Genomic DNA, 71,659 nt, shown 5'->3' with positions numbered 1-71,659 from the left:
TGTATTTTAAATGCTTTTTGTTTAATAGTATCAACAATTAACAATAATCCAGAAAAAGATTCCGTCGTTACCACGGCAACGTTACGTCGCGCTTGACGGCAACGTGACGTAGCCACGTTACGTTACCCACAATCACCTCACTTTCATTAATTTCATCTGACAACAGGCTACAGTAAGTATCTAAAATCAAGGGGAGTTTATTTCTTTAAAACACAAAATAATATTGCTTTTATTTATCTATAGAGAACTGCAGTGACGCGTCGTAAAACCCGGAAGTAAGTTAGCAATTTTAGCACTTCCGGTTCCTTCCTCAAAAAGCAGTGCATTTTTTCCATAGGGTTTTGGAAAATAGCTCGAAATAAGGTCTGTGGTTGACACAAATTTAAGAGATAAATCACGTTTTGTTCTACGACATTAAATACATCAGCAGTGACCCCACTGGGGATTTTTGAAGAGTTTACGTGTCTGAAAAACGATGGTTGTTACCGAGTGGCTGAATAGGACTACAGAAATGGTCGAGGCCGTTGTACGTCATTACGCCGAACACGTAAACACTCCCGCTAAGTTTGTTTCCCCCTGTGTTCTGCTTGAAAACAAGTACCTGCCTATCTTTAGTATCATCTGACCATTAGAATCTGTATTTTTGAAATTGTCGTTTTTAACACCGTAGTTTTACAAATTATAGAATAATTAATTACCAGTGTTTTCCAATTTTACTCGGCAGTTCGTTTCGTTAGCTAACGTTAGCTAAAGCTAGCGCTACTAGTTAGCTATGCACAGTGGTGTAGTGGTCCCTGGAGAAGTGGGTATACTCTTAGTTTTGCAATTTTTTTGAAGCAGCCCATAGTGCAAAGGATTATCGCCCTGTTTTATAGTGACATACTCTATTTAGTTCACCCCAAAAATATTAACCCAGTATAGTTACTCAGTATTACTTACACACAGTGGTGGACAGTAACGAAGTAAATGTAATTCGTTACTGTACTTAAGTACTTTTTTGAAGTATCTGTACTTTACTTAAGTATTTCCATTTTGGGGGACTTTTTACTTTTACTCCACTACATTTCAAAGTAAAATATCTTACTTTTACTCCACTACATTACGGGACATCTGTCGTTCCTTCTCATGAGTGAATTATTTGTTATATAAATAAGCAGAGCGTTCCACAAGGTTTAGGAGTGTGTTTATGGGAATTTTTGACCATTCTTCCAGAAGCGCATTTGTGAGGTAATTTAACCAAGAGATTTTGGACAATTCCATACTCCCAACTTTGAAAACAGTTTGGGAATGGCCCCTTCATGTTCCAACATGACCGTGCACCAGTGCACAAAGCAAGGTCCATAAAGACATGGATGACAGAGTTTGGTGTGGATGAACTTGACTGGCCTGCACAGAGTCCTGACCTCAAACCAATAGAACACCCTTGGGATGAATTAGGAGCACAGCCTGAGAGCCAGTCTCTTCATCCAAATTCAGTTGCCGCTTCTGGAAGAATGGTCAAATATTTCCATAAACACACTCCTAAACCTGGTGGAAAGCCTTCCCATAAGAGTTGAAGCTGTTATAGATGCAAAGGGTGGACCGACGTCATATGAAACCCTATGGATTAAGAATGGGATGTCACTTAAGTTCATATGCACATCAAGGCAGGTGACCCACTACTTTTGGCAATATAGTGTATATATATATATATATAAATAAATATCACCACAAATATTGAATATCATCATTCAAATAATTCAACAATAAATTCAAAACGATATGTTACAAAACAACAATATATAGTTAACAATGAACAAAAATATATACATTTTACAACATATCCATGAAAACCAAAGTGACTCTCTCAACCCAGTGCTGGGTTTCTAAGTAAGTGCTCATATTACAGTATTTTCCAGACAGACTTGCTTTCTGCAGGAGTTTTCACACCGCATTGCCTTGAACGCATAGAAGTGGCAGCACGGTGTCTCTTCAACCAGGTCCTCATATACTTTTGAGGATCAAACATAGAAGTAGGGGGGCCGTTGATATTAATCATCATCAAGTTTGATATGTTTGAGATCAGTAGTACAGCCCTTTTGTCTGAGCTTATATTGTTCATAAGGCTAAAGTTCCTCTCACACTCTGCTGTGCTGACAGGGAATGTCTTCATACAGTTCATGAGTGGTTTTAGGTCCTTGGGCTCACTATTGGGCTCTTCCAGTAGGTCTCGCATCCCATTCAGTGCTTGGTCTGTGCACAAGTGAAATCGCTTGCACAGTCGCTTAACCTGGTCTTCACCATGGCGAATGCTGGGGTTTGATGGCCATTTACTCTGATCAAGGATGCTGAAGTCCTTGATGACCGCATCTTCGAAAGACAAGCGTTGCTCAAGATTGTTCACAAGGCTTTGTAAGAACTGGCCTGGATTGATTGACTTCAGCTTTGCATTTCCTACTAGAGCTATAGAGCGATACTCCCCAGCCTCTTTTGCCTCTAAAGCCTCACAGTATTTTTCACCTGGACTCTCTTTGAAAGACTGTATCACTCTGATTGAGCGTTTCAGCAGATGCTCTGCTCTGAGGAGAGTTATAGAATGAGCTTGAAGCTCCAGTGACAGGACACTTAGTTCATGGAGAGTGTCATACATGAGCCCAAGGTCACAGATAAATTCAGGACTTTGAAGACGGTATAATAAACCTCTGTACATTTGTTTCTCTTTGGTGGACCTCATCTCATCGGAAGACGCATTCTTAAAGTGCTGCACAAGACCTCCCAGGGATGTCCACACAGCACGAACAGTACGAAAGCTACTGTCCACCCAGCGTACATCTAAAACTCTGCCAATGCGAAGAAGTTGTGAGCCTACTTCAGCTGCTGCATCTTTGAGTTCACGCTCATTTTTGTTCGACATACTATAAAGTGAATATAGCTTCTGCATAAATATTTTAAAGTGGTTGACACCCGTCACCTCATCAACAGCATTTGACACAGCTAGTTCCAGCCTATGGTTCATACAGTGCAACACAAAGAGCCTTGGGAATCTCGAGGTCAACCTGGTTGCTACTCCTGACTTTTTTCCTAGCATGACACTGGCTCCATCAGACACAAATGTTACCCAGTTTTCAAGAAGCCACTCTTCTGTAAAGCCAGCCTTCATTAAACAGGTGAGTAAAGCCTGTTCTATGCCATCTGCTCTCTGATTGTCTAATTCAACTAGATCAAGGAATATGAACTCAGGGCTTGCTCCTTCAATTGACGCTTTTACAGAAACTGTCATGACAGGTTTGTGACTTAAAGAAGAGGCCTCGTCAATAAGGACAGCTAACTTCGTGGATGATGCTATTATGTTACTCACAATTTTGCTCTGCATCTCACTGGCAACATGTTGTATGATTTGTGTTGCACTGTAACGTGAATGAAGTATTGAGCCCATCTTAACACCATTCAGTTCCTGCAGCTCAATGAGGCTCTCATGGTCAGAAAAGGGTCTGTTCTTTTTGGCCAAATGGTAGGCTGTTCGGAACACAGCATCAGTTTCCTTCTTGTAGGACTCAGTCATAACCTCCACTGCATTCTCAATGGCCGATTCTTTTTGTTGTTCTGCCACCTTCACAGCCTGAGAGTGTGCCTTGGACAAAGCATGTTTCCTGATCTTATTTCTCAAGACTGACAGACTTGTTTCTCTACTTCCCTGAGAAGACACTTGAATTTCAAAGTTCATCCATTCTCTTGAGAGTGATACACCTTGCTCCTTGTTGATCCCAATGGAGTTCACACTGCTACAAACCAGACATCCTGTGAAGCATAAACATACAATGTAACTACTGTATCCACAGCTGTATGTGTGCATGGTCTATTTTTCCCATATACATAAAAGGACACACACACACACACACGCACACAATATTAATGTGTGTCCACTGTTTCAGAAGCTACCTAAACTAACAAGATACCTAAACTTACCAAGTTTTTTGTTTTTGGATCCCAACCAGGGGTTCTTGGATTTAAAATCCTCTTTTTGATTGACAGTCCACAGGTCAGGCCAGTCATTATTGATGTCTAAGGGAAGAACAACAAAAGTGATTGAATTATAGGCTATAAAAGGGGAACAATGACCATAACCTATTCAAAAGTGTAAAGTGGTCACCTTCATAATCTGCATTATTAGATTTGTTCATTTTAGCCCCCAAATAGTCAAATAGTCAATTACACAGGGCCTAGCTGTAGCTTTATCCATGGCTGTGTCAATACAAAGTGTGAAAACTCTTCTAAGAAAAGGCGTTATGACGTGACTCAATGTTGCACACAAATTAGACCTAAACACAGACAAACCTTGTGCCCTTTTCAACCAGGTCCTTGGTAAACAACAGCACGTTTCCTTTCGTGAGGAAGACGCACTTTTAAACTTTTACCGTCATATACGTCTTTTACTTCCTACCGCATCCTGCTTTCAAAATAAAAGTACCCGTTTTCATAATGTATCCAAATTCGTGGATTCCACGTAGCGTCGCTATGCCCGAATCTGGCTGTGCGTCGCACAAGGTCAAAATGCCCTTGCTATTTTTAAGCTGTTGGCTGAAACAACAGTCGCCAAAGTAACACAGATATAAAACTTTATTCAATCCTAAAAGAGGTAGATCGGCGGGATAAATGGCTGTCTTTAATTAGAAGAGACCACTGGCAGCCAACATCTACCCTCAGATTGTGCAGTCTCCTATAAATTAGCGCTAGCTACATTTGACCTCAAATTATGTAGCTGCTAGTGCTAGCTAGCTAATTTTTTATCTCCATTTGACAGGAAAACGCTGACAATCCAAAACACTAATCTTCAGTTGCCACAGCTAATGTTACAATTAACCAGATAGCTGTGTCACGTCACCAAACACACGATGATCTTAGCATTATGTTAGCTAACGTTAGCTAAGCGCTAACGTTCTTCAGATTGCGTGGTACCTAGCTATGCTCTTGAAAAGCCTTCAGGCTATCTCTGGTGTATGGGGATGGATTTTGTGTACAAGATAAATGTAAATGTCGGGAAAATAAAGTTGGGGCAGACACTTAGCATAAGGGACACAATAAAGTTCAGAGTAATAAATATGGATTGCAGCAAATAATGGATGTATTTTCCAAATGTCTTTCTGTCTCACTAAGGTGTGCTGTGCTCATTGCCATGAAGCTATAATAGCTAACTAGCGCCACTAGAATCAGAAATACTCAATTTAAAAGTTGAAACCAACTATTAACGAAAATAATGCTATTACTACTTTTATGTTAGTATATGACTACCTAGCTACGATTTGTTACAAAAATCTTAAAATATAGAAGTGAGACCCACCGTTATTGTCGTCTTCATCTCCTTCCCTGTCAGCATCCTCTTCAACGGATGAGGGGGACGGAGGGAGCGCAGGTGTTGGGCTGATGTCAGGGCTGATGATAACAGGGCTATCAGCTAACAGCTCCGGTGTTCTAGCCTCACTATCTGTAGCTGAGCTGCTGGCCGATGTAGTTCCACAAGGACGTTTATTGTAAAAGGAAATTTTAGTCTGAATGGCTCGCTTCATTTTAACAGTTCATACAATTTTTGTAATGGCAAATAGTTGAAAGTAAATTAACATTTGTCTATATGCAGTTTTTTTCCCTTATTAAGACCCGCCCTACTCTGCCTCTGATTGGTTTTTCATCAGTTCTCGCGCTGAAAACCTGACCAATCTAACCAGCGAAGGCATAGAGTTAGCCAATATGAGGCAGAGTAGGTTTGTGTCATGAGTCTTCAGAGTACTATGAAATGACATTGAGCCACTACTAAATAATGCGCACCAGCGGTGATTGAGAAGTGGGTATACGCCATGCTGTCTGAAAAATAAGTGGGTATACGCCGTATACCTGCGTATACCCTGGACTACATCACTGGCTACGCAATGGTTTGTTGCTTTGCTCCGGGTTGCAGCCATAGGTCTTCGCATGAAATGTGCTTGTTCTATCGTTTCCCGGCCAATGTTTTCCAAAGGAGAGTCTGGATTCGTGCCATGAGGTAAGCTGACGTTACATTTTTGTCCATGTCACGGTGAAATGTAAATGATGGGTAGTGACTGTATCGCCGTTTTAGAGATGGCGCTGCTGAAAAGACCGCAGCATAAGTAAAGATAATGAATACATCCTATTAAAACCTGTGTGGCTTATATGATAAGTCTAATTAGTACAAGCAGCATAACGTTTCACCATGTAACTAAAAATTGTAGTCAGGGAAATCAGTGTGGCATATTGAACTAATAACAAATCACCTCTGGCTGGCAGGGAACTCTCTGCTCCATAGCTTCTCTTGGACGTAAAATCACATGTACATTTTACATTTATATTCAATTTATTATTCCATCCCTCACATACTTTTGTATATATAATAACTTATATTTTGTTTTTCTTGTTATGCTGCTGCAACACAAACATTTCCCAAATTGGGATCAATACAGTAATATCTTATCTTAATTAATTAAGAAATATAACTATTATAATTAGTGTAGCAGTTGACACCTATTTTCAATATGGATTAATCTACCATTTATTTCGTTAGTTCAATTTTCATCTATAAAAATGTCAAAATAGTGAAAATGTTCACAAGACTTATCAAAGTGCAAGGTTATATCTTTAGATGTTTTGTTTTAGCCTATGTACTGTATGTCTTAATGCTCTTACAGTATATGTGACGGTGTGACTTCCACGAAACTAATATTTTATATCTTCCCAACAGACGAGCTGACAGGAAACCTAACACTCTAACAACCACAACATTGCAAAGGCTAGTAAATGTAAATTAAAAACGATTCACAATTTTTTTATTTCTTCTTCCTTGCAGTGAGGTGAAGCTGACCTTGCACTTGGTGCCAGTAAGGATGTTCCTCACGCAAGCTGAATGTTTCTCCTTCCTTACTGACACAGAAGCCTTTGATTTGCAATGCTTCACTAATTGTCATTTCCTTGGCTCCGTAGGGACACTTTACCTCCAGCACAGCGGAAGACCCTACCAGACAATCTGGAGAAGCCCCCAACAATCCTGATAGGGAGAGCCACAAATCTGACTCATGGACCTGCTTCTGGGTTGCAGTGGTGAATGCCCTGACGCCCTCACATTCATTCATATCCCCCACTGTACAGACAAAACACCATCAAGGGCCTGTTGTTGCCCTAGCACCCTGGCAATAAAGGAAGCAGTCACACGCTTTGAGCTCAGGACAGCTCCAAAGTTGCTGGCAGTCAACCTTACTTTCCTGAACAAATGCCAGTTTGGGTTGGTTCGCTGACCAGTGGTAGCCACCTGAATTGCCCTCTGTTGCTCTTCAGACAATGCCATGCTTGCCACAATTGCCTCAGGTCCCTGATGCCCAACAGATTTGATAATTTCAGGAACAGTAAGTGTTTCCAAGCTGTAGTGTTCCTCTTCTGGCTCGGGGGAGAGAAGCCAAATAATTCCTGAAAACCTGCCCCCGAGTCTGTCCCTCAGCCAGTCACGATCTTCGGAGGTGGGCTCTCTTGTCAGCGGGTTAAATTAGTTATTGGTTTCAACAGTCACATTAAAAAAGTTACTAAATCAGCTTGCTATCACCTAAAGAACATATCTAGGATTAAAAGACTAATGTCACAGCAGGATTTGGAAAAACATGTCCATGCTTTTATCTTCAGTAGACTGGACTACTGCAATGGTGTCTTCACAGGTCTCACTAAAAAATCTATTAGAAAGCTGCAGCTGATTCAGAACACCGCTGCTCGAGTCCTCACTAACACTAAGAAAGTGTATCACATCACTCCTGCTCTGAAGTCTTTACACTGGCTTCCTGTGTGTCAAAGAATAGATTTCAAAATACTGCTGCTGGTTTATAAAGCACTGAATGGTTTAGGACCAAAATGCATTTCTGACTTCCTTCTAAATGATGAACCATCCAGATTTCTCAGGTCTTCAGGGACTGGTCAGCTTTCTGTCCCCAGAGTCAGAACTAAACATGGTAAAGCAGCGTTCAGTTATTATGCTCCAAATATCTGGAACAAACTCCCAGAAACCTGCAGGTCCGCTGCAACTCTTACTACTTTTAAATCCAGGCTGAAGACTTTTTGCTTTTAATTGAACTATTCATATCTTATTCTGCACTGTAACTTTTATCCATGTATTTTGTAATGTTTATTTCATTAGCTTTTCTTTTTAATGACTGATTTTAAATGCCATTTTCTTAATGTCTTTCATTTTTTGTAAAGCACTTTGAATTGCCTTGTGTTGAAAATGTCACGAATCTCATGTTATGTCACGTTTATAGTTTTTGTAGTTTTTTACTGTTTTCCATGTCATGTTTTCCTTTGGGTTATTGTCTTGTCATTAGTTTCCCTGGTGTGTCTAATTGTCTGATTATGTTCACCTGGGCCCTTGTGTTTTCTCCTCCCTCCTCACCTGTGTCTTGTTGTGTGATTGAGTCTTGTATGTATTTAAGTTCTGGGTTGTCTGTCTGTCTTGGTCGGTTCGTCTTGTTCCCTGACTAGTTCTGCGGTGAGTGTTCTGTTTGTCATTGTACATATATATCACAGCCTTGAAATAAAGGAAGTTTCAGTTTAAATCTGCATTTGGGTCCTGCTTGTTTCACAGACCGTGACAGTACGAACCGACCTGAAATATGGGCCCAGCAGATCCTTTCGAGCAGGAGATATTGGAGTTAACCGTTGCTTTGGCTGTCTGCTCTAGTCGATGGTTGGGAGCGTCCAGGGGTCAGCCGCGAGAGGCTGTTCGGGCTGAGGCACACCAGAGGGCAATGGAGAAACCAGGTTTAGTTAAATTCTTACCTGGCTGGATTTTGGACTTCCTCTCAGTGTGTGATTCCCGGCCTGCTAGCCCCAGGCATGCTAGCTCCATGTCTCCCAATTCCCAACCTGGCAGCATACGCCTTGGTGGGTTCCATCTGAAGTCAACCCGTGGTTCTGCCCCAGTTCCTGCTCCTGTCCAGGAGTCATATTCTGGAACTCGTCTGGCTTATGGAGGTCCACGGAGTATTCAGGCGGCTGCTAAGAGGAGGAGTCGCAAGGCCAAGCTAGCAGCTCAAGCCCCAAGAGCCATGGTTCCGGCCCCAGAACCGGACCTTACAGCCATGTTTCCGGCTCCAGAACTGGACCTTACAGCCATGTTTCCGGCTCCAGAACCGGACCTTACAGCCATGTTTCCGGCCCCAGAACCGGACCTTACAGCCATGGTCTCGGCTTCAGTGCCGGCTCCAGTAACCATGGTCCCGACTCCGGCTCCTCGTCACCTGCTGACTCATCGGCCGACGCCAGCTCCTCGAGTCCTGTCGGCGTACCGGCCGACTCCAGCACCTCGTCTCCTGTTGGCTGTCCGTCCGACGCCAGCTCCCCATGTCCTGTCAGCATACCGGCCGACTCCAGCACCTCGTCTCCGGTTGGCTGTCCGTCCGACGCCAGCTCCCCGTGTCCTGATGGCTGTCCGTCCGACGCCAGCTCCCCGTGTCCTGTCAGCATACCGGCCGACTCCAGCACCTCGTCTCCGGTTGGCTGTCCGTCCGACGCCAGCTCCCCGTGTCCTGATGGCTGTCCGTCCGACACCAACTCCATGTCTTGTCACTTTGGAGGTCCCGCAGACTACGCTTCTGCCGGGGGTCCTGCCAACCCCAGGTCCTGAGCCGTTGGAGGTCCCGCAGACTGCTCTTCTGCCGGGGGTCCTGCCAACCCCATGTCCTGTGCCGTTAGAGGTCCCGCAGACTACTCTTCTGCCGGGGGTCCTGCCAACTCCATGTCTTGCCACGTTGGAGGTCCCGCCGACTACTTTTCCGCTGGGGGTCCTGCCAACTCCATGTCCTGTCGCGTTGGGGATCCCGCAGACTGCTTTTCTGCCGGGGGTCCTGCCAACTCCATGTCTTGCCACGTTGGAGGTCCCGCCGACTGCTCTTCTGCCAGGGGTCCTGCCAACTCCATGTCTTGCCACGTTGGAGGTCCCGCCGACTACTCTTCCGCTGGGGGTCCTGCCAACTCCATTTCCTGTCGCGTTGGGGATTCAGCCGACTGCTCTCCTGCCGGGGGTCCTGCCGGTCCTGTGTCCTCTTCCATGGGGGATCTTGCCGACACCGGCTCCTGACCGGCCTCCGGAGCTGTCTGGTCTTCACCCCTCCTCGGACTCTGCCTTGCCCCCGGGCCGTCCGCCCGAGATTCCCTCCATGGACTCTGCCTTGCCCACGGGCCGTCCGCCCGAATTCCCCTTTTTTGAACTCTGCCTTGCCCCCGGGCCGTCCGCCCGAATTCCCCTTTTTTGAACTCTGCCTTGCCCCCGGGCCGTCCGCCCGAATTCCCCTTTTTGAACTCTGCCTTGCCCCCGGGCCGTCCGCCCGAGACCCGTCCTCCAGACCCCCTCCACCCACCCTGCTGGATTTTTGTTTTTTTGGGACGTCTGTAAAACGATATCAGACTGGTAATTGACACAGCCATGACTTCTAGTTAAATTCAGTATGGCTAAAATGAAAAGCTTTGTTAAAATATGCAAGCACGCGAAAGTCAAATTCAGCTTTATTGTCAAAAATTCTACATGTGTTTATACATCCAGAAATATCGAAATATCGTTTCCCACAGTGTGACAGGTATACATAAAACAAAACAAAAAGGGCTTAGATAAACGTGGTACACATTAAACAAAACAAAAAGGGCCTAGATAACCGGGGTATACAGTTTAAAATGTTAATATATTTAAAGGGTTCAAAGTGCAGTTTCAGTGCAAGTCAGCTGAAACGATCTTAAGTTGGCGTGACGTTGAAGTCGTGCGACCCTGCTGCTGTACTGTCTTTTAGTTAGTTTATAGCATAACGTGAGCATTTAGCTTTTGGCGACTAGATTTATGACTCAAAAATTATAAAAGTAGGGTTGACATGTGGAGATTATCCAGCTGAACAAAACGTGATCCCTCTCTTAAATGTGTGTCAACCACAGACCTTATTTCGAGCTATTTTCCAAAATCCTATGGAGAATTTGTATTGGTTTTTCAAGAAGGAACCGGAAGAAGTTTACTTCCGGGTTTTACGACGTGTCACTGCGGTTCTCTATAACGTTTCATTCCTGGATATAGAGAACCGCAGTGACGCGTCATAAAACCCGGAAGTAAACTTCTTCCGGTTCCTTTGTCAAAAACCAATCCAATTTCTCCATAGGATTTTGGAAAATATCTCGAAATAAGGTCTGTGGTTGACACAAAATGTGCTATAGACGAGATACAAGCCAGTACAGCAGCAGGGTCGCACGACTTCAACGTCACACCAACTTAAGATCGTTTCATGTATACCACGTTTATCTAGGCCCTTTTTGTTTTGTTTTATGTATACATGTCACACTGTGGGAAATGAGATTTCGAGATTTCTGGATGTATAACACATGTAGAATTTTTGACAATAAAGCTGACTTTGACTTTCGCGCGCTTGCATATTTTAACAAAGCTTTTCATTTTAGCCACACTGAATTTAACTAGAAGTCATGGCTGTGTCAATTACCAGTCTGATATCGTTTTACAAAGATGACAAGAGTGTAGATAGGAGAGAACCACTACAAGTCAGGACACTTAAAACAGTCAGTCAAGTCGCTTCAGCTGATTCAAAATGCTGCAGCTCGTGTACTAACCAGAGTTAGGAAAAGGGACCACATTACTCCTGTTCTGGCTGCCTTACACTGGCTCCCTATAGAACACAGGATAGAATTTAAAATTCTTCTTCTCGCCTACAAAGCCCTTAATGGGCAGGCGCCATCTTACCTTAAAGAACTCATTATACCCTATTGTCCTACTAGGGCATTGCGTTCCAAGAATGCAGGGTTGTTGGTTGTTCCTAGAGTCTCTAAAAGTACAATGGGAGCCAGAGCCTTTTCTTATCAAGCTCCACTTTTGTGGAATCAGCTTCCAGTTTGTGTTCGGACGGCAGACACCCTATCCGTTTTTAAGATTGCGCTTAAGACCTTCCTTTTTGATAAAGCTTATACTTAGGGCTGATTAGATTCAGCCCCTAGTTTTGCTGATATAGGCTTAGTTTGTCGGGGGACATCTTACTTCTTCCTTCTCTCTGTCTATACCTGTGTACTCTCATGTTCCGATTAACCCAGCTTCCCCAAATTTCTTTCTTTTTGGTGTCTATATACGCCGGGATCCGGAGTCATGGATGATCCTGCGGTCCTGTGTCATGGATTGCGAGTCCTGGATCTTGAGTCGTGGCTGCGGTCCTGGATCATAAGTCCTGGATGGATATCCTCGTGGATTCATCTTCTTATTATACACACATGCATTTCAAAACATTTGGACTACCTATGTTGCAAATGTATTATCTTTTCAATTTACACACGGCATCTATTGCACGTCTGTCCGTCCTGGGAGAGGGATCCCTCCTCTGTTGCTCTCCCTGAGGTTTCTCCCATTTTTCCCTTTAAACTGTGGGGTTTTCTCTGGAAGTTTTTCCTTGTACGATGTGAGGGTCTAAGGACAGAGGGTGTCGTATTGTCATACTGATATTCTGTACAAACTGTGAAGTCCACTGAGACAAATGTAACATTTGTGATATTGGGCTATATAAATAAACATTGATTGATTGATTGAGTGCTGCCTAGATGAAGCTGTGCTTACCGGTGTTGTCAGGGCTAGCATGAGGGACAAGGTTTATAGTGTCGGTGAGTAGTGATAGCAAGAGGACCGTTAACCTAGAGTTAATTTATTCACATACATTCCCATCAACAAATCCATTTCATGTGTCTCATGAAATCTTTATTAGGCAAGGCTAGGCAAGTTTATTTATATAGTACTTTTCAACACAAGGCAATTCAAAGTGCTTTACAAAAAATGAAAGACATTAAGAAAATGGCAGTTAAAATCAGTCTTAAAAAGAAAAGCTAATAAAATAAACATTAAAAGAAAAAATACATGGATAAAAGTTACAGTGCAGTTTAAGATATGAATAGTTCAATTAAAAGCAGCAACAAAAAGAAAAGTCTTCAGCGTGGATTTTGTTCCAGATATTTGGAGCATAATAACTGAACGCTGCTTCTCCATGTTTAGTTCTGACTCTGGGGACAGAAAGCTGACCAGTCCCTGAAGACCTGAGAGATCTGGATGGTTCATCATTTAGCAGGAGGTCAGAAATGTATTTTGGGCCTAAACCATTCAGTGCTTTATAAACCAGCAGCAGTATTTTTGAAATCTATTCTTTGACACACAGGAAGCCAGTGTAAAGACTTCAGAACAGGAGTGATGTGATCCACTTTCTTAGTGTCAGTGAGGACTCGAGCAGCAGCGTTCTGAATCAGCTGCAGCTTTCTAATAGATTTTTTAGTGAGACCTGTGAAGACACCATTGGAGTAGTCCAGTCTACTGAAGATAAAAGCATGGACAAGTTTTTCCAAATCCTGCTGTAACATCAGTCTTTTAATCCTAGATATGTTCTTTAGGTGATAGTAAGCTGATTTAGTAACTGTTTTAATGTGACTGTTGAAACTCAGGTCAGAGTCCATGACTACACCTAGATTTCTGGCTTTATCTGTTGTTTTGAACATTGCAGACTGAAGCTCAGCGCTAACTTTTAAACGTCCTGCCTTGGCTCCAAAAACCATTACCTCAGTTTTATTTTTGTTTAATTGGAGAAAGTTCTGACACATCCAGTCATTGATTTGTTCAATGCACTTACTCAGTGTTTGAATTGGAGCATAGTCTCCTGGTGAAATGGTTACGTAAATGTGTGTGTCATCCGCATAGCTATGGTAACTTATTTTGTTGTTCTTCATTATCTGAGCCAGTGGTAGCATGTAGACGTTAAAGAGAAGAGGCCCCAAGATTACAAATATTACACACCAGAAAACACAGAAATATCCATGAAATAAACATACAGTAGGCTATAAACAATTAAAGGGATAATTGGGAAGGCATTACAAATGTAAGTATATTTTAAATAATAAAACAATCCCACCACCACAGGTATCTATAGGAGAAGAGGGAATTCTATCCACAAAATGTGAATGCCCACGAGGAGAATGGGAATGCAGTTATATGGCTGCATGAGCCATCTTTGCCATCCACAATTTCAGCTGCACTGACACCCCCTGTCAGTGGAAGAAGCCAAAGGCAGCTAAACGTATGCATTCAGTGGAGGATGTTGCAATGTTGTTGTTGTTAGAGTGTTAGGTTTCCTGTCAGCTCGTCTGTTGGGAAGATATAAAATATTAGTTTCATGGAAGTCACCCCGTCACATATAAGAGCATTAAGACATATAGTACATAGGCTAAAACAAAACATCTAAAGATATAACCTTGCACTTTGATAAGTCTCGTGAACATTTTCACTATTTTGACATTTTTATAGATCAAAATTGAACTAAAGAAATAAATGGTAGATTCATCCATATTGAAAATAGGTGTCAGCTGCTACACTAATTATAATAGTTATATTTCTTAATTAATTAAGATAAGATATTACTGTATTGATCCCAATTTGGGAAATGTTTGTGTTGCAGCAGCATAACAAGAAAAACAAAATATAAGTTATTATATATACAAAAGTATGTGAGGGATGGGATATTAAATTGAATATAAATGTAAAATGTACATGTGATTTTACGTCCAAGAGAAGCTATGGAGCAGAGAGTTCTCTGCCAGCTAGAGGTTTTTTGTTATTAGTTCAATATGTGAAACTGATTTCCCTGACTACAATCTTTAGTTACATGGTGAAGCGTTATGCTGCTTGTACTAATTAGACTTATCATATAAGCCACACAGGTTTTAATAGGATGTATTCATTATCTTTACTTATGTTGCGGTCTTTTCAGCAGCGCCATCTCTAAAACGGCGATACAGTCACGACCCATCATTTACATTTCACCGTGAAATGGACAAAAATGTAACGTCAGCTTACCTCATGGCACGAATCCAGACTCTCCTTTGGAAAACATTGGCCGGGAAATGATAGAACAAGCACGTTTCATGCGAAGAGCTGTGACTGCAACCCGGAGCAAAGCAACAAACCATTGCGTAGCTAACTAGTAGCGCTAGCTTTAGCTTACTAGTAGCGCTAGCTTTAGCTAACGTTAGCTAACGAAACGAACTGCCGAGTAAAATTGGAAAACACTGGTAATTAATTATTCTATCATTTGTAAAACTACGGTGTTAACACAATTTCAAAAATACAGATTCTAATGGTCAGATATAGATATACAGATACTAAAGATAGGCATGTATGTACTTGATTTCAAGCAGAACACAGGGGAAAACAAACTTAGCGGGAGTGTTTACGTGTTCGGCATAATGACGTACAACGGCCTCGACAATTTCTGTAGTCCTATTCAGCCACTCGGTAACAACCATCGTTTTTCAGACACGTAAACTCTTCAAAAATCACCAGTGGGGTCACTGCTGATGTATTTAATGTCGTAGAACAAAACGTGACTTATCTCTTAAATTTGTGTCAACCACAGACCTTATTTCGAGCTATTTTCCAATACCCTATGGAAAAAATGCATTGCTTTTTGAGGAAGGAACCGGAAGTGCTAAAAATGCTAACTTACTTCCTGGTTTTACGACGCGTCACTGCGGTTCACTATTACAGTAGGTTGAGTTTTGTAGTGTGTTTAGCTTTTACAATAGGCTACGCGCAACCTACTGTAGCGGCCACGTCCAGCTACCAGCTACTATAAGGTGACCAGATTTTCCAAATTAAAACCGGGGACATTTTGAGTTTTGCGGTCAAAATCTCATTAACATATCCAATTTTCTTCACTGTTAAAGAAAAAAGGGGGACAATTCTGGTTCAATGTAATTTAAACATTTTAACTGTTGGATACAAACAGGACGATAGCTCATATATGAGACTTCAAAGGTCTTTTATTTTGAAACTGTACATCCGATTGTCCAGATTCTCTCTGAGTGACTAGATGGGGTGTCCTGCTATCAACCTGAAGTGAAATAAGTCTTTGATACTGGATAGTTTTTGTTTTATTCTTATCTAAAAATAGAGGGATGATAGCTCGTATATGAGACTACAAAGGTCTTTTATATTGATTCTCTACATCAGATTGTCCTGATTCTCTCTGAGTGACTAGATGGGGTGTTCTGCTATCACCCTGGAGTGAAATAAGTCTTTGATAATTTGACAGTTTTGTATTTATCCTTGTATAAAAAAAGAAGGACGATCGCCCATACATGAGACTTCAAAAGTATTTTATTTTGAAACTCTAAATCAGAATTAGATGGGGTGTCCTGCTATCACCCTGAAGTGAAATAAGTCTTTGATTGACTTCGAATGACTCTTTGATTATGGACAGTTTCCATTAAATAATAATCAAAATATAGATGGACAATAGATCTACATTTGAGATTTTAAACAGCATACATTTTAAATTGTGCTTCAGAAAGTAATGTTATTTTAGGAGTGTTGTGAGATGGTGTCAACATCAATTGAAATTAGTCACCCAGTGGAAATGTTAGATATGTCTTCATAACTGTATCCTACATTTTACATTCACTCAGTTATAATGTGGTAGTTATACGTCGTTTGTTTTAAATTATTATTGATCACATTATATTGGACATATTTCTTAATTTAAGCTCCAGTATATATGAATATGTTTGGTGTGTTTTTTAGGTATATTTGTTATTGACCGAGTAAACGCTTTTATTTTGAAGGCAGTTTTTACAGGCCTCTACCGTAAAGCATAGGATATTCGCGCACCGCAATACAACGTGGGGGCTGGCTTGACTGTGTTTTCCGAAGTGGGGGCTGGCTTGATCACAGTCTGTAGTGTTTACCCAGTGTTTCCTGACATGAAACGTTTTATTTCACCTTGCTATGTGTTTTTAACGTATATTAAAAAACGGGGACATTTCCGGGGACAGTTTCAACCGGGGACAGGCCAATACAAACGGGGACTGTCCCCGGGAAACGGGGACGTCTGGTCACCCTAAGCTACTAGCGGCCTCCGGCCTTCCGGTCAAAGTTTTTAGCTGGATAGCATTTATAGTTTATACAGCTACATGACATTAGCTGTCCCGGCACAGTTGGATAGTGGAGGTGCGTGCTAGAAAAATATGTTTAAATGCATGTATTAGCACATGTGTTGTAAAGACAGTGTTCAACACAGAGTTTTAATAGTGGCTAAAGGGCATCGGCGATGGAGTGGAACAAAAATGTGGAACTGGAGTTTTTCCAGAGGATTTCACTGGCCAGTGGGGACCACCCAATGTCCCACTCTGAATCAGAAATACTTAATTGATCTCCGGGGGAAATTGGGATTGTTACATTGTAGAATTGAAATATATAGTAGAAGATATAAGAAAAACAAGTATGTAAAAATATGTGCATAATATAACAATATGCACAGTATACAGTAAATGCATAATGTATGCCAGAGTATTGCTCAGATTAATTATTATTGCATATAGAGTATTGAACAGATGTTACTGTTATTCTAAATAATCCTAATCATGTTTTTATTTTTCCTGTTTTACAGCTTCATTACAACACTTAATATCTCCAACACACACATATCCACACACACGCACGCACGCACGCAAACACGCACGCACACACACACACACACACACACACACACACACACACACACACACACACACACACACACACACACACACATAAAACCAACAGCACTTTTAAGAGCCACTCTCTCTCTCACTGTCTCTCTTTCTATCACTCTCTTTTAATCGCTCTCCTGTCTTTCTCTCACTCTTCATTTTGTGTATTGTTTGCATTATTTGTATAAGTGAGGGTCTTTGAGGATCCCAAGGAGGCCACAGTGCACATGGCATCATTGATTAGCGAGGCTCATCTCCATGAGGCCAGGGTGAGGCTTTTCATGATAAGCAAATACCCAAGTCTGTAATATAATCATTGCTATTGCTTTTTATTGATGTAATGTAAAGGGTCAGTTAGAACTTTTTATGCCACCGTTAAATAATTGCTCAAATATAAGTGCTGCTGTCTTATGTTGTATTACAACTTTGTTGTTGATCTCAACCTCTGAAAACATATAGGCTGCCATGGCCACTGAAACCCCTGCCATCCCTCCGAAAAAGAAAAGAAAAAGCAGGAAGAGACCTCTTTCTAATCCAGTGGTCACACGCAGACGTGAGAGACAACGGGAAACACAGCGCTCCGCATCAGGTTTGTTTTTTACTATATCATGATTTCTAAGACTAAGAATAAAGATAATTCATAACAAATTTATTTTGGAGTACACAGTATGAAATTATGTAATTTGAAGATACCTCTGGACAAATCTGTTGCAATGTTTAAAACATTTTCAAATTAAATCAAGATATTGTAAGAGCCTGTGACTGATAATCCTTGCTTGTGTTGTATTTTTGAACATGTGTACCTCGATTTGGATAAAAGTATGCCAAATGTAAATTTTCATTGTGATGCTGTGGTAATATGTTCTTAGTTTCATTACCTGCAGTCCTTACAGAGCATTTTCATATTACAATTAATTGGTGTAATTTTAGATTGATGGAAGGGTTAAGCACAAATGACTGTCTCTGCAGCTTCACAAGCCAGAAGAGACGATCCTGTGCATGAGGAAGGCCTTCAGCTAGAACATCAAGAGTTTGGTAGTCTTGGTGAGTATATTGATTATAACAGCAGTTGACTGGCACTACAGTTTTTCCCAATGTTTCCATTTTTATACTCATCTAGTTAATCATAATAAAGTATTGAGTATTGACTGTTTCATGACAAGTGAATGCATATTTGGTATAAGTATCACTTGCTAATATTGCTTTGGATGCATATAATGATTCATAGCATGTTGCTATTATTAGTCGGCATATATTTTTCCAACTCAAAAGTGGTTCAGTATACTACCTTAATATCCATCATACCAGTTTTAGGGTGGCGGCATAACAGCTGTTTTATTTTTTAGAAAAATATCTCCAAGAGTTAAGGGACACCCTAACTGCAGTCCAGGTTCCGGAGGCAACAGACGGAACGGTTTCTGCCTGGGCACAAAGGCAGCTTCTCACAGATATGAGAATGAAAACGGCTAGGCCAATGCTTTTTAATGCAAATCTCTCAGCTGAGAGAATAGCCATTCAGAAGTGCCACAGATGCTGTGCAGAAGAAGCGGCTATTAGGTGCCTGGACTGTGTTCCACTGGACATGGAGTTCCTCTGTGCAACCTGTGACATTGAGGCCCACAAGAGGAATATCTTCCATGACAGAGAGGCTGTGTTCAATGGATTTCTGGAGCCCATTCCCCCTACAACTGCTGTGGTGGATGAAAATGGCCAGCCTCAGTTTTGTGAACAAAGTATGAAAAGATTAACATTACATTACAATGTCCCATTATAGTGTAGTTCCCAAAATTAAGTGTGAATGGGAAGTGTACATAGCTGATTGAAAAAAGTATGATTGGTTTTGACTAGGGCTGCAAGATATGTGGAAATTATGCAACATTTTATTGAATATCTTGATAATCTGGAGAATTAAGGTAAAACTGTAAATACACCCTTCCTAAATTATTTTCTATATTGCAGTATGTCAACTGCCTGTTCCTACTCCAAGGTCAATCTGTGAATGCTCTGATGAAGTCACAGATACTCCTTGGAAGCATATTTCTGTGGTCACCATCAACGGTAAGTTGTTCTGAAAGCCCTTCTTTTTGTACAAGTAGTATTGTACGGCAGAGTTTTACCACTTTGTGCAATGCAAAGATTTTTATCACCTGGTCATTTTCAGACAACACCCAAATGCCATGTCAAATAGCTAATACATCATATATGCACATTCTATGTATAAAATCCAATATTTTAAGGCAAAACTCACAGTTTAATTACCGAAATACATTTACTTTGTCCATTTGTTCACAGGACGATAAAATGTCTGCTTGCCTCGGAAATCCTGTCCATCCTGCTCTGCAGAATGGACTCCTGAGGTTAAAGACCTGCTTTTGTATCGGTACTGGCCAGCTAGCACCAGCTGCCAGACGCTTTACAAATATGATGTGTTCACCTCATTCGAGCACATGAAGGTGACAGCACCAGCCATGTCCAGGCAGGCCTTTCTGAAAATGTTGGAGCACAGATCTATTCAAGCTGGATGGGTAAATCTGCCTGAATCACACGGAAACATACAAAAACAATATCATATTATTGTATACCACATCATAAATTGTTGGCATTGCTTTCAAAACAATTACTAATCCACTTTTTTTAAATCAATATACAGACAGGTAGTATCTGTGCTGATACATTTCAGCGAAGCTTCTTCGAGTTTTGCTTCTGTCAGTACAAACAAGAGGATATGTGCCAGGTCCATCACTTTGTTTGTCCAGCATGTTCTCCAGACATGTTGGCTGTCTGCTGTGATGGAAACCGCAAGCATTACCGGTTTTCCAAGTCAAAAGGGTAGGTATAGGTATTAATGAAAATGATAAAGAACACACCGCTAATACAAATAGTAGCCCTTGGGGTTGTGTTTGAGTAGCAATAACAGACATTAAAACAAATCATAATAATGTAGTGCTTTGTGATTTTTATTATTGAATTGTATGTTAACTTATCATGGACAGGACTGAGGAGTCGCCAATCTATGAGGGCTTGTTCCTGGCCAAGGACGAGGAAGTCGCAACTTTTGTTGACCTTGTCAGAGCTAACATGAAAAGTGTACGTTTTTTTTCTCATTATGATAGTTGCAGTTACAGCTGTGGTGTTCTTTTTTATATATGTCAAAAATTGTGTGTAATAAACTGACTTTATAGGGAAATGACAGTGCCGTCTGTGGTACTGCCAAATTCACAGCTGGCAGAGAGGTGTCAAAAAAGTCTGGTGCCCAGTTAGACGAGGAGGGCATTCAAGTGGCAGTTTACAGGTATGTATTTGTAAGTGTGTCTGTGTGTGTATATGTGTTTGGTTCTTGAGTCTGGTCTCATTATTTCAGTTTTAATAGCAATCCAAGTCTAAGTCTTTGTAAGAATTGGAAGCATTAAACACTTTTGATTGTGGAGCGGAATTGATCCATCATTTGTAGCATCCAAGTGATATTTGTTGTTATAGCCACCTAGATGACAGAGATGAGTGCTTAAGCCAGGCCTTGCTGTGTCAGTTTATTATTAACAACTAGATTTTCTTCTGATTAATCAGACATGGGTTTCTCTTACGAGGACTGAACCACTTCCGTGGAGAAATATATTGCGTACCCAATTTTTCTCCAAAAAGAGATGTCCAAGAAGGCAAATGTTGACTTCTTCTGTATGGATGTAACATGCAGGTAATCCTCACTGTCATATTGCACATCCACAACCATGTTTAAAATGGCCTATGCCTCAGCAGTCATTTTAGATGATATTGATGTTGTTGTCATGTCAATTAAAAGTTTATCTTTGTAACACTCAATCACAAAATGCTGCTCCTGCTTCTTAGGTACTGGCTATACCTTAACAAAATAGCCGAGGGAATACCAGAGCTTCTGCCGTTGACAGAAATGAGGCCATTTCTTAGCGTGATGCATGCTAAAGTCCATACAGCAAAATGCGAGGTACATAACATCTTTAATGCAAAGGATTTTTAAATGTTGTGCATGGCATGCCTTATTGGGTATCAAAAACTTCTAAAGAAATGCTACATAACACTACTTGCACTGTGTTGCAGGTGAGATGGGGTGGCAGAAGTCAGGACGGAGCAGGAAACACAGTGGGAGAGGAAGTAGAGCAGGTATGTTATTAATGGCATCATTGTAACTGTATGGATACAAGAAGTCTTAACAGAAAGCAGTACAAATATGTATGTGTCATCTCAGTGACAAGCCTGTTGATTAGTTTAAAGCATATCCTTTATGTCTGAGTTCAAATGAAAGATAGGCAGCTCATATGTTCAGCAACACTAAATGCATGCATATTGTAGGAAGTCAGTACACAAGTTTTCTCTTAAACCATCCAGTTCAAGATCTATGATGTGTAGGTAATATTGTTATGTGATGGTGACTGAACATTAATTGTAACATTCATTATAGGTAAACAGCTTTCTCTCCAGGGCAGCTCTGGTCACAAAATACATGACAAAAGCAGGTTGGCATTAACACTACACACTGTGATAAGGCAGCCCTGATAAGTATTTTACAGAGAGTTTCCTCCTTAAAAACATTATTGGTGTATTACTTTACTGTAATGACCAGTTCAACGATTCGGTTTAGTCATGTCTATCAGATTTCTCACTCAGTATTGCCTTTTTGATGTGAATAATTACTTTTTTGTTTGTGGATATATTTTTGTCTTTTTTAGGAAGAGTGAACATGCTCACTCAACAGGCCATGGGTTGGAACAGAAGGAAGAGGGACAACCTTCATCAAGTTTTAGCCCACAGATATGTCAAAGTAAGGGCAAATTACAATTGTCTTCTCATCTGACATTACATATTTATGAAGGATGTCTGCAATGTAACCTCATGGCTATATACATTATGTTCTCCCTTATCCACACTTCCTCTTGCAAGTCAGATGGTGTAATGGAATGTTTCAACTGTTCTTCTGAAGGTCTTGTACTGAAAACTGGTGTTCTTTGCATTATGGTGTTGCAGGGCGCTTTTGCTCTGACATTTTCTTTTTTTGGTAAAGATCACAGAGAGGGCAAAGGTGGAAGCTGCCAGCTTCAGCGACTTCAAAAAGGAGCACAACCTTGATCAGGAGACCATACAGCCGTGGGTGTATGATGTCAAGCAATGGGTGGTCACAGGTAAGACATACCACAGGTTTTCCATATATACATCTGTTAATTACTGTAAGTTTAGACACACAATATAAGTTGGCTATATGTTGAAACTGAGACTGTCACTGATTGTATCTCTTCTCCAATTGTTTTTTTGCAACTATTTAGAGAGAGTCTACGCCCCAGGGTGTACTGAAGGACTGAGGGTGGATATTGAGAACATCACCGTCACTCTTTTGCGCAGGAAGCAAGATCTGTATCGTCAGCATGGCTTGTTGTCAAACGTAGTTATTGAAATTACACTACGAAAACATTCTGGCACCATGACACAGTTTTGTTTCCGTTTCATTTGCAGACAGCAACCAGGCAAGGCAAAGAAAGAGGAAGAGAATGAGAGAGCTGAAGAAGAAGCTTCGCGAAAAAGTTGTGCGATACAACTCAGGAGTGCAGGAAGAACATATTGACGAGGAGTTGGCTTGCAGACTGACAGAGGGCTACATCCTACCATGGGAGAGGCATGCAAATGGTAGGATAATTGCTAGTTTGGCTTGTAGTTTTGTTAGTCTATACCAAAATATGACAGTTTATCGTGGGGCAGAAAAAGCAATGGTGATACCTGCAAATATATAATATTTGTTATTAGTTTTACATTATAGAGAACCAATGCTATCGCTACAAAGATTCGTGTCTCAGAAATGAAAATCATTCTGTAATAATATCATTTATGAATAAATATTCCTTGTCCACTACTCCATTCCTTTCCTCAACCTAAAGGCAACACCTTCAGGTTGAAGAGGTCTGTCTTTGACCAGGTAATGCTGGTCAGACGTTTGGAGGAGGAGCAGAGCATCCTGGTGAAAGAGATGTCGCAGCACATCATGTTCCTTCTGAAGGAAGTGCAAGAAGTGGAAGCACTCAGAGGACAGACTTTGGAGGGCATCAAAACCAGCAGTATGTCTGAGATCTTAACATTTTAATATTTTCATCCACTCTTCAACACATTACATGTCTTACATAAGTAGAACACATCTGTCACTGTGTCAGGCCGAAGTGAAATAGTACATTACTGAAACTTCATTATCAAGATCATAATCGATTATTTTCTGTCTATTGACTAATTGTTAATTGTTGACCGGATGCTGCACATGGGCTCAAGAGTGTCCTCAGTCGGAGGTGGCACTTCCTCAAAAGCCAACACAAACAGGCTGTACATACGTACAGCGGTGTCGCCGCTTTGGAATGCCATGATCTTCAATTACAGCAGGACATTGAGGAGTCGGATGACAATGACTACACTAGCCCTGAGTCTGAGGAAGAAGACCTGTAAAGGTTTCTGCCAAGCAACGCAGAGGCACTGGAGAGCTCTTTCAAAAGCGACGTGTCACGTCCACACGCTGGCGCACGCCATAATAATGAGAAAACACATTTAAAACACACTAAAAGCCATACAAAATAAAGACATTATAAAACACTATATATGAGAACAATATGAAACTATGCACTTGTTTCGCCCGACTGAGTTCATAGTAATGTGAAAATGTGTTTATATTTTGTACTTCCGTTTATTTAAAGCGCTTTGACTTGCTGATGTGTATGAAAATAAATTGCCTTGCCTTTATATTAAACTGCCTCTTATTACTCAAACAAGTGCTATACAATGGTTGTTTTCTTGTCACTGCATTTTGTCATTCGTTGATTATGAACTATTAATGTGAATGCATTGTAAATAGAGTTCATACATTAACATAATTCTTTATTAGTAACGTGCATAATGCAGGGTAAATACCAATACATTCTCACTCCCAACTCGTACCTCTAATTTTGTATTATTTTCTAAACCACACAGTGTTATTTACTCAACAATAACACACAATTATCCTTGTGTTTATTTATTTGTTTGATTGTATAATGTCGGACTTTTGGAGTCCGTCAGGACCGAGGGTCGGAGCAGCTCATAGTAGTTGCTTTCGAGAATTTTACACCCGGAAGTAAGTATTCTCTCTTCTTTGCTTCACAAACCCATCCATGGACAAACCCCGTGATAGTCCTCAAGCTCTGTGATTGGATGATGGAGTGGCAGTGCGCCGAGCGTCCAACATCACCTTGAAATGGAATGGAACCACGGCACATGGTCCAAAACTGGAGTCGGACAGGTCCTCCCCCACCCCGTCACCAGAACTACACATGCTGGCTATTGGGTGTTTTGCACATAGGTTTCCAAGTTCTATGGCACTTCTCTACTGGGAATTGTAGTTTTAAAAGACGTTTTCGTATTTCCCATAATAAGAAGTTGCCAGTATTAAACTTTGTACACCCCTAGAGGTTTAAGGGATACGAAACACAGCGGTGTTATCACATTTAAAACATATAATTAATAAATGGGTGAAAATTGCTTGTGCCCATAATGGGGAGCATTAGTATACCCACATGACAGCTAAGGTCAGAAGAGCTTTATTTAACAGCTGGTCTTATGTCTGTGACCCCTCCTGTTGTCCATTGATAAGCCTTGAAACATGCACTTGTCAAGGTTCGGAGGCAAATTTTGCAAATATGGCAGTAGCCATCGATCATCTTAAGATAAGATATACTTTATTGATCCCAAGCGGGGTAATTTTTTCGTTACAGCAGCATGTGTAACAGTTGGAAATATGCAGTGGTGTTTATTTGGAAATCATTTAGTATAATCAGACAAATTATATGTTTTATATTTGATAATTCTCTGTTCCTCATTTATTGGATGTTCAATACCTGACACGGTCAGAGATGAAAAAGGTCAGAGATTAAAAACTTGGGTCGCAGGTTCCTCAACAGTGCATTACAAGACATCTATCAATATGTACCTCCACCATTAAACCGTGATATTCTGCAAATTTCTTATACTATCTAGATACATCTTATAAGAGTAAAATACATATGTATAATATCAGTTAAAAAAAGTGCTTCAACTTAGTTAACATTGCAGGAAAGTTGATTGTCAAGTTCCAAAACAAACTATACAATATATTAGACGTCAAGTACTTTGTCAGACTTAATATTTGTCTGTAGATAGATACCCCCAAAGCTTTTTTCTTATTTAAAAGAAGACCTTAACTTAAAGTATTCTTTAATGTTTAAATGAAGCCTATTTAGTTTGTCTGTTTTGCACATCCTCCTATTAATATCTTTGGACGTCCTGCACTAAACTGTTTTATTATAGAGATCACAACAGTATCTTTTTAATATTTTCATCTATATTTCTATGATTGACCTTCTACTTTCCCCCTATGTATGTACTTAATATGTTTATGTTTCATCAAATATAACATAATTCAACAAAAAAATTCAATAACGGGCTTTAACCACTAGGCAGTACGGGTTAAAAAAAACTCAACTTTAAAGTGTTAACAAGACAAATGATACTGCTGTTTCCAGTTTAGTTTATGATGGATGTATTTTGTTTTCGACACATATATTGTTTTGATATTTGTGACACCAATCTTCGGAAAAAGTGTGTTTGGTACCTGAAGTAAATTAGGGTTATGCAGGTAGCTGAGAGTGGACCGGCTCCGTTGGCACGGCAACGGTGGCTGAGGATCATAGGTAATCTAGCCTTCCGCTGTCCAAAAAGACCACAAAAAAACGAGTAAAAAACCTTTGAAGCCCCTGTGATGGTATTTAGAAGTTATCTACTGGCACTTCAGCATAGCTTAGTTAACTGGGGAAAGAATAATAACACTAAATTCCTCCCATCAAGAGCTCCCCATCAAACACCGCATTGACTTTAAAATATTACTTTTCACTTTCAAAGCCCTCAACAACCTTGTCCCCACCCGTCGCCTCAGATGTTAGCTGAAGCTAACCTACTGCAGCCCATCAGGACAAAGCTCCGGACCTGGGGTGACAGGGCCTTCGCAGCAGCCCCCACTCCCTCTCCAGCCACGTCAGACCCGCCAACACTCTCACATCATTCAAACAATCTCTCAAAACTCACCTTTTCACTCTTGCCTTCAACTCCTAATCAACTAACCCCTTCCCCTTATTCCACCTAGCTTAGCACTTTCTACTTTTGTAATTTTTGTTTTACTTGCTTGTAAGCGCTTTGAGGACCAGGAGAAGCGCTTTATAAATGTAATGTATTATTAAATTAAAATAGCCTACGAACAGTGTATTCTCAAAGGATTGAAGCATTGGCTACTTATTTCTTGATGTTTTGAGCATTAAGCATTCTGTTATTAATGTTTTCAATAATGTACTATCATCTCAAGGACCCCTTGTGTGCTGCTTCTATGTATTTCAATCAGGAGAGACTTCATTTTGTTTAAAGAACATTTATTGACACATGCCATACGATAAATGTTAAGTCTTTGGCGATTAGAACCCGATCCTGAAATGGTATATCTAAAGGGGGAAAGGGAGCCGTGAGCATATAGGGAACCCCCCCCCCAATATGTGAAAGACAACGCCTGTGATGAGCTGATTATATGCAGCTGCGGAGTGAATGTATATATGAACTTGCGTTGAGCTTCATTTTACATCAATATGCAATTCACCTGTGAAATTAATTGCCAGTGGCAATAAAACAATGCAACAATCCTTCAAGTAAAAAAAAATGTAAGTCTGTTGCAGTTGTTAAACTGTTGCACTTTATTAATTCCATACAAACACCAAAACATTTATTGTTTTGTTTGGCAATGGGATTTGCATGGGGTGGGAATCAGGCTGCTTGCCAGGATGGAGGCCAAGACATACCACTGAGAAAAAAATAAAATAAAGGGAGGGTGAAGAAGAATTAGTGAGCATTAATACACATTCAATTGATTTTCATTAGGCTACTTTAAAATGTTTATAGTGTTTTATAAACGTTTGAAGACAAGTGCAGTGTTGTATGAAGTATTTGGTATTCCACTGTATGGATGCAGCGATTAACCAATGTCACTTTTAACAGTTCAGCTACACTGAGTGTTTTTGTTCTCACTCTCTAAACAACTACATTATGGTACGTTAAGGTTCCTTACAGCAACTGTTGCTCATTGAAAAATATGGAAAACGGGTTAATCGGGTTAATAAAGGTAAATAGGCACAGCAGCTGAAAATGCCAAAATGTTGTGGAAAAATCCTATAAGACCTCTAATTATAAGAACATATTCATCCATCCTTAGTGTAATAATTGTAAAACCCTGACAAAGGTGATGTTTCCTCAGACTATTATCATAGCATCAAAATGTAAAATCATTGCATCCCTAGAGCCTTACAGCAGAACATTTCAAGTGAATAATAACTACTCCAACAGGCACATTGTATTCCAAGATAAGGGATCAAATAGCATTTGATAGATAACAAACAGTTTGATGGTGGGTGGGTGCTGGGAGCCTGGTGTGGTGGTGGGTGGGTGCTAGGAGCCTGGTTTGCCGGTGGGTGGATGCTTGGAGCCCGGTTTGGTGGTGGGTGGGTGCTTGGAGCCTGTTTTGGTGGTGGGTGGGTGCTAGGAGCCTGGTTTGCCGGTGGGTGGGTGCTTGGAGCCTGGTTTGGTGGTGGGTGGGTGCTGGGAGCCTGTTTTGGTGGGGGGTGGGTGCTTGGAGCCTGGTTTGGTGGTGGGTGGGTGCTTGGAGCCTGGTGTGGTGGTGGATCTGCTGTTTCCTGTGGTTGCTGTCTATGGGTCATGGGTGATGGATCACATGGCACCAAATTTAAGATGTAGCTTACATCGGGCAGTTGGTTGGGTGGGTCTTGGAGTGGTGTTGGTGTGTCAGGGTTCTCCTCTTGGTCTGGGTTGAGTCTTGTCCAACCTACAAAGGGTTTGTAGTACAAATCTGTTTAAAAGCCCACATATTTATTTATTTATTTATTATGTATAATACCATAATGTTGCATTGGTTAGTTATCTGTTCATATATAATATATTTATACATATCTACATCTGTTTATACAACCTTTTCATCCATGCCTCCCCATATTAGTATTTCATTTTACTGTCTGTCTTATCTTATTCTATTTTATAAGTATATATTGGACTTATTCCTGCATGTTAGTTTTGCACCTACGTTTTTGGACTAGTTTCTTCTTGCACTATTTTATTTCTTCTTGTACTATTTGTATGCTGCATGGTTGGAGGAGCCTGGGAGTTAAGATTGTCCACGCTTTAGCGGTGCATATGACAATAACACCTTTGAACATTGAATGTTTGAAAACAGGAACATGGAATACACACACATACATTATAAAATATGAAATTAGGCCAATGTGCAAAACATGCAAACAAAGGCAACCCTAATCAAGCTAAACTGTAAAAAAAAAGATTGATTGAGTATGATGTCACCCACAGGTATCTGCTTGGCATCAGGGCAGAGGAGCATGAGAAGCTGAGGGTTGTCCACAGAGCCACTGCTCAGTGCAATTTATTTGAAGAAGAAACACATTTTTTTTCTGATTGTGTGACTGTGACTCTGATTGTGGTGGATGATGTCCCAGAACACTTGTCCCCTCTTAATTCTTACTTTCAGGGGGTCCTAGCAGTGCCAGTGGTCCACCATGCAGCATTACGAGTATCATACAGTAATTAAATGTTTACAGCAATCAAACTGATGGCTTCAGTCAATGGTATCCCCCACACTGGGTTATTATTGGAAAATGGAAGTTTGATAAGTGAACAAAATGTATTTATTTAAGTTTTGGCCTGCAATATAATTAGGACTCATAGGCTTTATTATATGTATAATGATGCTTATAACATGTATTTCTACAATCTGGCTTCAATTCACCACCTCACCATCTGCATAGACAATTTCCCCTGTCATCATAATCTTCTGTCAATTAAAAAAAATATATAGATTACAACTTTTGCATGGGAAGTGGCATACACCTCTTTCAAGCCCTGTTTTGTGCATACATAACAGTTATAAATGAGACCCCAGCTCTTTAAAATTACTCTCTTTGTTGCTTTGAAATAAACAGGACAAATCAACACCACACATTTTATAACAGATAGTCAATATATGCATGAGTGACTCGTGCAGATGGTTATTAAATAAATGCAATCTCACCTGCAACCATCAGCTTGAAAATGGCCTCCACATTGTCGAGGCATGTCTTGGCTGATGGGCTAAGCTGGGCATGCATGGGCATCAAAACCTTCATTTTAGATGTCCGTGGCACCCTTTTGGTAGGGGGATACGCCAGCAGCAGCAGGGGCTTCAAGCCAAGGGCATGCAACTTCTCCAGCTAGGAAAATAATTGTTGAGAGGTAGAGAAATCAATTAGATAAATACACAACACTGTTGTTTACATTTGAATTGATCCTAATATCCTGGCATCATAATAAAAACAATGATTTGTTCATAATGTTTTGTTGGATACATTTGGGATTTTTAACTTATGAGACACTTCCTAAACTTCCTACACATAAATAGTTAATTCTGTTTGAAAATCATTAATCATGAATTATATTCTCAATAATGATACAATTAATACTGTGGATGTGAAGCAATACCAGTTCATTTATAATCCTCTGTCAAAGTAATAAAACTACTTTTCACACTTTTGGTGAATGAGATAATTCTGTAAACTACATACCAGAAGGGCGGCGTCATCAAGAACGTGGGACTTGATTCTGTTTTTAGTCATGGATGACAACCACTGCTTCTGCTGGCTTTGGAATTTGTCCATTTTCTTTTTGAGTCTCACATTGTTTGGCTTTGGATGTTCACATAGTGGGCAGATTTAATTTCCACAGTAAATATTTTCTCTACAGTTTGGGCAGGTCTTTTTTTGTGACCCTCCAGCCATTTGTAGCAGTGAGAGAGTGATTAAAAGAGAAAGTGAGAGAGTGATTGAAAGAGAAAGTGAGAGAGAGTGATAGAAAGAGAGACAGTGAGAGAGAGAGTGGCTCTTAAAAGTGCTGTTGGTTTTATATGTGTGTGTGTGTGGATATGTGTGTGTTGGTGATAGTAAGCATTGTAATGAAGCTGTAAAACAGGAAAAATAAATTGGATTATTTAGAATAACAGTTACATCTGTGCAATACTCTATGTAATAATAATTAATCTGTGCATTACTCTATATGCAATACAAATTAATCTGAGCATTACTCTGGCACACATTATGCATTTATACTGTGCATATCAGTGTTTCCCCTACCATTGTCTTGGAGGGGCGCTGCGCCCCGACAACGGAGCCCCGCGCTCCCCCTTAAATTCAAGGTGTTTAAAAACACTTTTTTATAAACATTTTTTAATTTATATATATATATTAGGGATGTGCATCTCCATCACTGAGGCCGATGCGATGCGCATCTCGATACGTTACCACGATACGATACATTAACGATACCTTTGAAACACCAGGCGATGCGATACGATACGATTCACCCCTGTTGCGATACAGTTCGATACGATTTGATTCAACATTATGCGATCCGGGGCGATACGATGCGATTCAACACGATGCAAAAATAATGATACTTCAATATGGTACGACAGAGGATTTTTGTTTTATTCCTTATATGCAGCAAATCATACATTAACAAAAAAGTGCTTTACATATTTGGTACTGCACATCCCATCATGCCGTTTATTTTTTTACCTTTAAAAGCTCTCCAGAGTACAATTGTATAACACCTCACAGTTAAACAATGTAAGGATGCATTAGTCATGATTAACAATGTGCAAATAACAGCTACCATAGAGCAATGCCCATACAGCTGCCAGCCTGATGTGCTTAACACTCAGAGGCTAACACACCAGTGAGCAGAAAGCATTGGTTTCTATCTGAACAATAAAGAAAACAAATAACCTTTCACAAACAGGTATTTCATAACTGCTTACAGTAAGGAAGACATTTAAATTATTATTGGCCGTCACAGGCTGCTGTAAGCTAAACACCTCTCTCTGACAGAACGCCTCACTGAGTGATTTAACTCATATGTCTCACTTTCAGGTTTCTCTTTTCAGCCGCAGACCCCATGTCGCCTCTTTATGTGCGTCGCTAAGTTCCTCGTACTACTTGTGTACTTTAAAGCGGCTCGGCATCGTTAACAATTTGCGAGTGATTTTTCAAGTTGACCGTCTGTAGTAATAGTGCCGCGCACATATACCATCAGGACGTTACTGATGGGGTGCGGCTGCGGAGTGATACTGTGTGTATGCAAGTCCGCATCTAGGACGGATCTATGTATCATGGCTGTAGACCTGTTAAGTAATAAAGATACCTCATACAAAGGTCTACGGATACCTTATTACTCTCCATGACCTGCGGTCAACTATATAGCATAAATGACTATTACACCGTCTTTCTTGAACAATCCGAAGTGTTGCCAAACGTTTGATTTGTAGGTATTTTTCGCTGCGCTGTGTTTCTCTTTCTCCTCAACTTCCGTGTGTGTTGATAACTGAGACTCTCGTTCTCCGTAGTGGCGAAGCAAATATCAAAGATCGTCTCTGCTGAACGTTGACAAGATAAGGGGATTTTATATGAATGAATCGGTTTTTTACCGATGCAAAGACGCTACGCAATCGATGCATCGCGAGTTCAACCCAAACTGTAGCCGATGTGCACTCTTTCAACCGGTGCACTCGCATCTTGAACGTTTATGCCGGTGCACCGATGCGAATCGGTGAATCTTAACATCTCTAATATATATATATAGCACCAAATTGCAACTAATCTATATCTACTGTCACTTTTCACATTGAACATGTGTTCTTTTATTAAATAAATTAAATGCTTTCATTTTAAGTTGTGAGTTTAGTGTTTTTGACCCTAAGGAACATTGATGCATTAATCAATAACAATAATCCACAGCTCCTCTCTCCCCTCAGCCAGCACCCCCCCCCCCCCCCCAAAGCAGTAAACCTATGGGAAACACTGCATATTGTTATATTATGCACATATTTTTACATACTTGTTTTTCTTATATCTTCTACTATATATTTTTAATTCTACAATGTAACAATCCCAATTTCCCCCGGAGATCAATTAAGTATTTCTGATTCAGAGTGGGACATTGGGTGGTCCCCACTGGCCAGTCAAATCCTCTGGAAAAACTCCAGTTCCACAGTTTTGTTCCACTCAATCGCCGATGCCCTTTAGCCACTATTAAAACTCTGTGTTGAACAGTGTCTTTACAACACATGTGCTAATACATGCATTTAAGCATTTCTTTCTAGCAGGCACCTCCACTATCAAACTGTGCCGGTGACAGCTAATGTCATGTAGCTGTATAAACTATAAATGCTATCCAGCTAAAAACTTTGAGCGGAAGGTTGGAGACCGCTAGTAGCTGGTAGGAGGACGTGGCCGCTACAGTAGGTTGCGCGTAGCCTATTGTAAAAGCTAAACACACTACAAAACTCAACCTAATATCCAGGAATGAAACGCTATAGAGACTTTGCTACAGTGGAATAAATAAAAGCAATATTATTTCGTGTTTTAAAGAAATAAACTCCCCTTGATTTTAGATACTTACTGTAGTCCGTTGTCAGATGAAATTAATGAAATTGAGTTGATTGTGGGTAACGTAACGTGGCTACGTCACGTTGCCGTCAAGCGCGACGTAACGTTGCCATGGTAACGACGGAATGTTCTTCTGGTTTATTGTTGCTATAATAAAAATGATTATTATTACTATTAAACAAAAAGCATTTAAAATACAGTCAGTAGCCATCGTCATTCCGATGTGGGGGGAGTGGTTTTCACCATCATTATCATCATTATATATTTTTTAAATGACTAATATTGGCCTACAATAGCCCTTTATAGATCAAATAGGAATATAATTGTCTTTTAAATAACGTAAACTAAAGGGAACAATCTATTTGACACAGCTGAAGCTCTGGCCTTCCTTAAAAAATAACTAATTTAATAAAAATCACAGTTGTATTACACACAATGCACTGTTTTTTGAGAACACACATTTGGTAAATAATGCACCATAATACATTCTGATGAAAAATAAAATGATTATGAATACAAATAAAATAAAACAAGCCTCCCGTGAGTTACTAAAAGCTATAAAGTAGATTTAAAAAACGTTTTATAGAATAAAAAGCTCACTGCAGGACGTTGTAGAAATGCGTGTGTGCACCACGACAAAGGAGCTTCATTCACTTTACATTGGCGTTGTTTGCGTGGTGCCGACACGTAAATGTAACAAATGTTGTGACTCCACCACGCAATGCGGTGTTAAGGAGTCGTGGTGGAGTCACGCATTCTGGTGAGATCAAATAAAAGCAATAATTGTGGCTTGCTATTGAGTAAGAACATGTTTTCATCAACCACACAGCTTCCGGTCTTCCTATAACACGTAATGTCGTGAGACTACCAATAGAAATACATTGCTTTTAAAATCGTGCTGTGCAACACGAAAAAATGGGGAAAATCGTGTTGGTGAACACTAATCAATAGATTAAAAATCGTGTTAGTGAACACGAAATGCCATGAGACTGGGTTGGTTCTGCAGTGAACGAGCTGCCGTGAGCCCCTCAGCCATCCCTTACTACTCACAGGCGCGCAGACTCACAGTTGCCTCCCGCAGCAGCTCAGCTGCAGTCAGAGTAGAGAGGAGTGTTAAATATGTTCTTTATTCTCGCGTCCAGGAGAGAAGCTTTAAAATGAGACTAAATGGAGTCTCTGAAAAGATTCAAATGGGATACTTTAATTAAAAAAGGCGCGGTAGTGTTACAGACAGAATATTGTTCCGGCAGAAAACAGCTGTGATCTGGCTCTCCTGAGCAAGAAGAGAAGAGACCGGATCTCTCCTCCGGCGCTGTTATATATCCTCTGCTGGCTCCTCCCCGCCAGCCGGCTCGCCTCGTCTCCAATGTCCGTTATTGCATTTAAACAGAGGATAGGTTCTTTTCACATTCAATATGCTTAACACGCCGTTTCTCCTCATATTCTCTTTCATCACTTTGCATTTAACTCATTCTAAACGCTGTAATCAATACTCTAAACAATACTTCTCGGCTCGTTTGGTTTCCGGTCATTCCGGATGTTGTCACATGCTACTCTCGTCTGTAAACAATAATGTATTCAAATAAACTGTACTTTCATTTAATATTCAACATGGTAGTACCTCGACATCTATAGTTGTAGTGTTAAATCCGTAGGTTTCGGTTTGCACCACTCCATATCATTTCGCTACTGAAAGCAATTCTCGAACCCTGAAGGCAAGAGAGACTGAAAAGAGTCAAGGGAAGCTTATAAAAGTTAACAGCATTTAATTACACAAAATATGCGGTGGTGTACAAAATGAAATGTGCGAGTGGAGGCGCTCTCCACATCCGACCGGTCAGTTCAGGTCAGGGGGTCGAAGAGCTCAATTCTTGGCTTGCTCTTCCTGTTGTCATCTGAGGTCTTCTCCTATTGGCCGGCGTTGTCGGGGGGCGGGTCCAATGCAATTCCTGCCTTTTTCTGTAGCTAAATTGCATCATTCTAGCGTCTGTGGTTATTTAAACATTCCCTGCTACACATTATTCAGCGTCAATAAATGAGTGCTAATCCCAGTGTGCTCAGTGTACAACATCACATGTCATTTCACCTTGGTTCAAGGTTTGAAATCGTATGATTCCGCCAGATGCTAAATGCTAACCGGAAGTGACGAATTTTCAGAATAAAAGTGTTAAGCTAATAGTGAGAACTTCCGGTTTTTCAGAATAAAACTGATTTAAATCAAATAGTGTATTTAATTCAAATTACGCCATATCAACATTGATTTTAATTTCTAACACTACTCAATTCACCTCTTTAGGAAATCGTATATTAGCCACATGCTAAATGCTAACCGTAGATGAAGGATTTTCAGAATAAAAGCTTAACTGCTTGTGCACAAGAATTTCTGGTTTTTCAGTATAAAAGAGCGTTTAAACTGACGGTATGTTTAAGCTACATTATACCATCAAAACATTGATTTTAATTTCTAACAGGAGACAGCCACACTCTCCCGCGTTGAGACAGCTTCAGTCATTTAATCACCTCGTCCACTGTGTGTGTGCCTCTCTGTGACAAGCTAAACATCCACGTAGGTCATCATGTCACAGTCTAAACTGTATTCACAAAAGTACAGAAAGGAGTGGGAATCAAACACTGAGTTTAAAGGATGGTTGAAGACATTTATTGGAGATGACAAACGGGCATATATTGCCTTTATTGTAAGGGATATTTCTACTAAAAACTACTAAAACTATTTCTACTTTCTACTTTTTCTAATAGAGACATTTCTGATCTACTGTCGTCTGGATTTACTCTGGTGGTTTCAAGTTTTGACCCTTGGAGGGGGTGGAACGTTTTTTTACCGCCATTACATGATATGCAAATTGGGCGATGACGTCATTTAGGGACTTCTGGCGACTTTTCGGACAGCCAATAGCTACTTTCCTTACTATGGAGTTGGCAGCACTGAGTCGGACAAAATGACTAACCATCATGCAACGCACTAGGAAGACGTTGATCGAAATTGCGCAGGTCTGCGCAGGTCTCGCTTGTCTCAAACAAGCCTAGCATCTATGGTCTTTCCTGCAACGGCAGTTTAAACTTTATTTCCTCCGCACACTGAGCTCTGATTGGTCAGCAGGCGTGGTGCTTTCACTGTGTTGATCTCTTATCCTGGAACCAGCGCCGTATAGATAGAAGAGTTACGACAGCGGAAGTCCAAAAACGGTTATCGTCACGTGGTTCATGCAGACGAGAATCGTTCCCCGGAAGTTCATGGCGGGCAATGTGAATGCATTGATAACAGGAGATAGATCGATATGTGTATGTATTTACATCAATATGTTTTAAAAAATAAAATAGAATTTGCTAATATTAAGTGATAATATTAGGATTAGTGTGAACAACTAGTTTACATGTTAGGCTAACAGTGCCTTGGTTAAAGAGCCTGTTGCTGTTTATTTATAGCTTTGAATTCTTTAAAACCAATATTATCTTCTTAAACTTGTATGGTAGTCAGGAGCATCACTTTCTAATGTTTATTGATATATTTAGAGGGAGGGGATCTAAAGGAATGCTTCAAAATTCAGATTAGATTAATTTCTACCATTTTCTTAAATTCATGGTAGTTTCAGTAATCCCATGGTAATTGAGGACACAAGTTATCGAAATGACTAATGTCATCTTTATGGCTTTCAGAAAGGACAGGAGACCGACAGGTGACTATCAAAGGACTAGCAGCAGCAGCATGATGATGATGTTAAATGTGTTGTTTTAGGAACATCCATTGCAAATACATGGAATTCAATAAAAAATTGAATAGCATATCATGCAGTTTGTCTGTGCCTTTTCCTCCGTGTTGTCCTGGTTTGCTGTGCTGCCTCCTAGTCGCCACAATGGTTTGCTGTGCTGCCTGGGGATGCTCAAATCGCTCCGAGAAAGGAGTATGAATGTACGGCTTCCCCACTGACACAGAGCGGAGGGAAACATGGCTGGCTCAAGTCAGCAGGAGCAATTTCACGACCAACAGCAAAAAAATATGTGAGGTAATTATATACAAACACTGCATTTGCACTTTTTCACAAAACGAAACCACACCATTGGGAAAGCTTAATGTTTTGTTTAATACAAAAAAACAGGGAAAGGCTTGAAAAACACAGAGTTGAGACTCAGGGTGCAGGGTGAGGGTCTCAATGCAGGTATTCAGGCTCCATTGAATCCCCCTCTGGTTCTTGTGCTGAAAGAGGGAGTAACAGACAGGAGAAAGGGTTATACACACCTATATAGCACACCTATTGGATGGGAAATTGCCTTGGGGAGATAAGGTGTGGTCTTTTTTCCCAACTGAAGTTATGGAACTTTATTATTTGTGAGTTTAACAAAGTATGACAAATGGCATCATACATCTTTAGGAAATATGAAATAAAAAATTGAAGTGAAATCAACCTCTTCTCTGGAGAACAAACTTTGATTTCTCTGTCTTGTGAGTTTGCAGTCTTGCTCCTCCACCTGTAACATCACTGCCCCTCCACCTGCCATACAGTAGGTTACTAACAAGATTACTTATATAATACAGTGATAGAATACATGTTTAGTATGCTTACTTATATAAAACAGTAGTATTAAACTTACCTTGTGTTTTCATTCTCACTTAAGTCCCTCTCCCTTTGACATCAATCCAAAATCAGCTGAGCTGCAACATAATACAGACAGGTAATAATCAACATAATCACAAGGACACAATATGGCTCTGCTAAAAACACTCACTCTTACACGCACCAAACTTTATATTTATCTAATATTTAACTCCCTCCACCCCCGCATACAATCCCGTTTATAAGCCCCTCTTCTCTAATTCAACAATGTTGGACGAAATGACATTAAGAGAACGGAATTTACAATTAAAAGGCTGTTCAACGTGTGCTGCTAACTTGATCCGGTAGCTTTATCTGTTATCTGTAAACGTTCCCTAAATCTACTAATTTAGGGATAACCCACTGACATCCTTTAATTTGAATCAGATGTACTGATAATATCCGCAATATAAATCTTTAAACTTCTTCTTACCTTTCAAAAGTCCGTCACGAACGGTCTATTATGCTGCAACTCTACTGCGCTGCTAGCCTTGGCGCTAACTTCCGGGGAACGATTGAGAGGCTCCACGATCCGCCATAGCTGTAAAAAAGTGGTCCATTGGAGTGAACGGAGATGACATAACTCTCAGTCTATACGGCGCTGCGTGGAACCTATTCTGCTTCGGAGCACAGACTATGTTCCAGGATAAGTCACCATGGAGATCTAGCCTGCTAAAAAGTGAACCAGCTTCGTGGTGCCGGAAATCCCAGAAGTTATCTTGCTAAACGAAAATCCTGCTTCGTAGTATACCCCCCTGGAGGCAGTAACGTGTAACTCAACAGAATCTGAGAAGAGCAGCACCAGCTGCAAAGACCTGTGCCTTTTACTGGTTACTTCACTGTGTTCCCCTTCATTAGAACCGCTGAATAGAGATCGAGGCTGCTACGTTTAACCACACACACCTCTACACACATCGAACTACCAGAGTATTCCCCCTCGTTTTATGAAGGAGATGTCCTGTCACCGGGGCGCATGATGTGTGTCTTTGTGCTCAGCTCCGCTCTGTGTGTGCGTGTTCGGTGTGTTTGTGTGTATCCGACATCACCGGCATTTGTTTTGAAATTACCACGAACAGTAATTTACACAAATCTGGTTCTCCATAGTTATATGTGTATTCCCAAGTGAAATACATTTGTTTCATCTTAATCTCGATGTAGTGCTATAGTCCTGCCGGAGTGCACCTGAACGAACAACACTATCATAAACAAATGCGCACGCGCACACACACACACACACACACACACACACACACACACACACACACACACACACACACACACACACACACACACACACACACACACACACACACACACACACACACACACACACACACACACACACACACACACACACACACACACACACACACACACACACACACACACACACACACACACACACACACACACACACACACGCACGCCCTGGCGACCGGACATATTCTTCATAAAACTAATCAATTTAAATTGAGGCCACGCTTTATTCACTCGTGCGCACGAGTGAATAAAGCGTGGCGATGTTTTATTTATTTTTCTCTCTATGAACCCTCCAGGGCTCCGTAGGTCTCTATCCGCAGCTGGAGAAGAAACGAGTGCTCAGGGACCGTCAGCAAAGTGCAACTTCGAAAAAAGAGAATACAATAATATTCAATCACTATTGTACAGCTTATTACTACCAAACTCACTACACACATTAATAGTCTCCTGTGTGTCATACTACAGCAAGGAGTTTGGAAGAATATTCTTTTGAATAATTTTGGGGAATATTTATAATGTAAAATCTTCAATAAATGTAGTATTATACAGTATATTTCTACCAAACTCACTATTTGCATTGTTGTTGTTAGCATCTGGTTAGCTAGCTGTGCTCACGGATATTAGAAGCTGTTTCTAAAACAAGGAAAAGGGAGAGCTCTGTCCTGTCAGACTGAGCGATAACTACAGCTCAGTGAGGTAAGGGACTCTTGAGTGTTTAGATAGTTAACTTTAGTCTAGTTATCTCAGTGGGTCTCAAACATTTTGGTCACCATTTATGAGAATAAATAAAAAACAGTTATGAAATACTATATGACAGTAAAACAAGAATAGGCCTACAGTTATAAAGGTGAGTGATTTGTAAAAGAAAAAGAAAATCTGTTTACCATAAATTCATTTTGCTCTCAAAGTGCACTCGGTTGATGCATTTAACTTCCATATTTAAAAAGAAAATAATTTCCATAGGCCCACCAAAAATATTTTCCACCAGCCGCCACTGATGCTAATGTAACAAAAAAATTTCCCAACTTGGAATCAATAAAGTATATCTTATCTTGTCTTATCTTAAGATGATCGATGGCGACTGAAAATTAACTAAAATAAGTCTCACAAAAAAACATATAATAACTACGTTGGTCCACAACGTAGGACGTAGTGTTTCTACGCCTCTTTCACCATTCATTCCAATAGAGAGGCGAAGTCCCGCCCATCTACTTCCGACCCATGGGACCCCGGAAGCGGAAAATTATACATTGACGTCAATGGAGAGAGAAAAGTCATCTTTCGATCCCGTTTGAATTGTGCCACGAATGACACATATGATGTTTGTCAAATTAAAAGAACATTTTGCAAGTCAAAAAAATAAAAATGTGTCGTAAAACTGTGAAGTTACAATTTTTTTTGTGTGAAACCGCTCAGTGAACTACAGGTCTCTGGTCTCGCACAATACGCGTCACCATCACAAAGATGGCTGTCACGTTAGTAAATTTCACCTGTTTCTTTCAGAATGAGGCGAAAAAGTATAAAACGAGGTGAAAATCACTACAAGTCTGGGCATGTTGAGAGCTGTACATACACGAAAGGGAGCGGTTCTGTAAGAGCCAGCATGCGGGACCGGCTTTACAAGGTTTCAGTGAGTAATATGAGTGCAATGTTTAAGGTTAATGTCAGCTAGCTAACAAGGTACACTAACGTGTTTTGTTTTAGAAACTAGTTTTCTCCTTAAGAACTTTGTGGTGTCTGTGTATGCTGTGGATAACATTAGTGTTCACAAGAACAAGATACACTCCCGTGTTTTGTTTTAGTTGCTCTTCAGATTGAAGCGGCCAGTTCTATATCGACTATATGTGATCTCCTTTTTACATCTCGTTGTGTCATTTGAGTTTATTTGCTGTGTGTAGATTCAAGGATTTTGGTTATCTTGTCCAGGGATGCAAACTTGTCACCTTTCGGCGAAATTCTCCGTTTTGAATCCAAAATAGGTCGTTTTTGTGATTCCTGTAGATCTGCAATAAAAATATTTTTTGGGTATGGGAGGGGGTCTGGGACCCGGATTAATGTGCGGCCGCGAGCTTTTTTTATATATATTATAATGAAGCGCGAGCTGTGTGCTCGAGTCTTCCTGCCTGTCGGCTCTGCTCATGATGTATAATAAGCCTCTGCTGCTCGGCGATGATGGTCTAGCTTCAGCAGCTACATTACCTACGGTGCGTTCGTTAATATTAACTGTGCGTCCGGAGTCCCTGTGGCACAGACTGGACCGCTGGTGAACAGCTGTTAGAACGGGCCGTTCAGGTGTTCACAATAGAGCTCCCTGTCGGAGCGGCAGAGCGTGATGTGCACTGAAAAGTTTTTTTTTCCCGTCGCAATATTATCGTTGAGCTAGCTAACTAGCATACATTGTCACTTTCTGCTAACGTTAGCTTTAGCCTTCGTTTTCGAATCGTTTTTTTCATAGGCTATAAACAGAGGTGGTATAAGTATATATCTTGTAATTGATTAAAATTAGAAGTACTCAGTTCTTGTACTTGAGTAAAAGTAGAAGTACCAGAGTGTAGGAATACTCTGTTACAGTAAAAGTCCTGCATTCCAAATTTTCCTCAAGTAAAAGTAGAAAAGTATTATTATCAAAATATAGTGAAAGTAGCGACAGTAAAAGTAGTCATTTTGCAGATTGGTCCATTTCAGAATAATATGATACGTTTTATAATGATTGATCATGAAAGTGTTCTCAAAGCTGGTAAAGGTGCAGCTAGTCTGAATGACTTTGTATACTGCAGGGTAGCTTTTGGATTTACTCCAGGTGGAACTAAAGACTGATTTAACACTTGATTATATTTCACATCATTCATCCACATCTGTAAAGTAACTAAAGGTATTACGTACATGTAGTGGAGTAAAAGTAAACCATTTACCTCTGAACTGTAGTGGAGTAGAAGTACAAAGTAGCAAAACATTGAAATACTTAAGTAAAGTACAAGTATCTCAAAATTGTGCCCAAGTACAGTACTTGTTGAGTTTATGAACTTAGTTACTTTACACCAGTGGCTATAAAGATAGAAAGACTAAGCCTTGCACAGAGGCCTGAAAATACATTTTCAAAATGCTCAACAGTGCTGCCAAAATTATTAACTGACTGCTACACAATTAAAATAAATGCTTTTTATATATTTCTATTAGATGTGACTCTATGGCGTTTCTGTTAATATTAACACTGCTGCTTTAGTTGTTCTGACTGCTAAAATCCTCTGTTATTCCTCATTTTAAAGCCGATATTCTGTGGGGTCAGGGGGCTCGGATCCTTGTCACCTTTTTCATACCTGATGAGTTTGCATCCCTGTTGTCAATTTGTTTGGTTATCTAGGCACAGCTGTGTGTGACTCCCTCTGGTACACTGGTATGTGTTTTCCTAATGTAGAGAGCATTGATTAATTAATAAACTACACACTGACTCTAGATCCTGACCAAATCCTTATTTTTTGATCAAATGTTTTTCAAAAAAATGTATTGTATATTATATAACAGCTGCAAATCACAGACCGGAGTCTCTGCTACTGTGGACCACGAAGGAGGGGATCATCATCCCCATCCCCAAAGACCCTGCATGGCATGGAAATCTCCTCCTCCTGGAACAATTCTACACCCAGCATATGCTCCCTGTGTTGGCCAGTAGAGAGGAGGACATTTAAATAAACATACTCTTAACACCCTCGGACTCTGCGTTGTGTTTCGTATGTGTGATGGGGTGTTATGCAGAGGGGAGGAAAACAGGACACAGCAGATTGGGATTGTGGTGGAGATGCTGAGCAGTTATTTAATTGTTGCGTGTAATTATTATTATACTGTGTGCTTCTTAGTTATTCCATCTTTTGCTGTAACATGGATCTGTATGTAACTCTATATTTAATTGTTATCTACCACACTTCCTTCTACATCATACACCATCATTATACATGATGGTGTATATAGGATATGTATTTATTTGTATACATATCTAAATTGTATAATTTTATTTTTCGTATTTGGGATTTCTCTTTTGTCCACTCAAATACACTTGGCCCTTTCTCTTTTCCATGTGGAAAATGGCAGCTGCATATTCTGCTTTTCTCATCTGCTCCCTGTCTGCTCATCTACGATGAGAAAATTATATAATTAATTACTAATAATCATTTAAACCTGTTATTACCAATATTTCACAAATTCTGCATGTAAACTTAAGAGCACAGCTGTATGTTGAGTATGTCAGCTTCCTTCGAATATTCTTCCTTCGACTCTCCCTGAACTGCCTGATCTTTTAATGGTCAATGTTAACCATTTGTGCAGATAGCATTAAGTAGAAAAGATCGCTGATACTAATGTGGCGTTAGCCTACCTCCCGCCCCCTTAGCACCTGGTGGAGGGGGCGATAGGCTACTCTTCAAATGTTTCACAAAATACTTACCATCATGACTACTCTTACTGTTTAACATTTTGGTTTACTTCATGTTAAGGCTAATACAAATGACAAGGCTAAGTAATGTAATATAATGCTAACTAACATGCTCGCTACTAGCTAGGTAGCTAACTTGACTATGTTCCATGCAAAACATGTATATTACCTGATATGTTTGGTCCAACGACTCCTGGTCCTTTCATCAGACGGGAAGCGATAGAACGAGCAAGTGGTATGATCTCTTTTGTGATTACAACCTCGTACAAAGCACACAGGCATCTTGTAAAAGTGAATTTATTGGAGCAATCTCTTATATTTATTGGAGGGAATAAATCAGTCTTCTTCTTCCTCTTTGCTTTGCGAGTCACAACCAGTCTTGGAGCATTATCGCCTATGACATCACTTACGCGACCCAGAATGCATTTGGGATTTGTAGTCTTTCTAGTTGCGTATTATTCATAGTCTTATATTTCAGCATTTTTACGACAAACTGTGACTTTTTTTGCATGGAAATGATTGTTTAAGATTGACAAACATCATATGTGTCATTCGTGGCACAATTCAAACGGGATCAAAAGATAACTTTTCTCTCTCCATTGACTTCAATGTATAATTTTCCGCTTCCGGGGTCCCATGGAGGCTCCCGGAAGGGGAGGGACTTCGCCTCTCTATAGAGAGGCGAAGTCCCTCGTTCGTTCTATCGCTTCCCGTCTGATGAAAGGACCAGGAGTCGTTGGACCAAACATATCAGGTAATATACATGTTTTGCATGGAACATAGTCAAGTTAGCTACCTAGCTAGTAGCGAGCATGTTAGTTAGCATTATATTACATTACTTAGCCTTGTCATTTGTATTAGCCTTAACACGAAGTAAACCGAAATGTTAAACAGTAAGAGTATTCATGATGGTAAGTATTTTGTGAAACATTTGAAGAGTAGCCTATCGCCCCCTCCACCAGGTGCTAAGGGGGCGGGAGGTAGGCTAACCCCACATTAGTATCAGCGATCTTTTCTACTTAATGCTATCTGCACAAATGGTTAACATTGACCATTAAAAGATCAGGCAGTTCAGGGAGAGTCGAAGGAAGGAAGGCAGGCAGCTTTGCATGACATTCTTCTGGACGTGTTTCATTGTGATGATAGTGAGAGCATATGGGCGAAGTTTGAACTTAAGGTTGGGGGTGCCAAAAAATAACTACAAATGTAATGTATAGCTATAGGCTGCAACACAAGGATTCATACATGAAAATTGATCAGGATAGCCTACAGGCTACTGCAGGTGTGTTTTCAAAACTAATATGCCCAATAGATGAAATTACTATGGCAGCGAACTCGCCGCAAAATAAAACGGCTGCTGCGGCACATACTGCTGCTATAATTAGGCTATAACACAGAGGTCTGTAGGATCAATGTTCCCCAATGCTCACACACTTTTTAATGAACTGTATAGCATACTAACTAATAACTGTAGGATATAAGCACAGCAGTTTTATCACATTTGACCTAATTTCAGCGATGAAAAACAAAGCCAACTAACAAAGTAATGACTTTTGTTCACCGTCATCTAGTGATTATGATCTCCATGCATTCAGCGTCTCTGCCCCACAACTGTCAGCAGCGGCCGCTAGCAGGACCGAAGCATGTGAGCACAACGCAAACGGGAGGATTTGGAGGATTTTGGTTTGAGCGTGGAGCGGTGTCTGCTGCTTACTGCAGCTGGCTATCCCCGAATGCAGATGCTGCGCAATCACGCATTTAAGCTCAACAAAACGAAATAATTTGAATGAACGGCTTACCTAGTGAAGCATTCAGGCGCCTCTTTTTCCGACTGGCATAGATGTCCACTATCTTCTCAACTGACAGTTTTGCAGTCAAATCTCCCTCAATGTGCAGCAGGGCCAGATCAGAAAATCTCTCCTGGATCATTGTAGTTCTCAGCCAGTTTCTGATCCTCCTCATTGCTGAGAAACTTCTCTCTGATGTCGCTGATCCAATGGGCAGTGTCAGTGCAAGCTGGAGTAATGGGAAGAAGTTTGGATAGCTCTCCTTGCTCACTTCGTTTTGCAGGTCCTTCAGGTTAATGGGAGATTGGACAGCACATTTTATCAGGTCCATTTCTGCTGTCACCAGCTGTGGATGGACGATCTTGAGGCTTGCATATTTTCTCAGAAGTGGTTCAATGCCTTTCTTCTCACACTTTATCACAGCATCACATGCCGCTGCAAGCTCCATGGCTTCACCTGAAAACCGTTCTGTCCAACTCGGCCATCATATTGTCCAGCACAGGGAGATATAAATGACAGTAGATGGCGTGAGCCTCAAATTGTCCGTCTATTTCCTCATTCCTTTCATCTCGTTGGCGCTGCCCAAGTGTGGCCCCCACTACATACTGGTAAAGCGACAAGGGGGGTCTTGAACTTCTTTTTCGCTTTGCCATGGAGGGGGGGTCACTTTCTGCAGTGGCAACTGGCATGCCGACGTCCTCGCCAAACTGCTTGATCTGGCTCCATATGTCTTGCCAACCTTCCTCCTCTCCTCTGCGTTCCCTCAAGTGTGCTCTCAGACTGTTGATCGTGGAGGCAGCATCTGCAAGTGTTGTGGATTTGGACTGAAGTTTCTTGTGAACAACGTGCACAACCCGCAGTAGGTCCTCAAGGATAATGAGGCAGGCGATGAAGCCAGGTGTGGTCATGTGATTATACAACCCACTTGCTTCCACTGACCATTTCTCTCCTTCATCCACCATCTCCTTCAGACAGCGTAGTGATAGGCACATAATGTGATTTAACCGCAAAGACGCATCGCCATTTGCTCACCCAACGCATGTCACTGGTTGCCCAATTTCCTTTGCCTTCATCTCGAGTGTTTTCTGCATCGCCAGAAACCTGTGGTGGTTGCTTGGTTCTGAAAACACGGAGTACAGCTTATCAATAACATTTAACGTCACTTTGATGTCTCTGTTGACTGTGCATGATTCCACCAGCACCAGATTAAGTTTATGGGCCATGCAGTGTACGTAGATGGCAAAGGGTAATCTTCCTTGATACGCTGCTGCACTCCAGTTAAATGCCCAGACATAACTGAGGCCCCATCATATGACTGTGTGACTATTGGGACGTCCTGCAGTCCACATGACTCCAACCCCTTCTTGATACCCTCAACAATCCCAGCAGCATCTCGGGAGGCAGAGCAGTCAATGAAGCAGATTAATCGCTCCTTAACCTGTAGCTTTTCTGCATATCTGATAGACACAGACAGTTGTTCAGACTTTGATGATTTGGCCTCATCCGCGATAACCGTGAAAAAAGCAGTCTCACGCACTGCATTTGCTATTTCCTCTCTGACTAGCTCTGCACACAAAGAGATGACCTCGTTTTGAAAATCTGGGCTTGTACAATTAAAGTACTTCTCATCCTGCATTTTGTGGAAACTTGGGTCATACTTGCCGAGGAAGTCGCACAGACTCAAAACGTTTCCCTTTGTTTCATCATCATCATCCGGCTTGCTTTTATCTGTTTCTGTATCGACTGTATTTGTGTGCTTTTTTTCATTTTTATTTTCTTGTATTTCCTTTTTTCTCCATTGTATTTCCCGATGTCCACGGAAAGGGAGGCCCAGTTGAGACAGCAGCTTAACGACATCCACGACCTTTGTCAAATACTCCCTGTTTTTATCCACTGTGTTCTGGTGACTGGTTGACAAGTGGACTCTGACAGATCCATGCTTTTCAGTTTCCTTGTAGCCCTCCCACAGTCTCATGCAGGCCTTGTGTTTTTCACAAGAGCTATGCTTTATCAGCCTCTCAGTTAGCTTACTCCAATATCGCCCGCCTTGTTTAGCTAGTGTGTCTTCCTCCTCTCCAATCTCCTTGGAAAAGTGGCGGCAACAAAAACAAAACACTGCGTCCCTTGAAACCGAGTACTCCAGCCACGGATGCTTGTTATAAAAGAATGCAGAAAAGCAACGATTTCTATCTCCAATTTTGTGTCTTGGGAAAACGGGAAGCACTGGCTGTTTGGGGCCCACACTTTTATCTCCTAGGTCACTGGGAAGTTGACCGCCATCAGAGGCTGTCTCACAGGGATTGCAAGCGGCGGGAGCTGCGGTGCCGACCGGCGCCAAGATGTGGTGGCTGGTCGACGGGCGAGGCGGGACTGGCGGGTCCGGAGCAGGTGCAGCTTGGGTGGCAGCAACGGTGGCGCTGGAACTTGAATCCGAAACTGGAGTTGTTTTGGTTGCGAAGAACCAGCGTATATCCATTTTTTTAGTCTTCTCCTGTCAGGTTTTGGCGGCTGGCAGACTCGACTTGTCTGAATTTGAGTGCTCAAAGTGCGCATGTGCGTGCAGCGTGTGAGGGCGCAGCAGCTGCACAGATCGTCTGTGTAGACTCATTTTTGAGTAATGTTCTGTCTCTCACAGCAGTACACACTGAGACAATATGTTTGTGGATTTAAATGTATTATGTTTATTGAGTTTGCATTTATTGATATAGCGTTCCAGAGTTATATTTATCTAGGCCACCTACTATCTGTACATCATAACTAAAAAAAAAAAAAAAAGACTCCGGCCACCAGGGGGTGCCGGGCACCCCGGGAACCCCCCCAAACTTCGCCTATGAGTGAGAGTGAGTCAATCTGTTTGTTGGAAAGACAGTAGTTGAGTGATTACTGAGAGAAAATTATTAAAAGAGATAATTATTCAGTGTTGTTACTTTAAAGTGTTGTTACTGAACTTTTTCTCTTTTATTTTCTTTACCTCACCTGTAACTGCTGAGACCCTGAGGAACAAGCACACTGAACTGACCTGCTCTGGCAACCTGATTTCCACTGTACGTAATAGTATTTGGTTATGGTATATTATTTATATACATCAAAGGCACAATGCACCCCCCAGAGACACACATGTATTGAGTGTGATATTTTGCATTGGTCATGTGAAATCATCTTTACATACTAGAAAACTGTAGGAGCGGCAACTTGTTTTGAAATTGAATTTTTAATATCCGATAATAAAGTTGATCTGTTTTCTCTCTTCCAGCTCCATCCATCACCATTCTCTGTTCCTGCAGGTCCTGCTTGCTAATCAATATTCATATTTTTTTACACAATTACAAATAAAGTCAATGTATTGTATGACATGAAGTTGTGCTTCATTCTGAGTCAATAATAAATTCATTCTGCCTTCAGCTGCAAAATTATTGTGGACTGCACTGACATCCATGTAGCTGCCCCCAGTAAGATGAACCAAGCAAAGTTGACATACTCAGCAAACAGCTGTGCTCTTAAGTTTACATGAAGAATTTGTGAAATATTGGTAATAACAGGTTTAAATGATTATTAGTAATTAATCATATAATTTTCTCATTGTAGACGAGCAGACAGGGAGCCAGATGAGAAAAGCAGAATATGCAGCTGCCATTTTCCACATGGAAAAGAGAAAGGTATTGAGTGGACAAAAGAGAAATCCCAAATGCGAAAAATAAAATTATACAATTTACAGATATGTATACAAATATATATATCCTATACACCATGTAAAATGATGGTGTATGATGTAGAAGGAAGTGTGGTAGATAACAAGTAAATATAGAGTTACATACAGATCCATGTTAAAGCAAAAGATGGAATAACTAAGAAGCACACAGTATAAAAATAATTACATGCAACAATTAAATAACTGCTCAGCATCTCCACCACAATCCCAATCTGCTGTGTCCTGTTTTCCTCGCCTCTGCATAACACCCCATCACACATACGAAACACAACGCAGAGTCCGAGGGTGTTAAGAGTATGTTTATTTAAATGTCCTCCTCTCTACTGGCCAACACAGCATATACATATGCTGGGTGTAGAATTGTTCCAGGAGGAGGAGATTTCCATGCCATGCAGGGTCTTTGGGGATGGGGATGATGATCGCCTCCTTCGTGGTCCACAGTAGCAGAGACTCCGGTCTGTGATGTGCAGCTGTTATATAATATACAATACATTTTTGAAAAACATTTGATCAACAAAAAAGGATTTGGTCAGGATCTAGAGTCAGTGTGTAGTTTATTAATTAATCCATGCTCAATACATTAGGAAAACACATACCAGTGTACCAGAGGGAGTCACACACAGCTGTGCCTGATAACCAAACAAATTGACAAGATAACCAAAATCCTTGAATCTACACACAGCAAATAAACTCAAATGACACAACGAGATGTAAAAAGGAGATCACACATATAGTCAATATTAAACTGGCCGCTTCAATCTGAAGAGCAACTAAAACAAAACACGGGAGTGTATCTTGTTCTTGTGAACACTAATGTTATCCACAGCATACACAGAGACCACAAAGTTCTTAAGGAGAAAACTATTTGCTAAAACAAAACACGTTAGTCTACCTTGTTAGCTAATGTTAGCTAGCTGACATTAACGTTAAACATTGCACTCATATTACTCACTGAAACCTTGTAAAGCCGGTCCCGCATGCTGGCTCTTACAGAACCAACTAACTCCCCTTTCGTGTATGTACAGCTCTCAACATGCCCAGACTTGTAGTGATTTTCACCTCCTTTTATACTTTTTCGCCTCATTCTGAAAGAAACAGGTGAAATTTGCGAACGTGACGGCCATGTTTGTGATGGTGACGCGTATTGTGCTTGACCAGAGACCTGTAGTTCACTGAGCGGTTTCACACAACAAAATGTGTAATTTCAGAGTTTTACGACACATTTTTATTTTTTTGACTTGCAAAAGGTTCTTTTAATTTGACAAACATCATATTTGTCATTCGTGGCACAATTCAAACGGGATCGAAAGATTACTTTTCTCTCTCCATTGACTTCAATGTATAATTTTCCGCTTCCGGGGTCCCATGGGTCAGAAGTAGATGGGCGGGACTTCGCCTCTCTATTAACAAAAAGCATGAACCAATATGGACGTTCATAGAGTTCTGGTGGAGGGACGCAATAAGCAGTTTCATTTCTTATGAATGCTATGACTCTGAAATAGGTTGTCAGGCATTTAAGGGATGATATCTAAATTATTAATATTGCTGTAAAAAATGTGTGTAGCCTACTCCAATGATAAACAGAAGAAAAAATATTTTTGAGTTATGGTCAGTTAAGACAAAATTATTATTTTATTTCAAAAGTAAAATAGTTTTTCATTAGTTCATACTTTTAAATGTTATTTGTAAATATGTATAACATTTAAAAAGTAAAAAAGGTGGTTTAAACATTTTAAATAATGGAAATCCTGAGGTGACAAAGAAGAAGGTAATATTAATTATACTTCAGCAAAAATAAATGATGTCTGTTTTCCTGCAAACCATTGACATGAAAGCCAGAACTCAAGAGGGTTAGGTTATGTGTGCGTTACCTTCACAATAGGGAGCCCCATTCACATGCTGAACAACAAATGGGGAGGCGTGTGGTGCAGTGGGTTGTGTGTTGGTGTTCGGATCAGGGGTCACAGGTTCAAACCCCACTGCAGTCAATATGTCGTTGTGTCCCTGGGCAAGACTCTTCAGCCCAAACTGCTCCTGTGGGGATTGCCCACAGTACTGAGTATGTAAGTCGCTTTGGATAAAAGCGTCTAACAAGTGACATGTAATAATAATGTAACAAACACCTTTTGAAGTGAAAATAAAATAGTTACTTCTGAATTATTCATTAATATGAATGAAGCTGCAGTTTGACCAGCTCAAGGAAGAAACCGCACAGTAACGTAACCAGGTGGTGGTTTATTAAATTCATGACACTGTTTACATCCCACAAAAAGCATTATTTAGACCCCCACCACATTTTCACACCACAACATAGATATGTCGTCATCATTGTGACGTTAAGAAAGAGAGAGAGAGAGAGAGAGAGAGAGAGAGAGAGAGAGAAAGAGAGAGAGTGAGAGTTGCACATAAATATATTACGTTAAATAAAGCAGGGAGCACGTCAAAACCACGTGTGTGTGTCTCTGTTTGTGTGTCTGTGGGTATCTTCAGTGCTATCTCTAAGGAAGCACACCTCAGAGGTTTTACACACCACTCTTTTGAATGCATCCCATCAGCACAGAGCGCACGTGCCCTCAGGATGTCCGGACATAGAAGAATAAGTGCTGATTGACCAAATATTTACAATATTGCCGTTTGAGGAATGGTATTCGTTTATTGTGTTTTCTTTTTCGATTAAGGTCTTCAAATAAAAAATGAATCGAACTTGGTAACTAATCTGATGTTCTATGAGGTAGGCATACTCCCCTCCTGGGTCTGTCACTCCGGAAGGAGGGGGTGGGGGGCAGCCTGGAGGTCCGCAGCGAGGATGATGATGATGGAGATTATGTTGAAGAAGATGATGATGACGGCCATTAAAGTTCCTCTGAGCGCGTCAATAATGTCCCATCACTAAGGGGGGACTACTGTTTGAGTTCCAGAGCCCAGACATGCTGGGGCCATCCTGTCCGCCCTTTACTTTTCTTATCTCCCGCTGACGATGAGGAGGATGATGATGAGGGTGCTGTCTTGGGGATCTCCACCTGCAGACACACCATCACAGTTATTTCGATTATGCAGATCAATTTCCTAAATCATATTTCCATGGGCTACCGCATGTTAGGAACTACAGCAGCCTTTGTCACCATGGAGATCGCTTTACTTCTGTTTGTGTCACGAGATATAGATTAAATACAAATAATTGTTATTATACCGATCTGAGTTCATGTCACACTCCTCTCTCCACGTCTCGCGCACAGCGGTGCGGACATCGGCAGTCACTCCAGACAGACAGGTAGCAGCACCTCCCACTTTACTGTCCCATGTTATGCCGGCTTTTCTTGACTTGTTTGAAAGTGAGTGGAGATGAACAAATGACTAAGCTGCCAGTGCCTCGAGTTACAGCTAATTAGCCAAAAGACAAAAACAAGTAGGCCTAACGAAGGTAGGCTACTAGCTAATGGATAAGTTAGATCAAGGTTTAGCTAAGGCAATGTATCATGGGCATACAGGCTAATGTACTGTACTTAAGGGGAGACACTTAAAGTGAATACAGTCAAATGTGGATCTAATAAAGTCATCACAATCGCCACATTGATATGCAAAGTAGGCGTTAACTAGGCCTAATTAAAATGCACTAATGTGCATGCAGTTACCAAGGCATTGCAGGTGAAAAGGATAAAACTAAAAACAAACAAAAAAACACATCATACTTCCCCAGATAGTTACTTATGTTAAGTCAGTATTTTCCCCTGAAATGTTATGTTTAAATGCAGATTATAAATCTATAGAGAAATTCAGACATGCAGTAAAACGAACACCATTTATTTGTGTTTTTGGAAGTTTTCTTTCCATTAGAGTGAAAGAAAATATGGAAGGAAAATAGACCAAAATAACAAAATGTACAAGTACACGAAAAAACGATCTTTTTATAAACAGTAACTTCATAATTGTGATTGTTGGCTGCTCATTTAATAACTATTAATTGTTCTAGTTTGTTGTCTGCTCTTGTGTGTCGTGAATACTAAAGAAGACCATTGTCTCTGTGTTAGCTGATTATTTTGTAGAATTCTGCTGAGTATTAAACAATTGCGTGAGTGTGAGGGTATTAAAATAAATTGTTCAGTAAGTCAGAGATTTGCAACTCTATTTAACTTTTTGTTTTAAAACATTTTTTTATAAATGATTATTAAGTGCCCTTTTTCTCACTTGAGCTCCCGCCCCCCAAAATGTCTGCAGGTCCCTGTGTGTGTGTGTGTGTGTGTGTGTGTGTGTGTGTGTGTGTGTGTGTGTGTGTGTGTGTGTGTGTGTGTGTGCGTGCGTGCGTGCGTGCGTGTGTGTGTGTGTGTGTGTGTGTGTGTGTGTGTGTTCATGTGGATGTTCTTCAATAGCATAATTTTCTTTAAACATTGTAAAATAAACGGAATAATGTCATGTAGAACAGGACCAAATATATCTTTTAATGTTTGAAAAAATATCATTATTATTGATTTGATATTAGCTTATTTTTCTGAGCCTGTTTGGCAAGGCTTGTGGTTTCTGTAATGTATCATATATGTATATTACACACATATAATATATATATATATATATATATATATATATATATATATATATATATATATATATATATATATATATATATGCTATATAGGCTAGCAGACGTTATTGTCGTAATTTCTTTACCTTCACTAATAGGACGTTTACACGTTCTGAGGTTCTGTCACTAATAATAAGAAAACACTGAGCAAAGCTGTGAGCTGATAACAGTCAGCCCGTGCTGAGTTTGAAATTAACCAATAATTAATTTAAATATTTGTAAATGTTATACAATGGATTTATTGAGCGGCGAGTTATTTTGTGGACATTGAGCCCCTGACGAAACGATGACTGCACTCAGAGCGTCACTCATGTTGTGACACTGAGCTCACATCTTCACAATGCTGCAGTAATCATCATATCTCTCTTTAAACTTCAAAGCTCATAGAGTGTGCCGCGTTATATCGCCTTGTTACCGGCCACACAACATAGCACAGCGCGGCAGCAGCGCCTCGTGCCGCCGTCACATTTGGTCTTAAATCAGAGTAAAGGGCTTCTTATGGAACCCGATCATCCCATTAAAAGAGTTTAACTCCCATAGGCCCTGATACCGCCTTATGTAAATCAATAATTCAACACTCGGTAAAGCATATTTCAAGTGCGTTTACTCTAACGTCTAGATTTGTTTTTCAAATGTAGGGTTTCCTTGCTATTTGTATCGTAATATTATGAATATTTCGTCACCACTGCGCATTGTTTTTAAATGTGTCTTAATGCTGCAATATTGATTTTGACTTGGCCTTACTGCACAATGGAAACGAGAACGCACATTTAAAGGTCAGATGGAGTTCCATCAAAGAGAGCTGCAGTGAAGCCGAGAGCTCTGACAGAAATGTGTGTAAACACGCAGTAAAACTTGAGTTTGAGTTAAACTGTTACACTTTCAATTGTTAGCTTTAAAATACACTGTCCGGGTGCTGGTGATTTAATAAAGAGAAGGTCAACACAATGCGCGTGCTGCCGATCGTGTCAGTAAAATGACTGCAAAGATATACACACATCCATCAGACATCCATCCCGTCCCCGTGTGCTTTTGATCTGCATACAGCTCTTCATATCTCCTTAGATCATATCGTGCTGTCAAACTGTAATATGAGGAGGGTTGCAATAAGAACAGCAATAATGGAATGTAGTGAAAATGGATGTGGAATAAAAGTGGATCCTAAAAAATAGTTCAGGACAGCACCAACACACAGTCTTATGGATCTACACTGCGCGTTGTGTTATCATTCATGTTATTAGACATGTCAGCGTTATATATTTAATTATATAATAAGAAAATGTCATTTTTTCCCCTACATAAAATGATTTGATAAACATCTAAAATGTTCATGTAATTGAAGTCTAATTGTTTAAATCACTTGTTCTACTTTTCATTATTTCATTCTGTTTAACTGAGCGTTTATAAAGTATAATACATAAATATCATGTGCTCACGATTAATGCAATCTCTCACTAATAAAACTGTTCTGAACTATCAAGATGTTGTATATGTGATTTTAATTTTAACATCAAATATTTATTTTTCAGTCTTTTATCATTTCCACGCCCTTTACTGCGGATTTGACGTTATTTGTGACATCATTTCCAGTCCCAGTAAATGATGCAACATATACAACAAAAAGCCACCATCATGACAGAGAGAAATATAGTGAAATATTCACACTGCAACAAAAGGAACATGTATGCAGTAAAACATGCATTCTGTCGCCTATAGTCTATGATTTAATAATGTGACAAGTCTTATATTTTCTCTCTCATTTCAAATAATGATTGTCCTAACTTGTGATAAATAATTCAGGTAAAGGTTGAAATCAGGCAGATACTTTTTAATTAGTTCAACAGTCTTGGTTTAAATCCACCAGCGTCCTGCCTCTCTGCAGTCCACACTGCATGTTCCTTTTTGAGTCAGACCACAGCTCAGCAACACACAACATACAAGAGGGTGGAGAAAGCCAAACATCAAGGAAATGAAAAAGCTTCCGTCCTAATTCTCCCTTGGAGTGTAGTCTAAACTCGGGGATCCTGAAATGACCAAGTGTATTACCTCCACCCCCCACCCCTATTTGCTAGCTTAGGGTCATCCTGTTAAATACACTTTAAATTCACTCGGGTTAACCACTTAGTCATTAATGTGAGAGCAAACTGAGGAGCATAATCAACATTAAAGGCTTACTCTGAGGATCACACTGCACAGTGACTCCTCTGGTTCATGGTCCTCTGAATAAAAATGATGTTTAAACAAATTAGGAATTCTGTCAACATATGAGATTTATTTCTGATTCAACTGTCTCACTAAGCATGGGGACAGGACTGGAGTTTCATGACAGAGTTGACATGAGTTATTAACAGCACTACATCCTTCTATTCGTGATTGCAGTTTGAAATGTGAGGAAAAATGGCTCTGGCTTCAATTATGTCCCACACTTCCTATAGGCACCAGGCAACAGACAGGAAATGATTATTCTGTTGAATTCTCTTCTAGTCTATTCTGCTCTACCTGCTCTGTGTGGCCGTTAGCTACACTAGCTCTGATCAGGGGATGATGAAGGCCTTTATAATGAGATAAATATGTCAAAAACAACAGGCAGATTGTCACTGATGCTGACTTCTGTTATACAATGGTATATTGCATTTACAATATCCTCTTTATTTTGTCTGCAATATACAATTGCAGAATAAAATATTTTTCTTTTTAAAATCTTTCTACTTTTGATCTTCTCATATAACTAATAACATCATGTTGTTAGTGTTTGCAGCAAATTCCTTGTATGTGTAAACATACCCGACTCAATACTGATTCTAATGCAATAAATAAATAACTAAATTATGATTTTTCTAAGAATATAAAACAATTATGCAGGTTGGTGAACTATAAATAAAATAGCAATGTGAGGCTTTAAATCTCTCTCGGCTGTTCCAAACACTAAATCTGAGCCTCTGTGGTACGCTGTAAAGTTGCATATACATAATATATATATATATATATATATATATATATATATATATATATATGGGCAGCACATGCACAGTCCTGAGGATCCCCCAGCCGTCTGTGCGGCCCCAGCATCACAAAGTGTTGCTATGATAATAGTTCTGGCCCCTGCTGGCTCCACTCTGTCTGAGGATAGCGGACTATTTTCCTGGCTGCACTGTTACAGAGACTTGATCATTCACACGTTTCCATTATTGTGTAAAATCTATATGTTTATATGGTTCAATAGTGTGGGGATGCAATATGTGTTACGGGTAGTAATCCAGTGTTAAGGAGTTACGTGTAAATTGTAAAAAGGGTAAACACACTCATATTCCTGTTGACTCTCTCCTAAGCAGTCACCCGACATGCTTCATAGCTTCAAAAATCCTCGCCCACATAAATGGGGCCATGGCCATACGCACTCTTTCACTCCTCTCTCCGGTGTAGCTGGACTTTAAGCTAGCTTTTGAAAGCTCTGAGCAGCAGCTTCCACATGTCCTTGTGTGTGATTCATTCCATCGTCTCACTGCCTTGACCCAGTGCGTAAAACAGCCTTCTGAGAGCTGGCTGTTCAAACGCTTCTCCTCAATAAATATATCAGATACATATTGCTCGTGAATCTCGGCAAATTGAGATACTTGAAATGTATTTATTGTGGCTTCTTTGTCGTTATGGTGCTGATATATTAACAGTGGGAGAGCAGACCATAAAGCATTAAAGGGAAGTTAAAGCAGTGTGTCACACTCTGAGCTCCGCCGTGCAGCGGACTGCAGGCTGCTCATGAAGGCACCACGAACTCTCCTTCTCTTAATAACCTCGTTTAAACATGGACATGTAGAGGCAGTGATGGCCGCTGACCTTTAGAAAACTGCCCTGTACGCTACTTTCCGATCAAGTCATTGAACAGCTTCATATTTGAAAAGGCTTGATGTTTTATTTTAGAACAATTTGTTCCCGCTGCTCTTATTTGCACTAAAGACAAACATTTGAATAGGAACAAATACATGTTGTGGATAATAAGTGATCTTAAATGTTAAAATTAGAGTTGAGCCATATTAAACTCTGTTATATGTTCTACGATTACGCACACTATTTTCAGATTAAAATGTATTTTTTTAATGACTTTTTTTTCTGATGCAAACGTCAATGGCAATGAACAGAATCAATGTTTCTGTTCCACTCACTGTAGCTTTTCTTATTGGCCTCTACGGGAGCATATTTGCAGCCGGACGACTCCTTTTAAGCTAAACGTTTTATTATTGACTTCTTAAAAAATTGGGACTAAAAGGCCCACTATAATAATAATAATAATAATAATAACAATAATAATAATTACAATAATAATAACAATCATGATAATAATAATAATAATAATAATAATAATAACAATATTATACTGAAGCTAGGCATTAGTTTATCTGTGTTAATCATCACAGACTAATAAACCCTCATCTGTTCTCTTGTGGCCTGCCGAATATAAAGGCTCAGAAAAGACCTTTAATTCAAGAACCCAATATTTTCCACTTCCCCAAAAAAACATTTTCCTCCTCTGCATCCTGCTGTAGTTTCGGCTCTGCCTGACTTGAGCGGACTGTGTGAGCTGTATGTAATCTTATGGAGTTATTGAATGAGTTATGATAGAAAACGGGCTCGTTCAGTCTTACCGCCTCTCTCTTCCGCCGCTCCTCCCGGGCCTCCGTCTTCTTCAGCTCGGCCTTGAACGCCTGCGTGTCCCCGTGCTGTCCGTCCTTGTCCAGGATGTCCATCAGGTAGGAGATGTAGCTGGTGGCCAGCCGCAGAGTCTTGATCTTGGACAGCTTGGTGTCCGCCGGCACGTTGGGGATGCACTCCCGCAGCTCCGCAAAGGCCGAGTTGATGCTCTGGGTCCGCCGCCGCTCCTTCCGGTTGGCCGTGGGTCTCCGCTTCACGGGCCGGGGGAGTGTGTGGGGGTGCATACCGACTGCCGCTCCGTTTACTGAGATGGCGCTGGCCCCCGGTACCAAGGCGCCGGGTCCGTAGTGGTGGTGGTGATGGTGGGGGTCCAGGCCGCCGGTGGACCCGCCGCCGCTATTGCCATGGTACTCAGGGCTGTACCCGGGCGCGAGGCTGTACTCGGTTGGAGACACATCCGCGTGACTTATCAGCCAGCTCGTGAAGTATGGAGGAGCCCCGGTATCCTCGTGACACCGACCGGCCGCCGCCGCCGCCGCCGCGTGCAGGGAGTAGTGGTGGCTTTCGTGATGGTGCATGACCGGGTGGTGAGGGAAGCCCGAGACCAGACTCATGCTGACACACACACACACACACACACACACACACACACACACACACACACACACACACACACACACACACACACACACACACACACACACACACACACACACACACACACACACACACACACACACACACACACACACACACACACACACACACACACACACACACACACACACACACACACACACACACACACACACACTCTCTCTCTCTCTTTCACGCACTCCGACACACCGCTCTCTCTGCGGTAACTCTCCTCGCTATTTAACGGGGGTCCTGAGCAGAGGTTCGCATCCTGAAGGTTCTACCAGCTTCAGCCGGCCAGGCCCCACCGTGCGGGCCGGTGCTCCGTGCAGCAGACCCGCTGCTCTGTTCCGGCCTCTCGGTGCACAGCTCCTCCTCTAGGACACTGTTCCTCTTCCTCTTCTTATAAAGTCTCAGCAGCGTTATCCCTCCTCTCTCTTTATTTCTTACAGTCTATTCCTCTCTCCCTCTGCAGCTCTCATCCTCTCTGGAATCTCTGCAGCCTCAGAGCCGTTTGGCAAGGCAGGACCAGTCCGGGCAGACACCGGCTCACTACTGACCGGTTTGCACTGAGCCAGACTAAAACCAGCCTGTCTGCACGAGAGAGAGAGGGAGGGAGAGAGAGTGTCTGATTTACTACGTCATCGTTCCGACCGGGGAGGAGAAACTGACTTCAGCATCTGTAGACCAATGGCGACCACCGCCCCCCACTCCTGGCACCGTCTGAAGGGCTGTTTACTTCTCTTTAATGCCAATGGGCCTGCTAAGTAGACCTGCTTGCTCTCACACACACACGCGCGCACACACGCGGGGCCACGCGCACGCATTCACACAGCGACAATTAACCTAAAGTCCGAATAAAATGGGATGACAATGTTCTCACTTCTAACATGTAGAGTGACTAACACAGGCGGTATGTAGCTATCGGTGGTAAATGTTGGTTTATTTGTTAATTATGTAAATAGGTATTTTTAAAATGTTTTAACGAAAAATGTAAAGTAGGATATAGCTACGATATAATTTCTATTGATAATAAAAAAATAACTGTTTTTAGCCAATGTCGTGAGAATCTGAGGCCAGATTAATTTTGATTTGCAGTTTAACACCGCGTCTTCTCGGGTTTGTCACGGTGAAGGCTGCAGACAGCCAACGTGGCAGGGTGTCATTCTTCTGGATTTAAATCAGTTGTATTGCCCTGCTAATCCGGGGATTTATTGTGTTTTTCAAATTTATAATTTCTTAGGAATCTGTCAGATTGTTCGCATATCTATAAATCTTCTTTAACACCTAGGCTATGCTATAATATTGTTACAAAATGCCATTGCAATATTATTTGTAGAGCTGCTGAGGACACACAGTTTTTACATTTCCTCAAAGTGAACTCACATGATAATTTACTGTTGTAGTTTATTAAATATTAGCCTATAACTAACCTGCATGGTCCGTGAATATGTGTCCGACAGCTGATGAAAACCGGAGAGCCGTCATGTTGTAAAGATGGCTAAAGCACGTTTGGGCTCGTTGGTATATCTCCTTACGTCATAATAGAGAAAATCCTAGTAGGCCTAATAAATAAATAAATAATAATAAAAACAATAGTAGGATAATAATAATAATAACTATTACAAAAATAATTAGCTATAACGTGGTTAAAACTGTCGATGTAATCCAGTGTGTGATGCAGGGACACACGCTAGTTTCAGGCTTTCGGTGTGAGGAGTTGGTTGATGAGCGCGCAGCCGGTAGGTCCGCGCCGGTCTCCAGCTGACCCTGTTACCGACCTCCGATCCCTTTCCATCGGCTGCCGCGAGAAGAGAAGACCCGCTGCTTGTCCGGAGCTGTGAAACACTGAAATAATCTGTGGACATATTTTAGATCCCGCCACGTTTTCCTCGTTTTGTCAGTGCAAAGCAGTCTTTTTACTCCTGATCCTCACAGGGGTGTCAAACTCAATTTCATCCCGGGCCACATCAGCATTATGGTTGCACTCAAAGGGCCGGTTGCAATTTATATAAATATACATATGTAAATATATAATATATATTAAATAATGTATTATATTACATCGTTGCCCCTGCATTGGATTATTATCAGATCTGGTAATATCTTCCTAAATAACTACGTCGGAAAGCAGAAGTCTAGAGCAAATAATTGAAAGTATATATTCAACAATTACACCAATTGTATTGCATATTATATTCTTTGCAAGCTCTTGCGGGCCACATCAAATTAGGTCGCGGGCCGGATTTGGCCCCCGGGCCTTGAGTTTGACACCCCTGCCTATTAGCTCAGTTATGATCATATAGCCGTCGTGTATCCAACACAAATCATATAGAAAGAAAGAGAGAGAGAGAAAGAGAGAGAGAGAGAGAGAGAGAGAGAGAGAGAGAGAGAGAGATTAAAAGGCATATCAGATCTAATCCAGATCTGTGGCTGTATATTGTCATGCAGATGGGAATAAAATAATAACTAAATCTGGCACGAATAATCGTTTCACTTTTTTATATTAATGTATTTTTTTTTACACTTGGTCATTTTGAACAAAAAGATAAATAATAGTAGCGTTATTATAATAATAATAATAATAATAATAATAATAATAATAAATAGTATATCAATAATAATAATAATAATAATAATAATGCATACATTTATTCATGCATGCCAAGTCTATTTTATATTTATATTATCATCATTTCTAAATCAAATGACTGCTAAATGACTGATAACCTTCCTGGAGCTCGAGGTAAGTAGGCCTAAGTATTCTCTCCGCTTCGCTTTACAAACCCCGTGATAGTCCTCAAGCTCTGTGATTGGATGTTTGAGTGTGCGCCTCCCCTGCCCGGCCGTTTCTAGTTTTGTGATTACCCCTCCCTGTATTTAATGTTGTCTCTTCCTGTGTTCAGTGTTGGTTCGTCTTTTGTTGGTGACTGTGGTCACCGGGGAGTGTTCCGTTTGTCTTTATTATCCTTGAAATAAAGGCATTTTCAGCGTTATCTGCATTTGGGTCCTGCTTGCTTTGAGGGACCACAGGGAGTACAGGGAGCTGACGCAGGACTTCACCTTCTGGTGCCAGAGGAACCACCTTCAGCTGAATGCAGCGAAGACCAAGGAGCTGGTGGTGGATTCCCCCCCCCCCCCGACACCAGTGAACATCCAGGGAGCAGACATTGAGATTGTGGAATCTTACAAATACCTGGGTGTTCATCTGAACAATAAACTGAACTGGACTGATAATTCTGCTGCTCTGTACAAGAAGGGACAGAGCGGACTCTTTCTGCTGAGGAGACTGAGGTCTTTCGGGGTGCAGGGGGCACTCCTTCAGACCTTCTTTGACTCTGTTGTGGCATCAGCCATTTTCTATGGTGTGGCCTGCTGGGGCAGCAGCATCTCGGCTGCTGACGGGAAGAGACTGAACAGACTGGTAAGGAAGAACAGCTCTGTCCTGGTGAGTCCTCTAGACACTGTGGAGGTGGTGGGAGACAGGAGAATGGCAGCCAAGCTGTCCTCCCTGCTGGACAATATGTCCCACCCCCTCCAGGACACCCTGTCCTCACTGTGCAGCACCTTCAGCGACAGGTCACACGGAGAGATACCGCAGGTCCTTCCTTCCTGCAGCGGTCAGACTTTACAACCAGCACTGCCCCTAGTAGACACACACACACACACACACACACACACACACACACACACACACACACACACACACACACACACACACACACACACACACACACACACACACACACACACACACACACACACACACACACACACACACACTCACTAACACCCCCTTGCTGCTAAATACAAAGCAACTTTGTGCAATATGTGCTATGTGCAATATGCCATTAATAACTGTGTAATTTATACCTGGTCACTAAATCAATCAATATATATGACATTAATAACTGTGTAATTTATACCTGGCTGCTAAACCCTTGTTACTGTTACAAGGTATGCAGTGGCGGCCGGCCCATAGGGGCGTTAGTAGGGTGACCAGATGTCCCGCTTTGCGTGGGACTGCACAGCATTTTCACGACTTTTGGTGCGTCCCGCAAATTGAGACGATGTCCCGCATATTTCATTTTGATTGGCTAAAACGCCTTTCTAAAATCAGCTTTATCCAATCTGGCTGTTGAGAAAGCAGGGAAGGCTATCATCACGGGGACGGGGGTGTGTTTGCTGTCAATCAAACTGTAACACACGGCGGGTGCTGGTCAAGTGTTAACCAATGAAAGTAACTCACTCACACACACCCCGCCGCGGCCCCGCCAAATAACAACAACGAAAGTCAGCCAATAACGCAGGCGACGCAGCAGGTTATGGAAAATGGAGGAAACTGAAACTACAGCTAAGAAGAAAAGAAGATGCACATACAACAAAGACTGGGAAGACACTTACCCGTGGGTGAAGCCAGTGCAGATTTTTTTGCAATCTTTGCAAGAGTCATTTTTCAATTTTACATGGCGGTGAATACGACGTCAAAAGACACAGAGAATGCGATTCTCACAAGAAACGTGTCGCTCAAAAAGAGACATCCCACTCTATTGTTATGACCGGCTCGTAGGCCACAACGAAAAGACAGTAGACGTATATAAGTTTTCCGGAACCACGGCACGTTTATTGCAGTCTGTTCCATAAAACACACAACGAGGTCGACGGATGAGGAGAGAGGGTCGCTGCGCCGCTCCTTCCGTGACCGGCTTGGCGAGAATCAGGAGCGCCCCGTGACATCCGGGCAGCTGGACCAGAATTCTCACAATGTATTTGGGCCCCCCTCTTTGAATCAGTTTAACAAATAGCTTCCTATGATTAACATGATCAAAGGCTTTAGAAGCATCAATGAAACACATAAGAACTGATGAGTTATTACCTCTATATTTGTTGACAATTTCCTTTAAGGCGTATATACACAAGTCAGTGCCATGTTTAGCCTTAAAGCCAAACTGGTTATCTGTTGAGTTAATAAAGTCATCTAATCTGTCCAGCAGAATTCTTTCTCGGACTTTTGACAATATGCTGGCTAACGCTATGGGCCTATAGTTATCTAGACTTTCCACTTTACCGGCTTTGTCCTTAATAACTGGCACTGACAGAACAGACAACATTGAGTCTGGTAACAAGCCATGACTCATAAAGGCAGTAAAGCATAGAAAGAAGAGGCGCAATCTTTACACTGGCATATTTAAGATGTTCAGCAGAAATACACTGAACAAAAATATAAACGCAACACTTTTGTTTTTGCTCCCATTTTTCATGAGATGAACTCAAAGATCTAAAAGATTTTCTATATACACAAAATAACCATTTCTCTCAAATATTGTTCGCAAATCTGAAAAATCTGTGATAGTGAGCACTTCTCCTTTGCCGAGATAATCCATCCCACCTCACAGGTGTGGCATATCAAGATGCTGATTAGACAGCATGATTATTGCACAGGTGTGCCTTAGGCTGGCTACAATAAAAGGCCACTCTGAAACGTGCATTTTTGCTTTATTGGGGGGGTCTGGGGGGGTCCGAAAACCAGTCAGTATCTGGTGTGAGTGTTAGGGTTAGGTACCCTAACCCTGCGGTAAAGCGACTGCAGTACCGCTCCCGCTGCTCCGATTCTCCGACCCATCTCACGCTCCATTGTTCCCTCACTCGAGAACAAGGCCCCGAGATACTTGAACTCCTTCACTTGGATAAGGATGTATCCGTCTGAGCATAATAGGATGTAATGTCTTCCTTTGTGAGGGTTGACCAGTCTAGTTTTTCTGTTTGAGCACTATTTACATTTCTGGTTAGCCCAGGTAGATGTTCGACATTTATTGACATAGCAACAAGTATATGATCAGTTGTTGCTGTCCCATACAGAATGCTCATACACTCAAGTGAAGCATGCAAATCAGCTGCACTAATACAATGATCAAGCCATGACGTAGTATGCCAGGCCTCGCTAATGTAGGTATAACTATCTGCAGGCAAAAGCACCTTGCTTGACAATATAACATTTTTATCGTGACAGAACTGAGCCATATGCTTGGCAAATAATGAGTTCATGTCTGAGATATGTGCATTCATATCCCCAATGACATACACAAAATAAGAAGTATTGCTTTGAATAAAGGAATTAATTAAAGCAAGCCTATTTAGATATTCATCCTCATTCTGATGAAATTCATAGGGTGTATACACATTTAGAATAATAAATTCCTTGTCATTGTGAGTAAACTGTATTGCAATGCACCTGTCGGCACAAAGCCTAACCACATTTATTGATGAATCAAGGTTCTTATTCCACAGGACAGCCACACCCCCTGATATCCTTCCTCTGACTATTCCCATGCCAAAGTCAGTAGTAGACTCCCCAGCCCCATGGAAATTATCATTGAAAGAGTTCAGTTTTTCCAAGTCTTGCTTCGCTAAGAATGTCTCTTGCATACATACTGTAGTATGTCACAGTTCTCCAGAAGGTGGTCAACTACAATGGTGCGAGCTTTATCCCCTGCCCTCTGGCCCATATGAAGGCCACGACAGTTGTACGACAAGACCCAAATAGTCATTTAGCGAGACAATTAACGTGCCCATAGCACCAGCAGGCACACTCATTCCCCCGCAGTAGGTGCAGTGTTTGAGCCGATAACTCCCGCTCTGCGCGGCTCATAATATCTCCGGACAAATGCCCCTTCTGGCCAGATCTCCGGATTGTACATTTCGCTGACCTCATTGCATTCAGAAGATACTTTAAATGAACCGTATCTACCGTGTATAGTGCCAATTTTTTGGCAACAGGCAACCTCACGGCCAAGTTTTTCTTTAAGGTACACAGACAAAGTTTCAGCATCTAGGTCTGGTGAGAAATTGGAAGCAAAAACACTCACCAGCTTAGTCTTGATCACTTTGATGTTGCCCGCAGCTCCGGTGCCAACCATAGGCACGTTACTGGATTTATTTTTCCGCTCGGGAGCAACAGTGCGCAATCTTGGTTTATCAGCAGCCTTCTCTGAGGCATGACGTCGGCCTTTTGTCACAACATGACTCCACTTTGGAGAGCCTGGCAAAAACGTTGATCCATTGGGACTATCCATTGTTGTAGCCCTCTCAACGTTCAGAGCAGAGGCCCCCGCTGCAGCCCTCACTCCGAAAGCCCAAGTTTGAGGCTCCTGCATGTGCTGCCCCCAGTGCTGTGCCATCCAGCGCCGCATCTGAGCCATCAAGGCCCCGTGTCTGGTCAGTGGAGCGCTCTTGTGCACACACGCGGCGATCGATCTCCACTGTGATAGCAGGAAAATATTCGCTTACATCAGCCCGTAGCTGCATTGCGTGCTTCATAGAGCAGACCTCAGAGCACAGCTGCTCCATTCTCCCAAGTAGGCTTGAGACATCCATGTTAGTAAATGTCACCGGCGGCAGTTCATCCAAGTAATAAGAAACAAATCTGGGAGTGTTTTCTCCACACTCGTTCATTACTTTAAGGGATCTTTTTATATTGTTGATGTCTTTCTTTTCCCCTTTATGGGAAACGTTCCGCTGTGTAGTTGGGCAAAGATCAAACAATACTTTCTTCGAGGACTCTATCCACTCAGAATCAAACGTGTTTGCAGCCAACAGGACAATCTCATCCTGGCTTAATGTCTGGCTTAATTTTTACAGCAAGGAAGTTAAGAAGCTCATCCTCCACAATAACTTTACCGTCAACTGTAGTGTAGATCTCAGGTTTCACCCGAGACCGGCTGAGAGTCCGGCTAAAGACAGGGGCAACCGAGCTTCGTGTCATGTCTCAGAAACTTATAGTGAAAGTTTATTCTTTATGTTAGTTTTGTCATGTCCCTTTGTCCTGTGCTTTATGTTTATTCCCTTAATTAATTCTCCCTCTCATTTCATGCCTCCACGCTCCCCGCCCCCTTCTGTCTCCTGCTTCCTTGATTATTTTCCCCGCCCTGATTGTTTCCACCTGTGTCCCCTTTACCTGTGTATATATTGTGTTAGCTCCCTCCTGTTCATTGACAGTTCGTTGTCTCTCTATGACCTACGTTCCTGCTTACCTCACAGACTTCTCACGGATCTATGTTATTGATCACTGTTCGAGTGAGTGTTTTTGTTTTCCTTGTTTTCATTACTGTGCAAATCCCAGTAAAGTCTTTATTTTGAAACACTATCCGAGTCTGAGTTTTGAGTCGTGCAATTGAGTTCATGCCTCAGAGTTCACTCCTTGACAGTACGAACTGACCAACAAAATGAATTCAGCCGACTCAGATCAGATTAAGAACGCCATCCGCTCTCTGGGCCAACGTCTTGGGCAACAAGAGGAGCATATGGCCACCATGCAGCAGGGAGTGCAGAATCTAACCAACAGCCATGGGGAACTACAAACATCGGTGATGACCCAAGTAAATCTACTGGCAGCAGAGGTTCAGCGTGTGCTCACTCACCTGCAGGCTGTTTCTCCTCCTACGACTCCTCCGGTTCCAGCGGCGACCGGATTCGATCCCAACCGGGCTACTGAGCCGCACAGTACTTCCATGCGTCTGGCTCCACCCGAAAAGTACTCCGTAAACTCGGAAGGCTGCCGGCCGTTCATCGTGCAGTGTGAGCTACACTATTACCACCAACCGGTTGCTTTTCCCACGGACAATTCCAAAGTTCCGGACAACAGCGCCCCCTGGCTCCGTGGAGGAGCCAATGCAGTTGGGCCGCGCCAAGCTTTTGATGGCAGAACGTCAGCGTCGATTAAACGAGGGTCTGTGTTTCTACTGCGGGCAGCACGGGCATCCACAAGCGGCTTCTCCGGTAAAAGAGGAGGCTCACCAATAAAGAGGAGTACGTTGGTGAGCCAGATCTCTTCCTCTGACTTTCCTCCTCGCACCCTGACAATGTGGTTACTCAGGGTGCTCTCATTTACTCAGGGGCAGACGAAAGTCTTATGGATTGGGGTTTAGTTAAAAAATGGGACATAAAAACTAAACCTCTACCCCAGCCTCTTGAAGCGAGTTCTCTCAATGCGCGGCTGTTGTTTAAAGTGACTCACCAAACAGAGCCTTTAAAAATAAGATGTAATGATAACCATCACGAGACAATGTCATTTCAGTTATTTATCTCAGCCCAACATCCACTCATCTTGGGGTTTTCCTGGTTGAAACTTCATAACCCTCACATAGATTGGCAATCTGGGAGGGTGGAGGGGTGGGGAAAGAATTGCATAGATCACTGTGTTAAGCAGGTAGCAGAGATTGACAGGAGATGTAACACTGGGAGTGTTAGGCAGGGAACTATCCCAGAAATATATTTTCCGGATGTACTTTCAGTCCCTTCCTGCTACCACGATTTAAGTGAAGTATTCAGTAAATCCAAGGCTCTGACTCTTCCTCCTCACCGCCCCTATGACTGTGCTATTGACCTGATTGCTGGGTCTCCAATTCCTAAGGGTCGACTATATGCTATTTCAGGGCCCGAGAAGGAGGCCATGAAGGAATATATTGATGCCTCCCTCAAAACAGGCCTTACCCGCCCTTCCTCATCACCAGCAGGAGCGGGGATTTTTTTTTTTTGGCAAAAAGGAGGGGTCTCTTAGGCCATGTATTGACTACTCACCTCTCAATGACATTACGGTTAAAAACCGGTACCCCCTTCCTCTCAAATCTTCAGCATTTGAGCAGCTTCAGGATGCCAAGGTTTTCACCAAGCTAGACCTGCGTAACGCTTATCATTTGGTCAGGATCAGGGAGGGCGATGAATGGAAGACGGGTTTTAACACCCCTTCAGGCCACTATGAATACCTTGTAATGCCATTTGGATTTTCAAACGCTGTTTTCCAGGCTATGATCAATGACGTGTTGAGGGAGTTTCTGAACCGTTTCGTTTTTGTCTATCTTGACGACATTCTGATCTACTCCCCTGACCTTGACACCCATAAACAACATGTCCGCCAGGTCCTACAAGAGTTGCTCCAGAATAGGTTGTTTGTCAAAGCAGAAAAATGCGAATTCCATGCGGAGACAGTCACTTTTTTGGGCTTCATCATTTCTCCAGGTCAGGTTAGGATGGACCCAGAGAAGGTTAGCGCAGTAGCTTGTTGGCCTACCCCTGACTCTCGTAAGAAAGTGCAGCAGTTTTTAGGCTTTGCAAATTTTTACATACGTTTTGTGCGGAGTTTCAGTGCTATTGCAGCCCCTCTTCATGTCCTCACGTCCCCTCAAGTGCCTTTTTTGTGGTCTTCTCAACCTGAGGAGGCTTTTTCTCGGCTTAAAGGAATGTTCACCTCTGCTCCCATACTCACCCTGCCGGACACCACTCGTCAGTTTGTGGTAGAAGTGGATGCCTCCAACGAAGGGGTGGGAACGGTCCTCTCCCAGCGACTACAGAAGGACAACAAACTTCACCCCTGCGCTTTCCTGTCCAGGAAGCTCTCCCCAGCAGAGAGAAATTACGACGTGGGAAAACCGTGAGTTGCTGGCCATGAAGCTGGCACTGGAAGAGTGGAGGCATTGGTTGGAGGGAGCCGAGCATCCTTTTGTGGTCTGGACCGATCACAAAAACCTGGAGTATATAAGAAAAGACTGAACTCCCGCCAGGCTAGGTGGACCTTGTTTTTTAACCGTTTTGACTTTGTTCTTTCCTACAGGCCGGGGTCTCAGAATGTCAAGCCTGACGCTCTGTCCCGTCTGTTTGACCCTGTGCCTGCAGTCAAGGAGCCGGAACCCATCATCCCATTAAACCGGGTGGTAGGAGCGCTGACTTGGTCAGTAGAGAAGGAGGTAATACGAGCCAATGCTGGAGATCCTGCACCAAGGGGTTGCCCGCCTAACCGGCTTTTCCTTCAGGAGGCCGAGCGACCACAGGGGATTCACTGGGCTCACACTTCGCTGCTCACCTGTCACCCCGGAGTCAAGAGAACTATGTTCATTATAACAAGACCTCTTCCAGGGCGCGAATAGGATTATTACAACCACTCCCTATTCCCAACAGACCCTGGTCAGAGATCTCCATGGACTTCGTCACTGGCCTGCCCCTCTCTAGAGGTAAAACCACAGTTCTCACGGAGGTGGACCGGTTTTCTAAAATGACACATTTCATTGCCCTGCCCAAGATGCCCTCAGCTAAGGAAACGGCTGAGGTCATGATACATAATGTTTTTCGGCTTCATGGTTTCCCAAAGGATATTGTCTCCGACCGGGGCCCCCAGTTTGTGTCACGCTTCTGGAAGGAGTTCTGCAGCCTCATCGGTGCCACGGTCAGCCTCTCGTCTGGATACCATCCGGAGTCTAACGGCCAGACAGAGCGCCTAAATCAAGACCTGGAGACCTGCCTGCGCTGCCTGGTGTCACAGAATCCATCCTCCTGGAGCGAGCATCTCACCTGGGTTGAGTATGCGCACAACATCCTCCCTACTTCTGCCACGGGCCTGTCCCCGTTTCACTGTGTTTATGGCTACCAGCCACCACTGTTCCCAGCCACGGAGAGAGAGGTCACGGTCCCGTCTGCCCACGCTCTGGTCAGGCGTTGTCGGCGCGTGTGGGCTGTGGCTAGGAAGATCCTCTGCAGGAATTCACAACTGGTTAAAAGAGCAGCAGACCGAAAACGCCGACCAGCCCCTGTATGCCAGCCAGGCCAAAAAGTCTGGCTTTCTACACGAGACCTTCCCCTCCACGTACTCTCCCGTAAATTGGCTCCCCGGTTTGTGGGTCCTTTTCCCATCACCAAGGTCATCAACCCGGTTTCAGTAAGACTACGGCTTCCCAGGGCCATGAAGGTACATCCCACCTTCCATGTAGGGAAACTAAAACCATTGAAGGAAAGCGCTATGGTTCCCACCGCCAAACCCCCCCCGCCCCCCCGGATGATCGATGGAGGTCCGGTTTACACAGTCAAGACACTATTGGCTCGTCGGAAAAGGGGTAGAGGGCGACAGCTACTGGTTGACTGGAAGGGTTATGGTCCTGAGGAGCGGGCATGGATTCCTTCCCGCTTCATCATAGATAAAAGCCTCATTGAGGATTTTGACCGCCTCAACTCAGAGGAGCCTGGGCCGTCAGGAGCCGTCCCTAGAAGGGGGGTTACTGTCATGTCTAAGAAACTTATAGTGAAAGTTTATTCTTTGTGTTAGTTTTGTCATGTCCCTTTGTCATGTGCTTTATGTTTATACCCTTAATTAATTCTCCCTCTCATTTCAGGCCTCCACGCTCCCCGCCCCCTTCTGTCTCCTGCGTCCTTGATTATTTTCCCCGCCCTGATTGTTTCCACCTGTGTCCCCTTTACCTGTGTATATATTGTGTTATCTCCCTCCTGTTCATTGTCAGTTCGTTGTCTCTCTATGACCTACGTTCCTGCTTACCTCACGGGCTTCTCACGGATCTATGTTATTGATCACTGTTCTAGTTTTCCTCTAAAGAGTGTTTTTGTTTTCCTTGTTTTCATTACTGTGCAAATCCCAGTAAAGTCTTTATTTTGAAACACTATCCGAGTCTGAGTTTTGAGTCGTGCAATTGAGTTCATGCCTCAGAGTTCACTCCTTGACACTTCGTGGTGCAGTGTCCGCCATGTTCTTTTATATCAGGTCTTATAACATACATCTTATAAGAGTATAATACATATAATATCAGTTAAAATAAGTGCTTAAACATAAAGTAGTTAACATCGCAGGAAAGCAATATATTAGTACTTTGTCAGGCTTAATATTTATACCCCCAAAGTTTTTTTTTAATTCAAAATAAGACCTTAACCTAAAGTATTCTTTAATGTTTAAATAAAGCCTTCTTAGTTTGTCTTTCTGTGTCTCCTATTAATATCTAATAATACAAATAATACATTTCAATAACGTGCTTTAACCACCAGGTGTCCCTTTCTATCAGCTGTGCACTGTTATGGTGTATATATACCAATATACCGATTGGATCAAATATAAAAGTTAGCCGAATAGGCT

The 71,659-nt window shown here is 41.6% G+C and overlaps 4 protein-coding genes and 1 long non-coding RNA gene across 13 annotated transcripts; 1 reads left to right on the top strand and 4 right to left on the bottom strand.

Moving 5' to 3' along the window:
- Positions 1-8,694: 8,694 nt before the first annotated feature.
- Positions 8,695-10,379, bottom strand: LOC307023022 (uncharacterized protein). The gene is made up of 2 exons (XM_079656010.1): positions 9,192-10,379; positions 8,695-9,092 (listed from the first exon to the last, which is right to left on the bottom strand). Exon 1 carries the CDS (start codon positions 9,577-9,579, stop codon positions 9,193-9,195), a length of 387 nt encoding a protein of 128 aa, XP_079512136.1. The 5' UTR covers positions 9,580-10,379; the 3' UTR covers positions 8,695-9,092; position 9,192.
- Positions 10,380-14,933: 4,554 nt separating this feature from the next.
- Positions 14,934-24,331, top strand: LOC307040228 (uncharacterized protein). 9 transcript variants are annotated; one of them, XM_079682860.1, is made up of 19 exons: positions 14,934-15,099; positions 17,475-17,825; positions 18,016-18,145; positions 18,526-18,600; positions 18,903-19,289; positions 19,516-19,614; positions 19,849-20,081; positions 20,207-20,385; positions 20,550-20,643; positions 20,739-20,848; positions 21,121-21,247; positions 21,400-21,514; positions 21,628-21,690; positions 21,989-22,043; positions 22,257-22,348; positions 22,589-22,706; positions 22,848-22,940; positions 23,035-23,205; positions 23,454-24,331. In XM_079682860.1, exons 11-19 carry the CDS (start codon positions 21,198-21,200, stop codon positions 23,654-23,656), a joined length of 960 nt encoding a protein of 319 aa, XP_079538986.1. In that variant the 5' UTR covers positions 14,934-15,099; positions 17,475-17,825; positions 18,016-18,145; positions 18,526-18,600; positions 18,903-19,289; positions 19,516-19,614; positions 19,849-20,081; positions 20,207-20,385; positions 20,550-20,643; positions 20,739-20,848; positions 21,121-21,197; the 3' UTR covers positions 23,657-24,331. The 9 variants fall into 9 exon arrangements, with proteins under 9 accessions (XP_079538986.1, XP_079538991.1, XP_079538988.1 ...); XM_079682865.1 differs by having other exon boundaries at positions 14,937-15,099; positions 17,746-17,825; XM_079682862.1 differs by lacking the exon at positions 14,934-15,099 and adding an exon at positions 16,529-17,035 and having other exon boundaries at positions 17,746-17,825.
- Positions 24,332-27,043: 2,712 nt separating this feature from the next.
- Positions 27,044-30,835, bottom strand: LOC307040261 (uncharacterized protein). The gene is made up of 5 exons (XM_079682927.1): positions 30,792-30,835; positions 30,228-30,347; positions 29,699-29,876; positions 28,001-28,444; positions 27,044-27,409 (listed from the first exon to the last, which is right to left on the bottom strand). The coding sequence occupies exons 1-5, from the start codon at positions 30,792-30,794 to the stop codon at positions 27,306-27,308; spliced, it is 849 nt and encodes a 282-aa protein (XP_079539053.1). The 5' UTR covers positions 30,795-30,835; the 3' UTR covers positions 27,044-27,305.
- Positions 30,836-37,185: 6,350 nt separating this feature from the next.
- Positions 37,186-39,147, bottom strand: LOC307030563. Its single transcript, XR_013805695.1, has 2 exons — positions 38,148-39,147; positions 37,186-37,773 (listed from the first exon to the last, which is right to left on the bottom strand). It is a non-coding gene; the product is annotated as an uncharacterized lncRNA (long non-coding RNA).
- An 11,926-nt stretch (positions 39,148-51,073) lies between these two features.
- Positions 51,074-60,148, bottom strand: hand2 (heart and neural crest derivatives expressed 2). Its single transcript, XM_079640425.1, has 2 exons — positions 58,113-60,148; positions 51,074-51,916 (listed from the first exon to the last, which is right to left on the bottom strand). The coding sequence occupies exons 1-2, from the start codon at positions 58,731-58,733 to the stop codon at positions 51,797-51,799; spliced, it is 741 nt and encodes a 246-aa protein (XP_079496551.1). The 5' UTR covers positions 58,734-60,148; the 3' UTR covers positions 51,074-51,796.
- Between the last annotated feature and the right edge of the window lie 11,511 nt (positions 60,149-71,659).

Source organism: Notothenia rossii (genome assembly GCF_949606895.1).
Source record: "Notothenia rossii genome assembly, chromosome: 1".
Lineage (NCBI taxonomy): Eukaryota > Metazoa > Chordata > Actinopteri > Perciformes > Nototheniidae > Notothenia > Notothenia rossii.
This window is presented reverse-complemented; position numbering and strand designations above follow the sequence as displayed.

What these genes read in the sequence shown, in the direction of transcription:
- LOC307023022 (XM_079656010.1), bottom strand. Translation starts at nt 9,579, where the DNA reads ATGGAGTTGGTGTCGGACGGACAGCCATCAGGACACGGGGAGCTGGCG.
- LOC307040261 (XM_079682927.1), bottom strand. An exon ending in TTGATGACGCCGCCCTTCTG is followed by an intron (nt 29,877 to 30,227) that starts GTATGTAGTTTA and finishes TTATTTTCCTAG; the next exon opens with CTGGAGAAGTTGCATGCCCT. An exon ending in CACCCACCCACCATCAAACT is followed by an intron (nt 27,410 to 28,000) that starts GTTTGTTATCTA and finishes TTTTTTTCTCAG; the next exon opens with TGGTATGTCTTGGCCTCCAT.
- hand2 (XM_079640425.1), bottom strand. Translation starts at nt 58,733, where the DNA reads ATGAGTCTGGTCTCGGGCTTCCCTCACCACCCGGTCATGCACCATCAC. An exon ending in AGCGGCGGAAGAGAGAGGCG is followed by an intron (nt 51,917 to 58,112) that starts GTAAGACTGAAC and finishes GTGTGTCTGCAG; the next exon opens with GTGGAGATCCCCAAGACAGC.
- LOC307040228 (XM_079682860.1), top strand. Translation starts at nt 21,198, where the DNA reads ATGTCCAAGAAGGCAAATGTTGACTTCTTCTGTATGGATGTAACATGC. An exon ending in TGGGAGAGGAAGTAGAGCAG is followed by an intron (nt 21,691 to 21,988) that starts GTATGTTATTAA and finishes CATTCATTATAG; the next exon opens with GTAAACAGCTTTCTCTCCAG. An exon ending in ATGGGAGAGGCATGCAAATG is followed by an intron (nt 23,206 to 23,453) that starts GTAGGATAATTG and finishes CTCAACCTAAAG; the next exon opens with GCAACACCTTCAGGTTGAAG.